This window comes from Amblyraja radiata, chromosome 1 (genome assembly GCF_010909765.2).
Source record: "Amblyraja radiata isolate CabotCenter1 chromosome 1, sAmbRad1.1.pri, whole genome shotgun sequence".
In the NCBI taxonomy this organism is placed as follows: Eukaryota; Metazoa; Chordata; class Chondrichthyes; order Rajiformes; family Rajidae; genus Amblyraja; species Amblyraja radiata.
The window spans coordinates 89,927,390-89,999,478 of NC_045956.1; the positions used below are offsets into that span (position 1 = coordinate 89,927,390).

At 43.7% G+C, this 72,089-nt stretch overlaps 1 protein-coding gene across 2 annotated transcripts; it reads left to right on the top strand.

Moving 5' to 3' along the window:
- The first annotated feature begins 8,491 nt into the window (after positions 1–8,491).
- pi4k2b (phosphatidylinositol 4-kinase type 2 beta) lies at positions 8,492–49,732 on the top strand. 2 transcript variants are annotated; one of them, XM_033026436.1, is made up of 9 exons: positions 8,497–9,064; positions 30,247–30,447; positions 38,090–38,221; positions 38,922–39,075; positions 43,108–43,175; positions 45,673–45,772; positions 46,841–46,974; positions 48,591–48,650; positions 49,056–49,732. In XM_033026436.1, the coding sequence occupies exons 1-9, from the start codon at positions 8,546–8,548 to the stop codon at positions 49,227–49,229; spliced, it is 1,542 nt and encodes a 513-aa protein (XP_032882327.1). In that variant the 5' UTR covers positions 8,497–8,545; the 3' UTR covers positions 49,230–49,732. The 2 variants fall into 2 exon arrangements, 1 of the variants encoding a protein (XP_032882327.1); XR_004412982.1 differs by lacking the exon at positions 46,841–46,974 and having other exon boundaries at positions 8,492–9,064; positions 49,056–49,129.
- The last annotated feature ends 22,357 nt before the right edge of the window (positions 49,733–72,089 follow it).

Consider the following 72,089-nt stretch of genomic DNA (forward strand, 5'->3'; position numbering starts at 1 on the left):
CTAGCATAGTGGCATTGTCCAATGCAGTCTTAGCCCCCTCGAACGCTTTCTGCGCCTCCTTGGACCAGACCAGGTCCTTAGGCTTACCGGCCAGGCTTGGAACAACGGCCACATGATGGCGGCGGCTGAGGGACGAATCGGTGGTAGAAATTTACCATCCCGATTAACTCCTGTAGACCCTTGACCGATAGGGGCCTTGGGAAGCGACGGATAGCGTCAACCTTCTCGGGCAGCGGCTGCGCGCCGTGGCAGATAATGCTGTGACCCAAGAATGAAATGGAACGCAATCCGAACTGGCACTTCGCAGGGTTGATCACCAACCCGTGTTTGCGCAGCCGTTCGAAAAGCAGGTGGAGGTGCCTGACGTGCGCTGCCTGCGAGCTGCTGGCCACCAGAATATCATCGAGGTAGATGAATATGAACGGCAAACCCCGACCGACCTGATCCATTAACCTTTGGAACGCCTGAGCAGCGTTCTTCAGGCCAAAAGGTATTCTTAGTCATTCGAAAAGGCCGAAAGGGGTGATGGTGGCCGTCTTAGGGACGTCGTCGGGATGGACCGGAATTTGATTATACCCGCGAATAAGGTCAACTTTCGAGAAGAAGGTTGCGCCTTCCAGATGGGCCGAGAAATCCTGGATGTTCGGGACTATGTACCGATCGGCTGTGGTTACCGCGTTCAAACGCCTGTAATCACCGCAAGGTCTCTAACCCCGAGGACGCTTTGGGCACCATGTGCAGAGGGGAAGCCCAAGGGCTGTCCGACCGTCGGACAATCCCCATGTCCTCCATAAGCTGGAACTCATCTCGTGCGATGCGCAGTTTATCGGGCGGGAGGCGGTGGTGGGCCCTCGGTGGGAATGTGGTGGACCACGCCATGATGGGGCATGGGCCCGTCATACAGGGGTGTGAGCAGCCCTGGGAAGTCGGCGAGCAGGGCTGTGAAACGTTGCTGGATCTCAGCTTCCTCGTCGAGTTGCTGTAGGGGCGTGGACGGGCTGCACGGCTTGGCAGGGCCCAGGTCCGACACAGGGACCATGCATCCGCCTCGCACATCGATTAACAGGGAGAACGCGCGCAAGAAGTCAGCCCCCAGGATTGGTTGGGACACGTCTACAAAGATAAACTTCCACCTGTATGGTCGGGAGTCGAAATTTAAGTCCAGGGTCCGCGTACCGTAAGTGCGAATGTCGCTCCCGTTAACAGCCGAGAGGACGGTTCCTACCTTACCGCCGCGAATATTGCGGGCGCTCGGAGGCAGGATGCTGGCATGGGCACCGGAGTCCACCAGGAAACGGTGGCCGGAATGGTGATCGCAGACGTAGAGGCGTTCGTTTGGGCCGATCGCGTTCGCCTCTATGGACGATCGGCCGAGGCATTTCCCTGGTACGAGCAGGGGCTCCGACATCTACGGGCTTCGGGCCCGTATCGTTGATGGTAGTAACGTCATTGGCGTTGACTGTAGACCACTGGTAGCGGCGCTGCTTCTTCGGCGCTGGGCTGGGCTTCTTCTTCCTCCCGATGTCGGTTCGGCTGCACCCGCTGAGTGACCAGGGGACGGGCGAAAGCAAACACGTCCCGCCGTCTGTGTGCCCACGGTTCATCAGCTCTCTCCGCAAGTTGTTGGGGGTCGCTGAAATTGGCTCTGGCGAGCATTAGTTGGACTTCGTCAGACATCTGCTCCAGGAACGCCTGTTCGAAAAGCAGACATGGGCGGTGCCCGTCCATCAGGGCTAACATCTTCGCCATGATGTTGGATGGCCGCCGATAGCCGACACTGTCCATGTGCAGCAGCCTCGCTGCCCTGTCTCTGCAGCTGAGACCGTAAGCGTGGAACAGCAGGGCCTTCAGCCCTTCATATTTGCCGATGGACGGTGGGTCCCTGATGTAGGGCAACAGCCTCGAGGCACAGTCCTGCGGCAAAGCCCCCACCACATGGAAATACATTGTGTCGTCCACTACGATGCGATGGAGGTGAAACTGTGCCTCAACGTGGGCGAACCACACCTGAGGTTGGTCAAGCCAAAACGATGGCAATTTAAAGGCCGGTGAGCCCTGCCACGTGCTGGCTGATTCTGCATAATTCTCTTGTCTAACGACGGCTAGACAGGTCGGGGTCACCAATTTGGCGGTCTCAAGAACGACAACTGTAGTTTTAAACTGATCTTTATTCGAAAGTTCGGTTTTCAGTATACAGGTTCTCTAGACACGTCTGGCCACATCGGTGGTCAGTGCTGAACTGCCACGCGAAAGCAAAACCGCGCGAAAACAAGCAGCCCCTCCCGAGTCACGTGACCGCGGCTTCCGAACGCCGGGTTCGATACCTGCGTGCTCCACTACAGCATTGTACTAATGTACAGTAAAAAGCTGTTTTGCATACTATCAAATAGATTAGGTATACCATTAACAGATACAATCAGTTTAAACTCGTGCAATAGATAGAACAAAGAAGACACAGAGCGCAGAATATAGTTCTCAGCATTGTAGCACATTAGTTCCATAGACAAAGTCCAATGTCGTCAATGGGGTAAGAGGTGAATTGAACAGCACCCTCGCTTACGGAAGGACATTCAGAATCCTGATAACGGAGGGGAAGAAGCTATTCCTGAGTAGGGTGGTGCACACTTTCAAGCTTCTGCACCTTTTGCTGGATGGGAGCAGGTAGACGAAATGCATGGGGTGAGACAAGTCATTACGTTGGCTGCTTTTCCGAGGCAGTGTGGTGTAGATGGAGTAAATGGTAGAGAGCATTTCCCACCAGAAACCAAGCAAGGTCTTCTTACTTGTTTGAAAGTCATTTGGCCAAAATACTGCCTATGAGTCTTCAGGGGGAAAATTAGAAAGAGGTACTCAGGGAACTATCTCTGTCTCCTTTTCCTGCAAGGCTTTTTTTTAATGCAAATACCCATCCTCGGATTATAATAGTAAGATTAAATGAGAACTTACCAGTTTGAAGTTTGAGCTGTATTTTATGAGGAGTTACGATGTGGGATTACGTGAAGAACCCGCTCAGCACGCATGCGCGGCATACTTCAAAGCAGCGGTGTGGAATCACAGATAGACACAGTTATTGAAGTAAACATAGTAAAGATAAGGAGACATCAGTTTATGAATTTGACCCATATTATTGAGGGTGGGAGCGGAGGGCACGTAATCCCTCATCGTAACTCCTCATAAAATACAGATCAAACTTCAAACTGGTAAGTTCTCGTTTAATCTTACTATTTTACTTCGGAGTCACGTGAGTGATTCCGTGAAGATTTCAAAGCTCTGTGATTTAAAACCGTGTAACAGTTATTACTACATCACTGCCGAAGTCTTTGAGGGAGGAAGTGTGTTATCGTACCAACCAATGAATCTGTTTGTAGAAAAACACAATGGTATTTTTTAACAATAACAACAAAGAGCTTAAATTGCTCCCCTGGGCTTAAATTAAATATTTGCAGTCTGTAAAATCTTTCCTGCAAATAAAACAGGTTTTGCCAACGGCTTATTATAAAATTTCTGAACGGTCTTTACCCCCACCATCCTGCTGTAGCCAGGATGTGGTTTATAGACACGTCCATTCTTTTAGCCGTCGACGTGGATGCTGCCCTGGTGGAATGAAATTTGTACATGTTAGTTTTTATCCCAGCAGCTTTTAGCACCTGCATGAGCCATCTCGAAATGGCTCGTCACCCGACCATAAGGTTTTTTATGACTGACCCACAAGGCTTTTCATCTCCCTCGAATATTTTGGTTGTGTCTATGTAGGATAGTTGGGTCATGGCACATAACCGTGTTTCTGGCGGGTAAGCCCGGAATTCCACGACTGGATTAGGTGTTCCAGGTCTGCTCTGTTTGATCATTCCCTGGATAACGACAGAGATCTGGTTTGGAGCTGTGAGCATGGTGTCCAGTCGCAATAGGTGTAGTGACTGGACCCTCTGTGCAGATACAAGTGCCATCAACATGAGTGTTTTGAGCATAGATGGTTCCAGGTTGAGGGATCTGACTGGTGGCCATCCCCTGAGATATGTCAGGACCACACTGACATCCCATATATGGGTGTACCTTGGTCTAGGGGGTTAGAGTTGTAAATACCCTTCATTAGTTTGACCACCAGCTGGTGGGACCCCATGGCCTGTTGTCCTGGAGCTGGTTTTAAATAGACAGGCAGGGCAATTCTAGCTGTGTTGATGGCTCTGTAGCCGAGTCCTTCATCGTGGTGAAGGTTCGCCAGAAATCCCAGTACGTTGGTAACTGTAGCGGTTGAGTAGGTGGTCCCTGTATCCAAGCAGTACTTCTCCCATTTTTTGATGCTGGACAAGTGCTGTTTCTTAGTGGATGTTCGGAGGGATGCTGACATGGTGTCGACGGTTTGTTATGATAATCCCAGTCCCAGAAGTGGTTTGTGCAGAATCTGCAACCCAGGAGTTTGATTTTTTCATGGCACGGGTGGCTTGTGCCCGACACTGGGTGTTAATAACTCTGGGTCACTGGGGAATACCATCGGAGTTTCAACAACCATGTCATGGAGTATTGGGAACCATGGCTGTGTAGGCCAGTCGGGTACTATCAAAATATCTGAAGCAAAGTCCATTTGTACTGTGCGTAGTCCCCGACTGATGAGGCAGAAGGGAGGAAATGCATAGAAGAAGAATTTCCCCAATCCAGCGCGAACGCATCTACCGCTGCTGCCTCAGGGTCTGGTTCCCAAGCGACATACATAGGTACCTGGTGATTTAGCCTTCATGCAAATAAATCGATATCTGGCGTGCCATATTGCTTGATGACTTTTGTGAAATTTTTTGGGGGGTTTTTAACATCCATTCGATGTTGTCATTAAATTTACGTTACCTGGTGTCTGCCACTGTATTTAGCTTACCTGGCAGGTAAGTTACTGATAGCCAAATATGTCTTTGGACACACCATTGCCAAATTGTGTTGACCAACTTGTCGCATGATACCGATTTTATGCCGCCCATATGGTTAATGTAGGCCACCACCATAGTATTATCCATTTATAACCGTACATGCAAGTGATGCATATTTATGCATATGCTTTTAAACCATAAAAGTCACCCAACATCTCTAGATAATTAATGCCCAGTGTAAGTGGTAATGATGATTCTGAGTTAGTCCATCTACTACTTGTGCTGGATATAGAGTTAGTTGCTCCCCAGCCTTGACCACTGGCATCTGTTTGGATAACTGACGTAGGGTTACTGATGATAATAGGCTGAAACTATGTCAAACGTTTTTTGCCCACCACTGTAGTTCTGATATTACTTCAGTGGGTAACTTCATGAAACGATCATAATGACCTGTATGTCGTTTTTGGTACAAAGGTCCGAATTATGTAGCCGGAAATGCTGCTACCATTTTCCCAACTACTCTGTTACTTGTCGAGTTGTTGGTAGTTTGTTGACCATTAAATTGTTGCATGATTGTGCCAATTCAACTATTTTGTCTCTTGGCAATGTTACAGTCACGTAGACTGAATTAATTGTGAAGCCCAAGTAGTCCATGATAGTGGATGGCTTCAACTTAGATTTATCTGGATGTAAGACAACCCCAGGGTTTCGAATAACTGTTTGGTAGCTGAACAGCTAACATAGTCAATTTCATGGTCTTGCCTACCATTTAGGATATCATCAAGATATGCCATGACAATATGTTTTTGTCTTCTGAATATTGCCAGAGCTGGTTTTAGTGTCTTGGTGACACTCTTGGCTGATGTGAACCCATTGTGTAACGCTTTAAACTGCTATAGCTGCCCCCATCCAGGAAAATTTCAGGTATCTGCAATGATCCTTGGGAATGGTACTAAATAGTAAACATCTTTGATGAATGCTTGCCATGAAGTATCCTTTGGAATTTAGTTGTTTGGCAGTAACAACCGGTTCCATTTTGAAATGTATATACTTAACAAACATATTTAGTGAAGTTAAGTCAATGATGATGCGACATCCACCATCTTTTTTGGGTTTAGTGAATATATTTGATACGAATTGCAAGGGTTCAGGTTTTCCCATGATACCCTTTGTAATTATTCTCACCAGTTCAGCTTGTCCCTCTTGTTTCTTTAACGGAGAGGGGAAAAATACCCTCTGGGGTGAATGTTGACCTGGAGGCAATTTTTCTAGTATGAATTGTATTTGTATTCACTAATGCCATTGAGTATATACTGATCACTCGTGATGGACTCCCATGTGTTAGTATTACTCTATATACTGGTAGGAACCAGACCCACCTACCTCCATGGTTATGGGTATTCTTCTGTTTCCTGCCGGTCCAACGAGTGTTGCACGTCGTCTGACGTGGCGGTGACGTTGGGGGTGGCACATTTTCCATGGGGTCCGCTCTGGGCCCTGGTCTAAAGAAGACTTTCGGTGATAGAATGCGGACCCCGAGCTTTCATCAGTCCGATATGGTAGACGTTGGCTGATGGACGCGATGGGGTGCTGCTGCGTAGGAATTACTGTTTTTGGTTTGCTCGTCCCGGCCCTGCCCTCATGAGCCGAAAGTTTTGTAAAACCTCTTGCATGTCCTTCATATGCTTTGTGAGGTTTTTGCCAAAGAGCAGTGGGTCTGGCTCAGTGGCTGGGGTATGCACAACCCCGCAATGTAGGATTTATGGCAGGTCTTATGACTTGTTTACGAAGGTTGTGGCCATCTCCGTATTTGTCCATGGAACGAGGAGAAACGATGTGATGGCTGACGTCAGGCTTTTAACGGCCTCCTGTATGTGGGGTTTCCACGTAGCTGTCCACCACACCTAGCAGCTCTTCCTGTTCCTGCACCCCTTGCACACTCCCAAGATCTTCAGCCATTGCCCCAGTTCTTGACCAGCCCAGTCCTGGTCACCAAAGCTATCCTCTGGAAAGGAGGTAGCAATGGACAATGCACAAGGCACTGTGGAGGTAGTGCCTGACCCCCCTCTGCGAGAGCGCCCCTCCTGGGGTGCACCTCGCTGGAGCTCCTGCTCCAAGTGCCGCTCCATGCGGCTCAGGCGGCTGTCTCTCCCCCGCCTGGGTGGAGAGACGTCCCCGTCCGATAAGTCGGAGCCACCGGCCGGACGCCTCTTCCATGGCTTTACATCCAGCCCGCTGCTCAGGCGTTAGCGGGCTGGGCGCGGTGTCGGGGTATAGCGGACCGCCCGGTAAGCGGTCCTACCGCCTTGTTGCTGCCCCCGCGAGATGGAACGCTCCTCCGTGGAGTCGAGCGGCGGCAGGTCTGTTCAGGCGGCTGTCTTTCCCCCCGTGCGGGTGGAAAGACGTCCCGTCCGATAAGTCGGAGCCACCGGCCGGACGCCTCTTCCGTGGCGGTACTTCTAGCCCGCTGCTCAGGCGCTAGCGGGGCTGGGCTCGGCACGGTGTCGGGATAGCGGAGCGCCGGGTAAGTGATCCTACCGCCTTGATGCTGCCCCCCCCCCAGATGGAACGCTCCTCCGTGGAGTCGAATGGGGGACAGGTCTGTTCTGTTGCTGCCCCCCCCCCCCAGATGGAACGCTCCTCCGTGGAGTCGAGCGGGGGACAGGTTTGTTCTAGAGCCTTTCTTCTCTGCCTGAAAGCAGAAGGCTCCCTGTGAAAGAAAAACCCGACGTCAGCTTACCTGACGGTCCATTCTTTCACCTCCATAGCGGGAGCGCCTGACTCCCGCTGTGCCGCTGTTGCTCTGCTGGACTAAATGCCGCGCATGCGTGCTGAGCGGGTTCTTCACGGAATCACTCACGTGACTCCGAAGTAAAATAGGGGAGAGAACGCTATTTTCCAGTTTTCACCCCTCCCCCTATTAAAATCCACCTGAAGAAGGTTCTTGCCCTGAAACATCACCCATCCTTTATCTCCAGGGATGCTATTTGGCACGATTAGTTACTCCAGCACTGTTTCTATCTTCCTTTAAAATCAGTCTGAAGTAGGGGTCCAGGCCAGAAACGTGGTATGTCCACTCCTTCCACAGATGCTGCCTGACTTGCTGAGTTACTCCAGCCAGCACTATATGATTCGCACACTATTCCAGTATCTGTAATTCCTTGTATCAACGGGTTTATTGCCTCTAAATCAACTTACCGGGCCGTGGATGCACTACATTTCTCCACCCTATCCCACGCCATGTTGCATTTAGCCACTGGGTCATCCAGTCTGACCAAACTTTGTGGAGAGTTGAGCTGGGGCTGAGTTTGATGTGGACAAGTGATGGTGTGGACCCACCAACCCCACTTCACTTGACGTTACTTTCACTTCACTTCCCACCGTTTTCCAGGGGGGTAGTAGGAGGACCATTGTGACACCAGGATTCGGATTGTGATATCACCGTTCGGATTGTGACGTGGCCATTCGGATTGTTACATCACCCATTCTGTAACCCCCCCCCCCCCTCCCCCTCTCTCTCTCCCCCTCCGGCTCGAGGGCCAACAGGTGCCGCGCGTGCACGGCTGTAGCGGCCGACCGTTGGCGCGGGCGCGAGCGCAAACGCAGGTGAGGGAGGGAGGGAGAGCGAGCGAGTACGCGGGAGGGGCCGTCATGAGCTGCCCCGCCCCTCAGTCGCAGCGTGGAGGCGAATGGACGAGCTCGCGCTGAGCGTCGGGCCAGCGGCAGCAGCAACAGCATCGCTCGAGCGGGTGTCGCCGGGCGGCGGAGGCGGGGACGCGGCCTCCGTCCTGGAGCTCGAGGGTGGCGGCGATGCCGAGCCGCCGCGGGAATGGGGGCCAGTCGCGGCGCCACCGCCGTGTTTCACCAGGGCTGCGGCGAACCCAGGCGGAGCCGTGCGCTTCCTGCCCCGCCGGGAGGCTGAGTTAGGAAGCGGAGAGCCGGAGTCGGGCGACTCGCCTTCTTCGCCGCCGCTAGTACTGTTGCTCTGCCCGGAGAAAGAGCCGCTGCTGAGCTGCCCGAGTCCGCTCGACGAGCAGCCGCAGAGCCCCGGCTGGCCGGGCGCTGGCGCCGAGTTCAACCACTTCCCCGAGGATCCCGAGTTCGCCGACATCGTGCTGATAGCCGAGCAGGCCATCGAGAGCGGCATCTACCCGCAGCGCATCTCGCAGGGGTCGAGTGGCAGCTACTTCGTCAAAGAAGCCAAGGGGGTGAGTAAGAGGGTCCGGGGCGGGCGATGCAACTTGTAGTTTGAGATCCTTGCAGGAGTTTCATCTACTTGTCGCACAGTTAGTGGTTGGTGGCTGGGAAAGCGGAGGTTTGAGTTGGTTAGAGTAATAAGTTTCTGCAGCTTTCTTTTTCCTGTAACTCCACTATAGTCCACCCGCACGGTTCTTCTCGGTGCCCGTGCGGTTCTTCTGCGTTGTTTTTTGCTGCTTCCTTTTACACGATCTGTGTCCCGTATAGATTGGCATTTCTGTGTTTCTTGTACTACCAGATTGCAAATTTCACAGGTCAGTTAAACAGTGGTGTTTTAGTTCATGGTGTCTGCTGGTGACTCTAAAGACTGTTGAATTTGTAAAGTTTCGTCTGTCACTTTAAACTACCTAAAAATAAACTTTTGCACTTCCGTTATTCACAGTAAAAAACAAAAAACAAATGTAACAACGTAAAGTATCACCAACGTCTGCGTATTTCTACGTGTGTAGATCAAACAGTGGTATCGTTATTGTGATTGCAGGATATAGGAACCTCAGCTACAAGTGTTTGCTACAAACCACAAGACATGACTCAAATTTGTGAAGAAAAAATTGTTTGAATTGGAGTTGTTACAAAATAAAACAACTTCGTTTGTTATTTTTTAAATGTTTTTATTTTGGGGGAGGGGATCTGGGCAGTGCAGGCACTTCAAAAGAGAATTAGATTTAGCTCTTGGGCCTAAGAGAATCGAGGGATATGGGGAAAAGGGCGGAACGGGATATTGATTTTGGATGATCAGCCATGTTCATATTGAATGGTGGTGCTGGCTCGAAGTGCTGAAAAGGCCTACTCCTGCACCTATTTTCTATGTTTCTAAAATTGTTTCTCACTCCCGTTGCCTGTCACAGTCTTTTTTGAAGTGCTCCCACGGTGTTATTTGGGGTTCTAGGAACTAACCTCAAAGACAATAAAATAATGGCAATATACTTTAGAGCCTGAGTGCTGCAAGACTTGGAGGGAGTCGTGCAGATGGTGTTCTAATACATCTTCTGCCCTGTCCTTGTTGATGGAGATCATGGTTTTGTCAGAGTATCTTGGGCAAGTAACTGGTTTTGTCATATTATCTTGGGCAAGTAACTTGCAAACTTTTGTAAATTAATACTGCAGTCACTTGGCGCTGCCGGAATGAGAACAGGCTGCCAAATTCTGCTTTGTCCTACATAGAAGCATGAAAGTTGGTTATGTCGATGTAATTACAATTATCCAGGCCATTGGAGAGTATTTTGTTGTTGAGGTGGGTCATAGGTAGGCAATGTATTTATGTATTTGAATTGGTTGAATTGAATTGCATGGTTAAGCTTATGTGTTATCAAGATCCAGAATTTATTGACACAGGTTGATCATACGCTGAATAATCCAACCACATTTTTGTTTGGAAGTGGAAAGAAATAATAAAAATTGCATTAATTGCAATGTGTAAAAAGAGTTGAGATACTGTATTATAATTTTGCTGCATGTCCTTGTGGTATATATCATGTCTTGATTGGTAAATATGTTAGTTTGTGACTTTATTTGAAGCAGAAATAATATGTGAATTAATATGTGAATGATTCATTGAGCATAATTCCGACTGGTAACTACGCACTTCGTCCGAGCACGCGTCATGCAAACCATCTTAAATGACCGCCTAAACTGTCATTTGGCAACCTAAAAAGCTGCCACGGTTGCTGGCAACAGGGGGAAAAAGTTGTGCGAGAGCCGTGATGTGTAGTCTTTTCTAAGACTGGATAACATACAACCAAAAGCTTTTCATTGTACTTTGGTATGTACAACTAATATAATAGCTTAGACTATATGAGGATGGTAGATTCCCCCCACCCCCACCCGAAGGACATTATGACTATCCAGTTGTTTTGTAGTTATTGCACAATATACATCAATGATTTGGATGAAGGGATTCAAAGTAACATTAGCAAATTTGCAGATGACACAAAGCTGTGTGGCAGTGTGAACTGTAAGGAGGATGCTATGAGAGTGCAGGGGGACTTGGCCAGGTTGGGGGAGTGGGCAGATGCATAACAGATGAAGTTTAATGTGGACAAATGTGAGGTTATCCACTTTGGTATAAAAAACAGGAAGGCAGATTACTATCTAAATGGCGTCAAGTTGGGAAAAAGGGAAGTACAACGGGATCTGGGCGTCCTTGTTCATCAGTCTATGAAAGTAAGCATGCAGGTACAGCAGGCAGTGAAGAACGTGAATGGCATGTTGGCCTTTATAACAAGAGGAGTCGAGTATAGGAGCAAAGAGGTCCTTCTGCAGTTGTACAGGGTCCTAGTGAGACCACATCTGGAGTATTGTGGCAGTTTTGGTCCCCTAATTTGAGGAAGGACATTCTTGCTATTGAGGGAGTGCAGCGTAGGTTTACAAGGTTAATTCCCGGGATGGCGGGGCTGAGAGAATGGAGCGGCTGGGCTTGTACACTCTGGAGTTTAGAAGGATGAGAGGGGATCTTATTGAGACATATAAGATTGTTAAGGGTTTGGACACACTAGAGGCTGGAAACATGTTCCCGATGTTGGTGGCGTCCAGAACCAGGGGCCACAGTTTAAGAATAAGGAGTAAGCCATTTAGAATGGAGACGAGGAAACACTTTTTCTCACAGAGTGCGGTGAGTCTGTGGAATCCTCTGCCTCAGAGGGCGGTTCTCTGGATGCTTTCAAGAGCGAGCTAGATAGGGCTCTTAAAAATAGTGAAGTCAGGGGATATGGGGAGAAGGCAGGAACTGGGTACTGATTGGGGATGATCACCTTGAAGGGCCGAATGGCCTACTCCTGCACCTATTATCTAAGCCATTTTTCCCCCTCCCAATGTTGAGGTTTGAACTTTGGTCTCTGGATTGCTCGTTTAATCGCTTAACTAATGTGCGGTAACCATCTATTCTTTTTCCCTGCAGTAGTAAACAGACAAGATGTTGGCTCAAAGTCTTATCTGTGGATTCAGGAAGATTTAAAATATCCAATGCTGCTCTATTTCAAAACCCACAGAAATGCTATGGGCTATAGTTCAACCGACACAACAAACAATGATTGATATTTGTTTATATTTCATCCAAAGTACTCTTACAGGGCTCTCACTTAACTTTTTTCCCTGTTGCCAGCTGGGCAACTTAGGCAGCTTTTTAGGTTGCCAAAATTACAGTTTAGTTGGTCAATTTAAGACGGTTTGCATGATGTGTGTGATAATGTGCTCGGCTGAAGTGCGTAGTTACCAGTCGGAATTATGCTCAATGAAGCATTCACATATTATTCCTGCTTCAGATAAAGTCACAAACTAAACATATTCACCAATCAATACATGGTATATACCACAATGGCATGCGGCAAAATTATAATACAGGTGCACAACCTTTTATCCGAAAGCCTTGGGACCAGACACTTTTCGTAATTCAGAATTTGTCGGTCTTCGGAATGGAATTTTTTTAGCGTAGATTTTAATGGCTGGCTCAGTGGTAGAGTGCTCGGCTCATATCCGCAAGGTCGCGAGTTTGCGCCTTGATCCCGGCAGTTACTCGATCGCGAGTTTGAGTCTTCAATGTCGTTTTTTCTTGCAGAATAAATGTTTGTATGAAATACAGTGTAGGAGAAGTGTACTGACTGTGTGGGCAGAACTTTGGAAGTGATTGCCCACCAGTCTAAAAAGCCGCTGTGTCTCCCTGTCCCTGGGATAGCAGGGGGCGATCAAACAGCACAATACCCCCCTCCCCCTCCAACTCCAGAGGAATCCGCTCCCCGATGGGCCGCTACCAAAGATCATAGAGGAGCTCCTCTATGATCTTTGGCCGCTACAGCGACAAGTGGCAGTTCGCCCACAGCCCGAGCTGCGCCCCCTCATCCGCCACCCCAAGAACAAGACGTACCTTGCACACCATCAGCTTCTGCCCCTACGTGTTCCTCTGGAGTTGGAGCGGGGCTGGGCTGGAGTTGCTGCTGGCTGTGGGTCTCTGGGATCTCCGTGCTTGCAGTGGGCCCGGGGGTCGGTGGGCGGCGGTGGGAGCTGTGGACCTACGGACCTACCTCCGTGGAGCTAGCCAGCTTCGGAGCGTGGAGAGTTGCGGGGGCGAGCTGCTGCGACCCGACTCCGGTGGATGGTGACACCGGGAGCTCGCGGGTCTCCGGTGGGAGACTGCTTTGCGGGGCACCGGCAGCGGCGACTTCTCCCGCCCGAATTACGGGGTTGAGAGTGACCTGGAGGGGGGCCTTACAACGCCCGGCGCGGCTGTAAATTGCCGCGGACTTGCTAGCGCCCGCCGGGGGCTCCAACATCAAGACCGGGGCAGGGCCCTACATCTCCCGGCGTGGCTTTGAGTGGCCGCTCCCCGATGGGCCCCTACGACGCCCCGAGCTGCGCCCCGTCATCCGCAACCCAGGTTCCTCTGTAGTTGGAGTGGGGCTGGGCTGGGCTGCTGTTGGCTGTGGGTCTCTGGGATCTCCGTGCTTGCGGTGGGCCTGGTGGTCGGTGTCCAATTGGTCCTGACACGGTCCTGCTGCAATCGCCGACGTGAAGACAGTGCAAAGCCCCCGCGCCGGTGCAATGGGCGGGGAGCTGGAGAGGGGAGGGAAGGGGTCACACACATGGCCGGGAAGCAGAGGGGTGTAGGTGGGGTGAAACTGAAGCGAGCGACAATCTGCTGCTGCCTGCCCCGCTGAGTTAAAAAGTTCCCACGCAAGACTCACGAAACACTGTATATCGTGAGTCTACCGTGGGAACTTTTTAATTCAGCGGGCAGGCAGCAGCATATTGTCAATTATTAACCCTCCCGCGCAATATACCCTCATCTTCTCTTTTATGAATGGGGATTTAGTTCCCCTTTCTTCGAGGACCGACCGGAGGTTCCGCTGTCACCTCTGCGGGCCGCCCTCGGTGAACGTTTTCAAGGACCTTTCTTCAAGGACCGAAAAAATGGCCGCTATTCGGAGGTTTTCGTTATTTGGATCTTCGGATAAAAGGTTGTGCACCTGTACAGTATTTCGACTCTTTTTACACATTGCAATGAATGCAATTTCTATTATTTCTTTCCACTTCCCAACAAGAATGTGGTTGGATTATTCAGCGTATGATCAACCTGTGTCAATAAATCCTGGACTATGGTAACATATATGCTTAACCATGCGCACTACAGAGTGATGCAAGCATGTTTTCTGTGAAGAACCGAAAATTATCATGACATGGCCATAGCATAGGTCGTTATTGCTATTGGTACAGAAACACTCTCACAATCGAACAATCGAACAATGCGGTTTTAATGTTTCATGTGTTCACAATTTAATTAATCCATCTTTATGGATTAAAACAAATAATAACATTGGGATTTAAAACACATTTGATTCCATTCCGTTATCAAACATAGTCAATTTTCGCTCTGAAGACATTTCCAGCACAGTGGGGGGGGGGGGGGGGGGGGGGGGAAGGGGGGCTTTGAATCAGTGCAGGATAGATAGATGGCGGGGGTGGGTGAGAAGGCAAGATGTGGGATGGATGGATTGAGGGATTGAGGGGAGAGCGCGGGGGATGTCAGTGGGGTTGAATGGAGTGTATCGGTATGGGATTGACAGGGGGCATCAGTACAGGATGAATGTGGGGATCAGTACAGGATGAATGGGGGTAGACAAATGCTGGAGAAACTCAGCGGGTGAGGCAGCATCTATGGAGCGAAGGAAATAGGCAACGTTTCTGGTCGACCCTTCTTCAGACTGATCCCCCCCAATCTTCTTGAATGGGGGGATCAGTACAGGTTGGATGGGGGGGATGAATGAATGGGAGATCAGGATGAATGGGAGATCAGTTCAAGATGAATGGAGGGATCAGTACAGGATGAATGGCATTTCAGTACAGTGTGGATCGGAGGGTCTGTGCAGGATGAATGGGTGGGATCAGTACAGGTTGAATGGAGGGATCGCTGCAGGATGAATGGGTGATCAGTACAGGGTGGATCGGAGGGTCTGTGCAGGATGAATGGGTGATCGGTACAAGCTGAATGGGGTGATCAGTAAAACATGAATGGGGGGGATCAGTACAGGATGAATGAGGGGATCAGTACAGGATGAATGGGGATCAGTACAGGATGAATGAGGGGGAGGCAGTACTGGATGGATGGGAAAGGGGGTGAGTACAGGATGAATTGGGGGACCAATGTAGGGTGGATGGGGGGGGGGGGGGGTGGGTGGCAGAAGAATCAATGCGAGGTGGATAGGGAGATCAGTGCAGGATGAATAGATGGGGGGGTTGGTAGATGGGGAGGGGAGCATAGGGATGTCTGAGGACTGAATAGAGGCAAGAATGGCGATCAGTGGAGAGGAGGGATCCCAGGATAAGGGAGGGGGGTGGGTTACAAGAGAGAGAGGGGGGAGGTGGGGAGGAAGGAAGGTCAGCGCTCCTCGGACAGGGACGGTATCACCGCCCTGCTGCCTTGGCCGTCCCTGTCCACCGCCAAGTGCCGCCGCCAAAGGGGGAAGCAGTTGGGATCTCCTCGCCACCGCCTACCCTCCGCCAGCCAACAGAAGGTGCGTGGCCAAGCGGCGTAGCTGCTTCAGACGGCGGAAGGAGGCCTCCCTCCTCCCGGCCTCGGCGTGCGCGATGGTTTGTTTTGAAAGCGGTATCGCCGTTAGTGGTTTTTCAAGCAGTGGCCGCTATCAGGGCGGGCGGAGTGCTGGAGGAGGAGGAGCCGCTGTCGCTGCCAAAAATCCTGTAGCATCTTTGGCCTCTGCTTTGCAGGGCCCGTCATTAGCTCCGACCCTCCGTCACCCCACACCCCGTATCTTTGCTCCGCACTACGTTGTCGCTGCCGCCGACTCGAAACGTCACGTTCCTTTTCTCCAGAGATGCTGCCTGACTCATTGAGTTACTCTAGTTTTTTGTGTCTCTCTTCGGTATAAACCAGTATCTGCAGTGCCAAATAGGGCAAAATGTCTCGGCGTTTAGGTTGCGTGGCGGCACTTTGGGTGGTCATTGGCACCCGGGAAACCGCTAATTTTGAGTTCTGCTCTACCATGTGCTGAAATGGACAAACAATAGTGAAATGTAGAAAATCTTTGGTGTTTACCCTCCGTTTCCCACCCCACCATTCTTTACCCATGAACCTGTTCAAATAAGTTGGATTATTATAAAATCTTTTATCTACAAAAAAATTAATTATAAAATGTTGTATAATCTGAATCGTAAAGTTTTCAAAAAAGTAAAACAACAGCAAGATTTTGACATACTTGCAAGTGTCTTTGAAAGTGTTGTAAATTCAGAAAGCTGCTAAAAGGGGCATTAAACCCATAATTCTACAGGGGTGTACAAGAATAAGTTGCATTAAATGTTTGTAAAGCACTTATGAGTGATTTGGGGGCATACTATCTGTAATGGCAATTTCTAACTTTTCCAGTGTTTTTTCATTGCCATTACTACACAGGTAAGTAGGAGTGATCTTACGCAGACCTAAAAGAACAGATCTTCCAATTGTTATTTCCAGTTCTTATTGGTTCTTTATTGAAGTAGTTGTACAAACAAAGAGATGAGCACACCAGGTTCTTCTTCTCATGCAAGTTGTAGCTTTCTGTTCTCCCGATCGGGTGAGAACTGTGTACTCTTCAACTCCTGTGCCTGGTCTGATTACTCTCTGTCCACTTAGCCCATATGTTACGCCATTCTATGCATCAAATGACTGCTCCCAAGTGTCCAAAATAATACTGCTAGATATATCTAGACAAAATAATATAATATGCCAATAGCAGCTAGCCTAAACATAAATGGCTCCTATACACCAGCCCCGAGTTGTTCTATGTATATAACAAAACAATTGCCAATAAACAATTGCCGTTAAAAGGAGCTATAAAAGCCTTATGGTCCTGTCCCACGGTACGAGATCATTCCAAGAGCTCTCCCGAGTTTGCCCTGATTCGAACTCGGAGATTTGCGGTAATGGCCGCTAGTCGGTACTCGGGGCTCTCGTGGACATTTTTCAACATGTTGAAAAATCTTCACGAGTCTTCCCGAGCTTACCTGCCGTTAACGAGTCTTCCCGAGTACCTGCCATTAGCGTTACGAGTCGCTAAGAGACGTCCCCGAGCTCCGACGTACCCGCTACATTCATTCTCCGTGCTTACCACCGGAAGTGGCGGTGCTGTGAAATGGCTGCGGCTCGCCTGCAGTCTGTCTGTTTTTACTTTTTTGTGTTGTTTTTTTTGTCTTGTTCAGTTAAACTTTTGGTTATTAGCTTGTGTTATGTGGGGGGGGGGAGGGATGAAACAGGGCTTTCTGTCTCTCCCTTCGGGGGAATGCGACTTTCTTGTCGTATCCCCCTTCTCTTCCCCCATCTGAGCTGAGGCCTAATGGCGGAGCTGGCGGCCTCCAACCTGCGACCGACCTCGAGGCTCCGGAGGTAGAGCCAGCCAGGACTTACCAACGCGAGGCTGGCCGTCTTCGAGCTGCGGCGGCGTTTGGGCAGCGGCACCACTCGTCGCTCCGGTGAGGGCGGACGGCGCGGGGCTGAGACACTCCTGTATGGGCGGCCCGGCTCCCGGCTGGAAGGCGCTCCCGTGAGGGCGGCCCGGTGCGGGGCTGAGACGCTCCCGTGTGGGCGGTGCGGGGCGGAGACGGTGCTCCGGTGGCTGAGGCGGCGGCGACCTGAATCCGGGGCTCGGCCGCGGGCCAGTGGACGACATCGTCGGGAGCTCGCGGGTCACAGGTTGATGCCTGTTTTCCGGAGCTCCCGTGGCAACAGCTGCGTCCGCTGGACTGGAGGGCGGCAGCTTCGACCACCCCCGGGCCACGGAGCTTGAACCGCGGGACTGACTTACCATCGCCCGGTGGGATATCGCCTCAGCGCAGAGGGAGAAGAGGAGGGAAGAGACAGCAACCCTAAGACTTTTGCCTCCATCACAGTGAGGAGGTGCCTGGTGAACTCACTGTGGTGGATGTTAATTTGTGTTTATTGTGTGTTGTTTATTATTACATGTATGGCTGCAGGCAACGACATTTCGTTCAGACCGAAAGGTCTGAATGACAAATAAAGGATTCAATTCAATTCAATACCACGAGTTTGATTTTTTTTTAACTCGGGAGAGCTCTTGGAATGAACTCGTACCGTGGAACAGGGCCATTACATTTTATCAAAAACAAAGGTATGTACTATGTGTTGGCATTTAATCTTCTTTAGTGATTCTTCAATTTTCTTCTCTTCTTTGGTTTCTTCTTTGGCTTCTTGGAGCAGACACATCTTTGTTATCGGTCTTACCAAGATGTTGCTCTTAGTCTGAAGTCGAACTGTGCGCTCAAGACCTTGTGCTTCTGGTATGGTTTCCAATATTCTGCCCATTTGCCAGGGGCCTCGTGGTGCAGTCAAATCAGCCACCACAGCAATGTCACATGGAACAAAGCTTCTTACCCTTGGCCATCGTTGTCGTTCTTGGATTAGAAGCTTCTTGTGTCCACCGTTTCCAAAAAAGGTCTGCCATATATTGTACCTGTCTCCAACTGCGTTTAATGTACATGTCTTCCTTCACAAAGAGTCCAGGTGGTAGTATTGGCTTGGTTTTCAACAGAAGAAGATGGTTTGGTGTAAGTGCTTCCAGGTTCAATGGATCATCAGAACTCTTGTTAATGGGTCGATCATTTAAAATTGCTTTAACTTCACAAAATAAAGTTTACAATCCTTCATCGTCCAGAACTGGTTTAATAATAGAGCGCAGCACATTTCGAGCCATGCGGATCAATCGTTCCCAAACACCGCCATGATGGGATCCTGCTGGGGGGTTAAAGTACCACCTTATCACTTGCTGAAGCATAGCATTCTGGATCTTGTTCTGATTCAAGCCATTGAGTGCTTCTCTCGATTCTCTTTCCACTCCGACAGAAATTGTGTCATTGTCTGATCTTAAAGATGAAACTTGACCTCGTAGACAGATGAATCTTCATAATGCATGGATGCAGGAGTCTATGTCAAGTGTAGATGCAACTTCAAGATGTACTGTCTGTTTGCCATGCATGTGACGATTACACCATACCTTTTTACAAGACTTTGTCCTCTCTTTATCTCTATAGGGCCGAAGTAGTCTACTCCTACATCTGTAAATGGAAGCTTGCCTGGTAGAATCCTCTCCAGGGGCAAGTCTGCCATTTTTTTGCTCTCTAACTGTTCCCCGTTGTCGTTTACACACAACAGTCTGTTATGACCTTTCTTGTAGCTGAGTTTGCTTTGATAATCCAGTATCTTTTACGGGGGTGCGACAGCATATGATTTCTTCCTCCGTGTCCGAGTTATTCATGGATATGTCGTAACAGTAGTGTTGATATGTGAAGGTCCTTCGAGAGAATAATAGGATGTTTGGCCTCTTCAGGCATCGCTAGTCTATTTAGGCGACCACCTACTCTCAGAAGTCCTTCCTCCAGTGCCGTATCTAGCTTGTACAAATGACTGCTTCTTTTGACACCATGTTTACCAGCTTCTAATACTGATAGCTCTTCTTTGAATCTTTGTCTTTGACTGAAAGAGATGACTGTACTTTCTGCTTGGAGAAGATCTTCAGGACAATAGACAGTAGGTGCAGGAGTAGGCCATTCGGCCCCTCGAGCCAGCTCCGCCATTTACTGTGATCATGGCTGATCACCACCATCCTGCCTTCTCCCCATATCCCTTGATAATGGTAAACACTGTCTGGCGAATATTGCTTTAAAGACTTGCATCTCCTTATTAACCTTTTTCTTTAGTTTGCCAGGATCTTCTTCAAAGCAACTTATGGCAGTCTGAATCTCCTTTCCCTTTCGAGTCAACTGCAAGAGTATTGTACTTACTTTAAGAAGCCAAGCTACCGCAGATTTTGTCTTGCTTGATTTCTGAATCATTAGCAAAGATTGCAGATTTCAAATTAAGCTTTGGCCATTCTCCGTCTGGTTACAGAGAAACTCTGGTCCATTGATCCATCTCATAGCTTAAGTGGTCTGCTGTTAGTCTTCTAGAGGCTTCATCTGCAGGATTTTCCTTTGTGCGAACATATCTCCATTGTGATACATCAGTAATATTGTGATACATCCCTTATAAAAGAGATCCTATATGCAACAAATGTTTGGAAGCGTTGTTTCGTTGTTGAGGTACTTAAACATGGTTGTGCTATCAGTCCAGAAGATGGATTTGTCCAGTTGAAGCTGTAATTCCTTTTGCAGCATTAGGTCCACTCTGACAGCTAGGACTGCAGCTGTAAGCTCCATTCTGGGAATCGTCATTTGATTTAATGGTGCCAATCTGGATTTTCCCATTATGAATGCAACATGCACTACTTTGTTATCATCTTCCAGTCTTAGATAGCCACTTTCGCTTGCATCTCAAAGGTGGTGCAGCTGTGCACATCTGATTTGACCAAAATTTTATGGGCTTCATGCACCGGTCAACTTTAAATTTCGCCATCTTGTTAAGATCTGCTAACCATCCTGTCCATCTCTGAGAGAAGGTTTGGGGTATGCTTTTATTCGAGTCTTTCCTTACAGAGCTCCTGTATAATCAGCTTGGCTGGCAGGATAAATGGTGCTAGAAATCCTAAAGGTTCGTAAATAGAGCCAACCACGGACAAGATGCCCCGTCTTGTGTGTGGTCGTTCCTGTGCCGCAATTTTGAACTTGAACAAATCTGTTTCAACGCACCAATGCAATCCCAGTGCCCTTTCCATAGGCAGATTGTCTTTGTCCAAATGCAACCAGGGAGTTGCATTTGAACAAAGACAATCTGCCTATGGAAAGGCATGGCTGTTGCTGATCCACTTCGACAGCATGAAACCTCCTATTTGGCAGAGGGATGTCGGGTCTCTTGCCATTTGAACTGCTTCCTGTTCCGAAGGCATGGATTTTAAACAATCATCTACATAGAAGTTATTCTTTACTGTGTCTATCATCTCTGCTGGAAAGTGAGTTTTGTTGTCTTTAGCAGTCTTCCTCAATGCAAAGTTTGCACAACTTGGTGACAACACTGCTCCAAAAAGATGTACCTTCATCCGGTATTCAACAAGATCCTGCTGCACATCACCCTCAGACCACCACAGGAATTGCAAATAGTCAATATGCTTTTCTGATACCTTGACCTCATGAAACATTGCTTTAATGTCAGCCATCAAAGCAACCAATTCTTGTTTGAATCTGATGAGAACTTCAATAAGTGAGTTGGTAAGGTCTGGACCCTCAGCAGTTGGCAGTTAAGTGATGTTCCTTTGCCCCACATTCAAAGACCACCCTTAAGGTTCCTTTCCTTGAGTGATACACCCCATGGTGAGGGATGTACCAGAGTTCTCCATCACTTCGATTCAGCTGGTTCACTGGTACCATTTCAGCAAAACCATTATCAATTATTTCTGTGAGGAAAGACGTATATTCATCATGAAATTTCTTATTCTTGCCAAACCTGCGTTTCAGGCTCTGGATAAGCTGCTCTGCAATGCAACAGTTATTTGGCATGCTGACGCTTTCTTGTTTGAAAGGTATGTCTAGACAATGGTGTCTATCTATCATCTTTGCTGAGGGATTCAAAACATCCAAGAACTTTGCCTCGTCTCTGGACATTTCCTCTGTTTCCTTTCTGGTTCTTTCACTGAAGTTGTGCTTGTATTGCTTGATCAGTAGCTCCTCTAAGTTTACAATGGATATTCGATTGACAGCAGCAGCAAGGTAGCCATTTTCATTCTTGCTGCTGTTGATCTTTCTCAGGGGACCATAGATGACCCACCCCAATGGTCATCATGGCAAATGGTCGATACCCTTGGCTGTTGACTAGCTCCCAAGGTTCCAATACCTTTGAAGCATTTGTTCCGATGAGTAGGTCAATGCCAGAATCTATTTTAGATATCTTGATATCCTTCAAGTAATGCCATTGTATCAGGTCTTCCTGTCTGGAAATGTTTAGCTGAGAAACAGGCATAGTCTTATGTGTGAACACATCAGATAGTTGTATAAAATCGTCTTTGTTCAGACTATATATTTCCGAATCTGAGATATGATTACTGATCACAGGCTTCATTTGGTTCATGGTACGCAAGAGAATACTAGTCTTTTGTCCTGTAATGTTCAGCCTTCTCACCAAGCTCTCTGTGCAAAAGGTAGATGAACTTCCATCATCCAAAAATGCATATGTTTGCAACACTGTGTCCCCCTTATGGCTCTTTACCTGTACTGTGGAGAAGATGCATGTTTCTTCACATGCCACAATATGCCCACACATATGAGGTGAGGAAACGGCATTACTCACAATTGGCTTCTCATTCTGTTCTGCATGCTCTGGCTTCTTCTCCTTGTTCAATGTGAAGTATTTCAGGATGATTTTTGTTGCACCCATCACAAGTCAAACGACTCTTGCAGTCTTTGCTCGTGTGTCCTTTCTTCAAATATCCAAAACAGACTCCCTTCTCCTTTAAGAAGTCTATCCTTTCTCTGTGCTCCTTGTTCTTGATCCGTGGACATTGCCCCAATGTGTGATCATTTCTTCTCGATCTCTTGGCTTCAAGTATATTGATCCTTGCATTGGCTGCTGCCATCTCCGTCTCTAGTTCCAGTTGTTCTTTCTTTTATTTAGTCTCTCTTTTCAATTGCTCCGCTCTTTTCAATTGCTCCTCTCTTTTCAATTGCTCCTATTGTCTTCTCAATTGCACCTCTTGTGCCTCAGTCTCTTTTCAACTGCTCTTTTTGTGCCTCAAGCTTGTGCTTCTTTTTCATGGCGGCAACCCGTTCCAAGAGAGCAGCCATATCTGCATGAGCTTTTAATCGAGCAGAGGCGTTGAAGATGCACACGACGAAGAACTAGATTTGTGGCCTGATTTAGGCTTTGAGACAATTGAAACTATCATCCGGTCCAATTTCTTCAGGTACAATACTCTGTTGGATGGCACTTTCAGCTATGGAGTGTGTAGTTTGCTGTCCAACTTCAGATAACCACCCCTCTACATCTTGTCAAAACCATTAAAAATTCTTAGTTGAAACCACTGATTTTGCATTTCAAGCTCCTTTTCAGGCAGTGGTACTTTCACCAATGACTCGTGGTTTTCTCTGACTTCAATACAGAGCTTGATTAATTGAACAAGGTTAGATTGTACTTCATTCACATTTTCATCTTATTTCATGAGCTCCTTCAGCTTTTCAATTAGCTTGTTTACATATCGAGTTTCTTGACTTCTGACACTTCCATGAACAATTCCAAGCTTTTGGCCATGTGCTTAATGATTCTTCTTTCCTTTCCAGAATCCTGACCAACATCTCAAGTGACTGAGCTTTAGACATACTGGCTCACTTTCCCTTTGAGACGCGTTGACGTAAAGCCGTATGCCTGCAGCTGGTATTTCAAAACACTGATCTCAGCATCTCTGGAGAGAAGGAATGGGTTGCGTTTCGGGTCAAGACTCTTCAGACTGATGTCAGAGGGGAGGGAGATCGATAGATAGTGAAGTGTGAAGGTGTGAAAACAGGGCAAAGGGAATGTCATCGGTGTTTAATTGCTCTTGGAATGTTTCATTGCCGATGTTAATTTTGAATATTTGTACAATGAAACCCACAATGCAAATTTATCTTTAACATTTATAAACATTTTTTTTTAAATTCTGAATCAGCTGTGAACAGTTCAATTCATGAAGAATTTTGTATTTGTAAGAATTTTTCGTAATTCTCACAATTAAAATATTGCTGCTTGCTATAACTGGTTTGAATGATTTAACTAATATAAGGCGTTAAAAAGGTGCATATGCAGTTATTTGAGAGGTTGTTAGGGAAATTGACGGGCCACTTATAATGTTTAATGAGTCCACTTTGTTTTTAAAGATTGCTTTTCATTTCATTCTCATGTATATTTCTTCCAAGTTATTTCTGAACTTAAACTCCCATCTACAATCGAATATCATAGAATTCACCAGAGAAACAAAATGTAAAGCATCTAAAGTTTTCAGGTCATGACTTATCCCCTTCCCCAGTAATCCTGAGTTTTAGGACATTTAAACGTTCCTCACTGTTTGAATGTGTGAATCCTTTTCACTCTGACTAATGTTGCAGAGGAGGATTTAAATTATTTTTAATGATCTAAAGATACCAGCCCATTGTTTTATAATTTGTTTGTCACTTCATTTATGAAAGGTAATACCACTGTGTGAGTGTGTCCTAAAATATATATTTTTCTTTATTCATAGGATTTGTGTGTCTACCAGGACCAGTTATTTATTGTCCACGCATTTCTGCTTTTTAAATGATTTGCTGCGCGTCGTTAAGGGCAAATAAGAGTCAAGGTGTTGAGAGTAAGGTTTTGTTAGGGCATCAAGCTCCCTTCCCTAAAGGGTGTTAGTGAACAGGATGTGTTCTTGCCATAATTGGTAATTTCCTGGTCATTGCTTGTGTTGGGTTTTTATTCCTTATTATTTGGTCAACTGGATTTTTATGCCTCAGCTGTCATGGTGGGATTTGAATATCTTTCTCCAGATAATTAGTCTAAGCTTCTGAGATACCAATTCAGAAAGATACTCAGCTAATCTTAAGCACCATTGTGTTAAAGTAAATGCCATATTTAAGATACTTGAATGTTAAATCAAATCTAAACTTAATTGAAAACTAGACTAATTTGGGCCTCATTCCCCCAACGCAATATTTCACCACTGACCCATAGCTCCCAACTGCGCAGGCGCGGCTGACGGGTTCCCGTTGTGACCCGAGTCACGTCAACCCTCCCCCAACTGCGCAGGCGAGGCCGGCAAGTGGGAGTGCGAAAATGGCAATAACTTGTAAAATATAAGATCAATGTGAACGCATCTGCAGTACTTTCTTAAACATTAGAATTAACAATAATGTCTGGAGAAATGTTTGCGTTTTCCATGAAACAGATTGCAAGGGGATCTGAAGTCAGTATTAAAAATTGAGGGATAGAAAGAAACTGCTCTCATTGATGGGAGGGACATGGCAGAAGGCAATTGACCAAAGAGCCAAAAAAGCTGTGGTGCAATTTGAAATGTAATGATCAAAAGGGAACGATAAATATCTGAAAGGAAAATATTAGCAAGAAGAGTCAAGAGTGTTTGGGATAATGAAATTCTTACTTGCTGCAGCACAACAGAATATGTGAAATGAGGACGGGATGAGGGTAGTAGGATCAGCTCTTAAAAAGTTGGTACCAATCTGAGTGGCTTCCCTCGATGTTGTGAAAGCATTCCGTGATTTCGTTATGAATTTGTTGCAGCTGTTAGTCATTTTATTGTTTGATCTATTAACAGGAGGTTATTGATTGACATTGTATCACAATGACTACTTTCTGCACTCAGCAATTACAAGGCTCAAGTCGCAAGATACTATCGCCATTGCAGTAACCATTAGCTGAAGAATTCTGTGGCACTTGTAGTAATCACAAGGTTTTTCCGAACGCAAAACTGAACTCTCCTGTTAGCTCTTGAATGTGACATCCATTTTAATTAGTTCAAATTTGTTTTTTTCCATTGTTACTTTCAAGATATGCTCAAGTTTCTCTCCGCTAGTTAAAAAAAATGTATCTCAGTAAATTTAGATGCTTAATCAAAGGCACTAAAATCACCACAAGTGTGATAATGTTGGTTTGGTGATTGTTCAACAATGATGAACACACAATGTTGGAATAACTCAGAGGGTCAGGTCGTTGTTCAACAATGACCTTGATTAGCACAATTATAATTGAAAATTATATTCTATATACAGATATTCTGCTATTCATCAATGTTTGCATGTGAGAATAGGGCAAAATGGGTAAGGAGCTAGTTTTAGACTTGCATTAACAAAATTAATTTTCCTGCAGGATTTTCAAAAATAAATGTCATCAATAGTTAAAAATAGTAAAAGCTGCATGTTACTCTGTTAGTTGCACAAGTGTCAATAGAAGTGATTGCTTTTAATTTCGAAGTAGTGGCGAGACATTGGTGTCTGCTTATTGTAGGTATGTTGCAAAGCCTACCTGAAGCGTCGTTGAAAATCTGCCGCTGTGGATGTGCGCGATTTTGGCGCCGTTTAGAGGGGGCGGGTTTAAAACGCGATTTTCTCTAGGCTGTTCAAATCGAAGATGTTCAGCCTAGTTAATTATTAACGAAAAATCGCTGGAAGACCCCGTCGCAAAGGCTATTATTAGTTTTAAAGGCCTCGTATAATAGTTATAGTAGTTTAAAAATCAATCTCTAAACCCGCGACCGCCAGCAACCGCAGGGTCTCATAAAGCAGACAGCTGAAGGTAGGCTGTATATATTTACATTAAAAAGGGCTTCTAAAGATCCCTTTATACAAAGTTTAATATTGCGAGTAGCTCATTTTGGGCCCATTATATCCCGCAGTATTTTTCTGGGCATTTGGGGCACAAATCTACCGCAATGTGAACGTTCTAAACCAGCGCGTTCCACGGGGACCCACTAGAAAGCTGATTTAAATGGGCATTTATTTACAGCAATTGAACACTGAATTCCTTCCATTTGGCCTATAAATTAATGTAAATGAGATTTTAAAATCATGTTTTATTGTGAATTATTTGTGAATATTATTTGGACATTTAGGCTATTTGAAAATGTTAATCATTTATTAAGAAATGGATAGATGTTTAGATCTAGTAATTGAAGTATGAAATTAGCTACAATTAGGTAACTAACTAATTATATGCTTTAATTTCAGGTCATCCAAGTAAGATTATTTTATATTTGTTTCAGAATGCTTCAATCTATGATAACTGAAAATTTCATTCAGTTCTCTTAATTTTTAAGAAAGTTATGGGCTTTTGACTCCACGATCACAGCTTTTTTGTTATGTCCATAGAAAATCAATAGGGAACAAGATGCTCATTTCCGAGTATGAAAATGGCCATAACTTTTTAAATACTTGAGATATGAAAGTGAATTAGGTGTCAAATTAAACTTATTCTTATGCTTTATCTGATGGGATAAATTACAGACTTGATTTTTAAAATCTCAAAATTTTGTAACATTGCTACTTATTGGAATATGTTATATGGAAATCCAAGATAGCATATTTACTCTTTGTCATTTTCCAAAGTAACTTTTAAATGGTTCTCTCAATCGGAATTGCGTTATAACCAATTCAATCTGCGTAATGCCAATAATTTCATTTATTGTCACGTGTAGTGAAAAGCTTTTGGTTCAATGCCATAGATCCCTGAAAGTGGCGACACAGGGTGGTGGAGAAGGCACATGGCATGTTTTTCTTCATAGATCAGTGTGTTGAATATAAAAGTTAGGATGTTATGTTGCAAATTTACAAAATACTGGTTAGACTGCACTTTGAGTATCGTGTACAGCTCTGGTTGGCACACTATAGAAAGGATGTGATTGTGCTGGAGCGAGTGCAGAAGAAATTCACGAGGATGTTGCCTCAGGAAGGCTTCAGTTATGCCGAGATTGGATAGACTGGATTTGTTTTCCCTGTAGCGTTGAAGAATGACCTGATGGAGGAATATAAAATCATAGTCTAATCTTTTATTTTGAGAGGAAGGAATGTTTAAGAGAAATATTTTACAGAGTCGTTGATATCTGAAACTTGGTGCCAGAGGAGATGGTACGGTCAGATACAATCGCCACATTTAAGAGTAATTTAGACAGGCACAAATAGACAACCCTAAAGGGCCTGTCCCACTTGCCAATTTTTTTCGGTGACTGCCGGCATCATTGACTGACGTATCAGGTCACCGAAATGTACGCGACGGTGAAGTGGCGTGGTGACTTCTGATGCGGCGTGATGACTTACGACGAGCGGTGTTTTTTCAAGTGTCGCAACATTTTTATCGCCACTGGATTTTGAAATGTTCAAAAAATTTTGGTGACACTGATGATGCCGGCAAAATCGCCAAGTGGGACAGGCCCTTTAGAATGAATCTGATCTATTGTGGGCAAATGGGATTTGTAGGTGGGGAAAAAGATCTGCATGGATGTGCTAAGGTGAAGGGCCTCATTGTGCTGTACAACGCTGACTGTATAGCTCTATTGTTGTTACAGATCTACTCAAATTAAGAAACATTTCACAATTAAGTTGCTTGTGGATGTCTACCAAGATAAGAAATACATTACCTGAGATGGAGCATGCCTTAGATTTGATTGGTTTCTCTGGCACATTGAAGGCTGAGGGGAAGACCTGATAGTAGAATTTATAAAACTATGAGAGGCATAGATAGGGTAGACAGAACTTTTTTTCCTGTGGTAGAAATGCCAGAACTCTAGAGGACATAGCTTTAATTTGAGAGGGGCAAAGTTTGAAGGTGATGTGCGCGGCAAGTGTTTTTACATAGTGAGTGAAGGGGGCCTGAAACGTGCTGCCAGGGGTGGTGGTGGAGGTGATATGACGGTGGCATTTAAGAGGCTTTTGGATAGGTACATGGATATGCAGGGAATGGAAGGATACTGTGGCCGAACCATTGCTGTACAATTCTGTTCTATGTCATTGAGAAGGATTTGGAACCCTTCCACTGTAAATGTATACTAAAACCCCTGTCCCACGGTACGAGTTCATTCCAAGAGCTCTCCCGAGTTTGCCCTGATTCGATCTCGGAGCTTTACGGTAATGGCCACTCGCCAGTACTCGGGGCTCTCGTGGACATTTTTCATCATGTTGAAAAATCTTCATGAGTCTTCCCGTGCTTACCTGCCGTTAGCAAGTCTTCCCGAGTACCTGCCGTTAACGCTAAGAGACGTCCCCGAGCTCCGACGTACCCTCTACGTTCATTCGCCGTGCTTACCACGAGTTTGATTTTTATTAAACTCGGGAGAGCTCTTGGAATGAACTCGAACCGTGGGACAGGGCTTTAATGGCTTACTTGAGAGCAAGTAATCTGTACTGGTCATAAGGAAGTCAACTAACTCAAGAGAGAAATCTTATTTTCCAGGTTTAGCATTTCCTTGATTAGATTATACATGTGTTTTGGTAACATTTCACATGAGGATTGAAGACCTGAATTGTGTCTTTGAATTTTATTAGAATAGACACCAATATAAGCTCAATTAATCCACAAAGCCACCAGTCTTTAGAGTGTGGGAGGAAACCAAAACACCCGGAGGAAACCTACGTGGTCACAGGGAGAACGTACAAACTCCATACAGACAGCACCTGTAGTCAGGATCACATCTCAGTCTCTGGTGCTGTTGGCAGCAACACTACTGCTCCGCCACCCTGCCATCCTTATTTTACCATGTTGAACTGGCATTTATTACCATTCAGAAAGATGCAAAACATTTTTTTCTCTATTTGTTTGATTGTGACATTTTTTTCACCAATCTTGTTCATATAATCTCATCTTTTTCCTCAGTGGTGCAACTGCCCCGTGAAATTTGTTAATCAGCAGAGTCTATAGGAGGCGTGACCAATTTAAAAATAAACTACGATAGAATGTCTCCTCATCGAATAAAATTGAAGAACACTAGATTAAAACTAGAAATTACGTAGAATGCATGGAGACAAGAGAGCAAAGTAAATTTAAATGTTTCCTACAATTAGAAATCTGAAGGAATTGGACTTTGCTTATCAAATATGACATTTTGATGCCAGTGATATTGTTTAGCATTAGATAAGACTTAGCTGGCTGTTAAGTTCAATTAAGCTTAAATGAGCAAGCGCTAACTTTCTGATTTTAGAAGCTATCTTTTAGACTTGACATACTACCTCAATGGTGCTTTGTCATATCTGTAACTGCACAGTGAAATTCTTTTGGCATGTATTACACATACTGGCGCTACCATTTTTGGCGCCATTATTGAAAGTCCAGTCGGCCCATGTGCTCGATGTACTGGAGCAGTTCCCGCGAACCAACATCCCTCTTCTCGCCCTGGTCATCTTTGTGTCCCGGGGCCACCTTCTGCGGGAGCTGGGGGCATTACCCCAGTTTAACCTCCTATTGGCCCTTGCACCAAGCACCAATCATCTCCAGCTCCGAGCCTTTTGGGCGGGTTTCTTGTCCTGCCAACCGAGCCTTCGCATCCATACATTCAAATGTAAATTGATATTCTGGCATTTAGTTTTCACATTAATCTTTCAACGTGATTTTTTTTTTTAATCCAGATTCTTTTTGAGGAAATCATTTTTTGTTACAGAAGAAAATGGTATTTGTCTAGTTTAGTTTTAAGTAGGCACAGAATTTTAGCTGTTGTGATTTATTTTGACATAAAAGTTTAAACATGATCAATTTTTTTTCCAGAGAATAATTGGAGTCTTCAAGCCAAAAACAGAAGAACCTTATGGGCAATTAAATCCCAAATGGACTAAATTTTTCCACAAGATCTGCTGTCCATGTTGTTTTGGCCGTGGTTGTCTAATACCTAATCAAGGTTACTTATCAGAAGCTGGTGCTTACCTGGTAGATGAAAAATTGGGGCTGGGAGTGGTACCAAAAACTAAGGTATGTTACTGCAATCTTTATCTTGGAGGTGATTGAAATGTGTGTCTAAATCTTGCATCATTCGGCAGGTGATCTCTTTAATGATGCAGTTGATTTTCTATGTAGGCATATATTTTTATGTCCACTTTTAGTTATCTTTTGTGTCTCGTTTGTTATAACATCTGTTACATTTCTGAGAAAGCACTATAAAACTTGGATTTTGTATTGTATGAGCTCCTATTTCTTGTATGGCTGCCCTCTAGAGGATTTTGTTGCTCATCTTCTTAATGCTATGATTGCTGGTTGGGTCCATTTAAAGCATTTTTGGTTGTAAGGTAGATAATTGTAACTACACCAGTATTGTTTTTTCCAAGTAATTAGATTTTTTAATAAAAGGATTTAGAAGAAATAAATGGCAGTGTGTGAAGTGGAATCTAACCCAAATTACTTTTGGGGGGGGGGGAGGGGTGCAGGGTGGGCCGAGTGAAAGAGGAAGAGAAAGACTTCTTTGGTGTAGAGAGTATGCACTTGTTTTTTTATTTTGGAACAATCTCGCCGTCTTGCAGATTGGCATAACTAAAATGAAACTACATGTTTTTCCATTAACAATACAAATGTTTTGTTATTCAAATTAAATTACTTTACAACTAGATTTTACTTATCAGATACATTTCAATATTTAGAATAAAATCTCGAAGAATCTAGTAGAATTAGGAACAGTGAAATTCTATGCTTGCGTACACAATGTATACAAATAGCAGCCACCTATGCCTACGAGCATGCCGGCTCCCCCTTTTGTGTCTCCTTCCCCACAGCGATTCCCCCACGCAGGGTCTCCATTGTCCTTTGCCCAACCCCACCCTAGTGTTCATTGTTCTACCTCACGGCAATCCCCCCACGCAAGAGCGGAACTCGCTATCAAAGGGGGCAGGGGACACAATTTTTGGCGGCCACGCGCGCATGCGCATTCACACACACATGCGCGCGAGCGGCTTCGGAGGCTCAATCCAGCGCTAAATGCAGCTCAACTCTGCCTCTCTCACCGGGTTAACTACAGCCCTGTCTGGACTGACGGGACACCAGCGCTGCTTCTCCGCGCTGGCCATATTTCCCGCAAGCCCGGGAAGGGTTGTAAGCTCACCTGGTGGGACAGGCAGAGTTAGCTGGGTTTAGCGGTTTCTCTGCGCTGGCCCGTCTGACTGCCGACCAAAGATCCTATAGCGGAGGATCTTTGCTGCCGACCTCTCTGGCCAACCGTGGGGGGGGGGGGTACTCGGGTAGGGACAGGACAGAGCCGGCCGGGATCATCCTGACTGCGGATGAAGCGCACGTCTGTGCCACGTCTCTCTCCTCCAATCATTGCGCTCTACCCTCAGTCCCACCCCCCCCCCCCCCCCCCACTCCTCCCATCTCCAATCATCGCGCTGAATCATGTCCCGCCCCCATTACCTGCCGACCGACGTCTCGCTCTTCCAATCGGCGCCCTCGATCACCGGATTTTAAAATCCGGATTACAAAAACTTGGGGGGGTGGGGGATGTCCCCCACCTCTCAAAACATGGAGGGAACGTGTCCCCTCTGGCCCCCCGGGTTTTCCGCCCCTGCACCCACGCCAGGTCCTCCATTGTTCTTCCCCTCCCTCGACCGCGGGTCAGCTCGCGAGGCTTCACCACCACCGAGGCCCCATCGTCGTGAGGCTTTACCACTGCCAAGGCCTCACCACTGTCAACTCCCAACTTCACACATCCGTGTTGCCAACCCAGGCCCCAGTCACAATCAAGGCCTCCGCCGCGTTCCCAGTCCACAGGCGCACACGGACCGTCGGGAAGAATTAGAATAAAATCAGTGTTCGGAATCAATAAATTGCAAATCTACATTCCTGATTAAGTACACAACTGAATAACCTGTGATCTATATTACTAAATCTCTGATCTTGACCGCATTTGGCCCACTGTGCTGCGATTTCCTACAGAACGCCGCCACCTACGGCCGTCATTTTTGGCCACCTCGCTCAGAGCCCCCCTCTGCCTTACGGGTGCGGAGGATTTTTCCCATCAATGACAAATCAGAGAGATAATAATGTTTTTTTTAAATTCACTATTCTCTCTGCTGCCCCTGCTGGAGGGAGGGGGAGGGACTATAAAACCAGGAAGTGGTGTGCCTCACTCAGTCTCTGCAAGATGGATGAAGCCAAGGGTCACGTCTCTCTGAGCTCTGAATAACACTGAACAAATGTCTACACAACTGTGAGTACCTTTAATGTGGTTTGAAAATGAAAATATGGTTTGCTTGAAGTAAAAAGGCATTGCCTGCAAATGGTTGTTTGGGTGCTTTGGCTTGAAGCTGAAAGGCACTACATACTGCAAATGGTGGATTGCGTGCGTTGACTTGAAGTTGAAAAGGCACTACTTACTGCAAATGGTGGATTGGGTGCTTTGGCTTGAAGTTGAAAGGCACTACTTACTGCAAATGGTGGCATGAAGTTGAAAGGCACTACTTACTGCAAATGGTGGCTTGGGTTCTTTGGCTTGAAGTTGAAAGGCACTACTTACTGCAAATGGTGGCTTGGGTGCTTTGGCTTGAAGTTGAAAGGCACTACTTACTGCAAATGGTGGCTTGGGAGCTTTGGCTTGAAGTAGAAAGGCACTACTTACTCAAATGGTGGCGGGTGCTTTGGCTTGAAGTTGAAAGTCACTACTTTCTTTTTTTTTTGTCTAACTGTAGTCCTGTAGGTCTGTGTCCAAGATGGCTGCCGTGAAGGGAGAGTGGACGCTGGCACGAATTGGTTGCCGCTGCTCTCTCTTCACACTGTGTTTTTGATTTTCTGTTTTTGGATTGAATTCTGTTTTTAATTTGTGTCATTGTGATGTCTTTAATTACTTGTTTTACTCTGATTATATGTTTTTATTCCGATATACTATGTAAGGTGTCCTTGAGATTTTGTATGAAAGGCGCCCATTAAATATAAAATTTATTATTATTATTACTTACTGCAAATGGTGGCTTGGGTGCTTTGATTGAAGTTGAAAGGCACTACTTACTGCAAATGGTGGCTTGGGTGCTTTGGCTTGAAGTTGAAAGGCACTACTTACTTCAAATGGTGGCTTGGGTGCTTTGGCTTGAGGTTGAAAGGCACTACTTACTGCAAATGGTGGCTTGGAAGCTTTGGTTTAAAGTTGAAAGGCACTACTTACTGCAAATGGTGGCTTGAGAGCTTTGGCTTGAAGTTTTAAAAAAATCACCATTCTCTCTGCTGCATCTGCTGGAGGGAGGGGGAGTGACTATAAAACCAGGAAGTGGTGTGCCACTCAGTCTCTGCAAGATGGATGAAGCCAAGGGTCACGTCTCTCTGAGCTCTGAATAACACTGAACAAATGTCTACGCAACTGAGTACCCTTAATGTGGTTTGAAAATGAAAATATGGTTTGTTTGAAGTAAAAAGGCACTGCCTGCAAATGGTTGTTTGGGTGCTTTGGCTTGAAGTTGAAAGGCACTACTTACTGCAAATGGTGGCTTGGGAGCTTTGGTTTAAAGTTGAAAGGCACTATTTACTGCAAATGGTGGCTTGGGAGCTTTGGCTTGAAGTTGAAAGGCACTACTTACTGCAAATGGTGGCTTGGGTGTTTGGCTTGAATTTGAAAGGCACTACTTACTGAACATGGTGGCTTGGGTGCTTTGGCTTGAAGAAGGGCACTACTTACTGCAAATGGTGGCATGAAGTTGAAAGGCACTTCTTACTGCAAATGGTGGCTTGGGTGCTTTGGCTTGCAGTTGAAAGGCTATACTTACTGCAAATGGTGGCTTGGGAGCTTTGGCTTGTGGTTGAAAGGCACTACTTACTTCAAATGGTGGCTTGGGTGTTTTGCTTGGAGTTGAAAGGCACTAATTACTGCACATGGTGGCTTGGGTGCTTTGGCTTGAAGTAGAAAGGCACTACTTACTCAAATGGTGGCGGGTGCTTTGGCTTGAAGTTGAAAGGCGCTACTTACTGCAAATGGTGCCTTGGGAGCTTTGGCTTGAAGTTGAAAGGCACTTCTTACTGCAAATGGTGGCTTGGGAGCTTTAGCTTGAAGTAGAAAGGCACTATTTACTCAAATGGTGGCGGGTGCTTTGGCTTGAAGTTGAAAGGCACTACTTACTGCAAATGGTGGCTTGGGTGCTTTGACTTGAAGTTGAAAGGCACTACTTGCTGCAAATGGTAGCTTGGGAGCTTTGGCTTGAAGTTTAAAAAAATCACCATTCTCTCTGCTGCACCTACTGGAGGGAGGGGGAGGGACTATAAAACCAGGAAGTGGTGTGCCTCACTCAGTCTCTGCAAGATGGATGAAGCCAAGGGTCACGTCCCTCTGAGCTCTGAATAACCCTGAACAAATGTCTACACAACTGTGAGTACCCTTAATGTGGTTTGAAAATGAAAATATGGTTTGTTTGAAGTAAAAAGACTGCCTGCAAATGGTTGTTTGGGTGCTTTGGCTTGAAGTTGAAAGGCACTTCTTACCGCAAATGGTGGCGGGTGATTTGGCTTGCAGTTGAAAGGCACTTCTTACTGCAAATGGTGGCTTGGGTGCTTTGGCTTGAAAAAGGGCACTACTTACTGCAAATGGTGGCATGAAGTTGAAAGGCACTTCTTACTGCAAATGGTGGCTTGGGTGCTTTGGCTTGCAGTTGAAAGGCACTACTTACTGCAAATGGTGGCTTGGGAGCTTTGGCTTGAAGTTGAAAGGCACTAATTACTGCACATGGTGGCTTGGGTGCTTTGGCTTGAAGTTGAAAGGCACTACTTACTGCAAATGGTGGCATGAAGTTGAAAGGCACTACTTACTGCAAATGGTGGCTTGGGTGCTTTGGCTTGAAGTTAAAAGGCACTACTGCAAATGCACTTACTTCCTGTTTGCACTGTATATTGATTTTAGATAAAATGCTACCACTTACGGCTGTGATTTTTGGCCATCTTACTCAGTCCCCCTTCTGCTGAGCAGGTGCAGAGAATTCTTCCCATCAATGAAAAATAAAAGTGTTATTAGTGTTTAAAATTTTTTGAGAATCTCTCCTGTCAATCACGCCCTGAAAGCCACACCTTTTCCGGTGGGAGGGGGAGGGGTTATAAAATCCGGAAGTGTGGGTGTGGCTCGGTCTCTGCATGATGGGAGAGGGAGAGGTCATGACTCTGTCTGAGCTGTGAATCAACTGAACACACTGAATGTCTACTGAACTGTGGGTTTGGTGTTTTATGTGGTTTTATGGTGGTTTCACCCTGCATGAAATGGTATGAAGCTGCATTTGAATTTGGTGGCCTTGCACCCTGCTTGAAGTGGAATGAAACTGCACTTGAATTTGGCAGCCTTGCATCCTGCTTGAAGTGGTATGAAACTGCACTGAATTTGGTGGCCTTGCACCCTGCTGAAAGTGGTATGAAACTGCACTTGAATTTGGTGGCCTTGGATCCAGCTTGAAGTGGTATGTAACTGCACTTAAATTTGGTGGCCTTGCACCCTGCTTGAAGTGGTTGGAAACTGCACTTGAATTTGGTGGCCTTGCACCCTGCTTGAAATGGTAGGAACATGGATTTGAATTTGGTGGCCTTGCACCCTGCTTGAAATGGAATTTCAAGGAATAGTCATGAGTCAACTGCCAGCCCACCAGCCGTGAGTGAGCTGCCAGCAGATCAGGCTTGAGGGACTGAGCTTCCACCCCAAGAACCCATACCAGCACTCCAGAAAGCCGCCCCCACTGGCCACCAATATTGGAATTGGTGGAGAGGTGGAATATTGCGTCGGGGGACCAGCCCTCCCGTGTGAACATGGGACCCAACGGGTCCCACTTAGTCTAGTATTTTAATATAATTTGGCTGTGCATTTAAAATAAAACAGCATCAGCATTTATCACCTTTTTTAGATTTTGCTCGTGCTAGCATAAATTTTTCATCAAGCCTACCAAATGTTATTAAGTGAAGTACCCTCAACTTGTTAAATAATGTGACTATCTCCTTTATCGGTAAATAACAACTTTTAAATCAGTAGTGTTTTTATTGCATTTCATACTGGCCATTATTAAAAAATAAAATCTTTATCAGCTTTATACTTCTAAGCCACTAACAGCTTTATAAATTGTAGAATTCAAAATTAAGCACATTATCCCAGTTCAGCCTATAAACTGTTTCGGATCATTTCTTTCCTAAGTTTTATGTCTCCATGAATGCATTTTTTAATGTTTTAATTTTTTTATTATTTAGGTTAAATTATCTTCCTTATGACCCCACCAGTTTTCACAGTATTGACCAAATTGTGTCAGCTGCAAATAGCATATAATGAGTTCTGGTAATGCAGTTAAGTTATAATCAAAACAGAATGTCACAGTCCTTTCCCTTGGTCTGATATACAGTACATTAACTACCACTTAGACATTTTAATATATTCACTCATATAGTGCAATGGTTTTGAATTCTATCAAACGAATCTACATACTGGTTAGAAATCCACATTGTCCACTGTTTCATTCTGAATTTTGTCAAAAAACAGAATTGTTATCTGAGCCATAGGTTTTGGCTCCACGAGAAAACATTCCTTATTGGTCCCTTTCTCTAACTATCGTATCATTTTACCCTGTGGCGGCACCTGATAGCACCAGAGGGCGGCGTCTTGGTGGGGGAGGCGCTAGTCACGGGGTCGTTATCCGAGTTGTTATTTAAGGCCGGGCAACGCCCGTGTCAGCTGAGGGGTAGGGAGCTGTAAGCAGAAGAATAAACGCGTCTAGAACACACAACTTGTGTCCGACTAGTCTTTGGCTGGACTCCTGCCAGTCCCAGCAACAACCCACAATTTTAATTTGTGGTCCAACAGAATTTGGAATTCTCTTTAATGGTGGATGGTTATCTTTCTCCTTTCACCTTGCCCTTTCTTTAGACCTTTACTGAACATTATTTAACTTGGTTATCACCCTTGTATTTGTCAAAAGCTACTATTGTCTTTCATTTTACCACATATATTTACAGTTGTTATGTGGCTTCCAGGTGCCTTTCCTTTCCCCTTCAAATGAAGATCTATATATCTGGTTATTACTTGAATGTTGTATGTTATCACACACTTTCTAACTATTCATCTTTCAAACAATACTAATTTAAGTTACAGCTGCTTGTTTCGATCATCATTTCTTACATATGTCAGCTGCAATGTATTGAATTTATAGTTTACCAATACCTCTATGATCTTTCTCTATATTACAACTTATTTCTGCTCACCATTCTCCACACCCCATAGATACAAACTTAGACTTCTGCCTCTGATAGCCTCTATTGCCTTTCGTCTCCCTCCTTCAATCCATGATTAGGAAACACTTTCTGAATACCTCCATTTTAGTTATTACACTTGTTTGAAAGCTCATTTTTAAATTGACTTTTTGATTTGTTCATCCCAAGCCTAAACTTCCTTCATTCCACCCTCATTTTAATATTATTCTATATAGTGTGTGTAAGTTCACTTGGTGCCACTAGATGGCTGCCATGTAAAAGAAATTAGTACAATCTGCAGAAATGAGAATCCTTTCTTGTTCCATCTCAAGTGCTTTTTCACGATGAGAATTTGGGACTATATGGGACCTGCTGCTTCATTTTCCAAGTAAAACTGAATGAGTCTAATTTTAAACATGCTTTTAATTTTTCTATGTAGGTAGTTTGGCTTGCAAGTGAAACATTCAACTACAGTGCAATAGATAGAGCAAAATCCAGAGGAAAGAAATATGCTTTAGAGAAAGTGCCAAAAGTTGGTCGCAGGTTTCATAGAATTGGGCTGCCTCCAAAGGTATTAATTTTTTTACATCTTCAGTAGGTAATTTTGAACTTTGTTATTTTATATTGTTTTCCTGAGTAACAAACAGAATAAATGACCTTTTAAAAGAATTGTATCTTTAGATGTATGTACATATATTGTATTATAACAAATTTAGAAGTAACAATATACCTTTTGTCAAAGATTGAGTTATTGCTGCTTTTACCTTTTCTTTCGGCCAAAGTGATTCATTTTTGAACTTTTAAGATTATAGGAAGATCTTGTCATGTGGCCAAGCTTTCCAAGTGCATTGACAAACAATAATGGATCATAGGCACATAGTATAGTTATACTTAATTTGTCAGATACTTGGACAAAAAAAGAGCCAGTGTGCAAGATGATAGTCTATATTAATAAACTAACATTTTGGTTTCATAGGTTATTTGAGACCCTGCAACTTGACCTAATTATTCTTTACACTGCCAATGTTCAATCAGATTTGACCTTCACAGTTGTTTCAAATGATTTAAGTGTTCTACTGCTGGTTAATGCATATGGTTCATTTACTTGAGACTGAGCCTCCTCAGGAATTCGTTCCTGATGCTTATTAATCTTTGTACCTTTGTATAATTGCATGAATTGCTAAAAGGACTTTCTAGGAGGCATAAGAACAAATGTTAAGTTTTTTTGAAATCTTTGACAATATTCTACTACTACTATTCTACTACTTTAGGTTGGCTCCTTTCAACTCTTCGTAGATAGTTACAAAGAAGCTGACTACTGGCTCCGAAAATTTGAAACTGACTCATTGCCAGAAAACACACGCAAGCAGTTTCAGTCTCAGTTTGAGAAATTGGTGATCTTGGATTTCATCATCAGAAATACAGGTGAGCATTAAAATCATTTTAAAGTTGAAATGTGAGCATTGCTGTTTTAATTATTCAAAGAAACTGATTAGTCTTTAAATATATTTATTACATTTAAGTTCTGTTGGCCTAAAAAATTAATTTTTTACAGGTTCTATCTTTCCAAGTTTGGGTGCGACTATCATTAAAGTGGAATGTTGCACTTAATTATTTGATATTTTTTGGCAATCGGCCTTTCCTAAATCAAGCAGCTCAATTAATTGGCATTGGCAATGCATCAAATGCAATAAGCCTGAGTCTTCATGTATCAAGTGTTCTGAGAGTATTCTAGTGCATTTAAATATGCATTTTCAGATTAAATACCCCTTTTTATCATGCCAGTTTGGTTTGAATTAGTACTATTATGTCCAGTGCCATAAAAATGCCAGAAATCAAACTTGGAACTTATTGCAGGTAATGATGAACACTCATTTTTGTGTTTATCTTGCATGTGCATATTTTACAAAATATTATCCCTGCAACAGTATTAAAATGTAACCACTTGGTGGGGCTAGTAAGAGTGATATGATTCTTGCCTAATGGATAGCATGTGAGCCCATTGAGTTTTCTGAGAGACATGAGACTGAGATGCTGGAACCTTGAGCAAAAAAACAATGTGCTGGAGGAAGTCAAGTAACATCTTTGGAGGGAATGGACAGGTGGCATTTCAGGTTGAGACCCTTCAGTCTGGAATAGAGAGAAAGCTTTATCTACACTCTGCTTCAGTCTGAAAAAGGGTCCAGACTTGAAATGTCATTTGGCCATTCCCTCCACAGATGCTGCCAAACCCACTGAGATCCTCCAGCAATTTGTCTTCTGATAGTTGTTCTGCTACTTATTTACAGATTTTCACATTTATTATGTTAGACATTCAAGCCTGATAACCACTTCACAGCCACCTCTTTAGTTGGCACATTATTTACTATCCTAAAAGTTCCTTTTCTCCATTGGTGATGTGTCATGATTGGATTGCATTACTTTGTGTAGATGGCATGCAATTACGCACTCGGACTATCCAGACAGTTGCTCCCAAACCAGTAGTCTCTTTTACCGTAAAGGACAAGAAAAACAGGCAAACCAGAATGCCCCAAGGCTTTTTGACTTGACACTGGCTCTGAATGAGCAGCTGTCTGGGAACTGTCCTCTTCTAGAATTGGGTATGAATAATGGTTAGCCTTGCCTTTGACTATTTCCTGAAAGATGTATTGATAACAAAAAATTGGCAGCTTTCCTCTTTGGGATTCGGATGTTGCCCCATTAACTGCAAATGTTATCCTTTATTGCTTGGACGATACCATGAATGCTGCCTTACTGGACATTTCATGGAGGACAGCAAAAGGTTAAACTGAAATGTTACCTTGGATCAAAAGGATTAACAGATAATTAAATTTAGATATTTATGGTAGGGTAGTTGGAGTTAAGTTCAAGTTCAAGTGAGTTTATTGACATGTGTCCCTGATAGGACAATGGAATTCTTGCTTTGCTTTAGCACCACAGAACATAGTAGGCATTGACTACAAAACAGATCAGTGTGTCCATATACCATTATATAAATATATACACACATGAATTGATAAAGTGCAAATAACAGATAATGGGCTATTAATGTTCAGAGTTTTGTCCGAGCCAAGTTTAATAGCTTAATGGCTGTGGGGAAGTAGCTATTCCTGAACCTGGTCGTTTCAGTCCTCAGGCTCCTGTACCTTCCACCTGAAGGTAGCAGGGAGATGAGTGAGTGGCCAGGATGGTGTGGATCCTTGATGATACTGCCAGCCTTTTTGAGGCAGCTACTGCGATAAATCCCCTCGATGGAAGGGAGGTCAGAGCCGATGATGGACTGGGCAGTGTTTACTACCTTTTGCCGTCTTTTCCTCTCCAGGGTGCTCAAGTTGCCGAACCAAGCCACGATGCAACCGGTTAGCATGCTCTCTACTGTGCACCTGTAGAAGTTAGAGAGAGTCCTCCTTGACAAACCGACTCTCCGTAATCTTCTCAGGAAGTACAGGCGCTGATGTGCTTTCTTTATAATTGCATCGGTGTTCTCGGACCAGGAAAGATCTTCAGAGATGTGCACACCCAGGAATTTGAAGCTCTTGACCCTTTCAACCATCGACCCATTGATATAAACGGGACTGTGGGTCCCCATCCTACTACTTCCAAAGTCCACAATCAGTTCCTTGATTTTGCTGGTGTTGAGGGCCAGGTTATTATGCTGGCACCATATGGACAATTGCTCGATTTCTCTTCTATACTCTGACTCATCCCCATCAGTGATATGTCCCACAACAGTGGTGTCGTCAGCGAACTTGAGGATGGAGTTCGTACTATGACCGGCTACACAGTCATGAGTATAGAGTGAGTACAGCAGGGGGCTGAGCTCGCAGCCTTGAGGTGCTCCCGTGCTGATTGTTATCGAGTCTGACACATTTCCACCAATACGAACAGACTGTGGTCTGAGAATGAGGAAGTCGAGGATCCAATTGCAGAAGGATGCACAGAGACCCAGTTCTGCGAGTTTTGTAACCAGCTTGGAGGGGATGATTGTATTAAATGCCGAGCTGTAATCAATGAAAAACAGCCTGACATATGAATTTTTTAGAGTGTAGTGGAGAGCCAGTGAGATCGCATCCACCGTTGATCTGTTGTGGCGGTAAGCGAACTACAGTGGGTCCATGTTTTTGTCGAGGTAGGAGTTGATTTGCGCCATGATCAACCTCTCAAAGCACTTCATCACCACAGGCGTTAGTGCCACAGGTCGATAGTCATTAGCTGTTGATTCCAGGAGAACGCAGGTCAAGGGAGAGATGGTTAACTTAAGAGCAGGTAGAAACACTATAAACATTCAGCAGACCAGGAAACATCCGTGTAAAGAGAAGCAGATGATGTTGAACCCTTTGTCCTGAAACATTAAAGGGCCTGTCCCACTTGGGCATCATTTGCGCGTCACGCAGGTGACGTGCGACAATTTTGAGAATCCCAAAATCCTGGGGCGCTACCGCGCGTCTCTGCCTACGCCACCACGTCTCATCATATGCCATGCACGCCATGCGTGGGTCGTGCGTCGTGACGCGTAAATGATGTCGCTTAAATGATGCACAAATAAAGCCCAAGTGGGGCAGGTCCTTAAATCCCTTTCCACAGAAGCTGCCTGACCTGAGATTTTCTGACATTTTGTTTTAATTTCCCATTTTCAGCATCTGCTGATTTTGTTTTGATCTCAAATTTAGATTTAATCAGTAAACGCGATACAAAGCAGTGGAATGAGGAAATACAAATATTTGAGGATATTAAAGAATATTGTTTAAATATATTTTTGATGCAAATTAACTTTGAAATATTTTTGATCGAAGTTAAGGGCCTCAGTGGTGTATCTTTTTCTACATTAAAGGAATTGTAATTAATTCTGGTGATTGGTTAAGGTATCCTAGCTGTCATCAGACTATTGAATGGACATCTCATAAGTTGAGGGTGTAGTTCCAATCTCCTATTCTACCTCATTGCCGCCCTTGCATTCCTTTTCCTATCTGCACCTTCTTTGTTACTGTTATGCTACAATGCTGTACACTATTCTGCACTCTAGTATTTTTATCTTTGCACTTCTATTGTACTTGTATATGGCTTGATTGTACTCGTGTATAGTATGATTTGACTGGATATCATGCAATGTTATTCACTGTATCTTGGTACGTGTGACAAACTAAACCAATACCAATATCAAGGTGTGTGTTGTCAATTTCTTAATGCTTATCTAGTTGTTTTAAATTGATTGCAAAGTTAAGAGAACCAAATTAGGGATTAGCATGACGAGATAAATTTAAAAATAGCAAAGCTGTGCCATGACAGCTCTAAAGTCAATGTGCTACTCACATGATTGAGTGTTTAGCTGAATGGAACTACCAATTCTGAAATAAATCTGAATGCATATTGGAATAGTGTTTTTTTTGTTGTTGTTGATTGGTAAGCAAAATATTTGGATACCAGATTAATTGACTAGCTTTTCTCCATTCTCCGCAGATAGAGGCAATGATAACTGGTTAATGAAATATGAAAAACCAGAAAACAGAACAGAGTTTTGTGATAAGGTGGGTGCTGGAAATTTTCATAATGCAGAGATCTTTTAACATGTAGTATCTTGTAATTTTTTTTATTGGAGCAAAAAACTTCCAAGCATGTTTTTAAAGCAAAATATGACTATGAAACATTTGTGTAGAAAAGTTATGAAATATTTTATGGGCCTAATTAAACAGTTTTTCAGTTATTTCTAAGATTTTTGTGTCCAATTGATATTGTTAGTCACCTGCACTGTTTTGGCCTGGATGGTATCAAACTGATGTTGTTGGAGTTTCACGTATCCAGACAAGTGAGGAGGATTCCTTTGCATTACTACCTTTAGGGTCAGGTAGTGAGTCACTCACTGCAGGATACTCATTGGCTGTAAAGGGCTTGTAGCCATGTTATTTATGTGGTTGGTCAATTTGAGTTTCAGAATGATGAATGTGGGGAGGTCTGCTACGGTAATGCTTTTGAATATAAATGTGGATTGTTATGCAGCAAGGAAATAGACATTTCAATTCTGCATTGACCATCAAGCATGCATTTGCACTAATTCTATTATATTCCCTGGCCCATTCTGATCATCTTCTTCCAGATGCTCGCACCCATCAACATGCCAGGGCCAGGTTACAGTGGACAATTAATTACAAGGAAATCAAAAGTAAAACACTTTTAATGATTAAAGTTTACCTGGACTAGGATTGTTTTCTTTGGTATGAGGTGCTTACAAGTTCACAAGTTATAGGAGAAGAATTAAATTCAGCCCATTGAGTCCACTCTACCATTCAGTCATGGCTGATCTAATCCCATTCTAATCAAGAATTTATCTATCTATAAATAATAGATAGCCTTAAAAATATCCACTGACTTGGCCTTCACAGATTAATTACCCTCTGACTAAAGACGTTCCTCCTCACCTCCTTTCTAATAGAGCGTCCTTTCATTCCTAGGATATGACCTCTGGTCCTAGACTGTCCCATCAGTAGAAACATCCACTCTGTCTATGCCTTTCATTATTCTGTAAGTTTCAATGAGGTCTCCCTTCAACCTTCTAAACTCCAGTGAGTAGAGGCCCAGTGCTGTCAAGCACTCATCACATGCTAACCCACACATTCCTGGAATCATTCTTATAAACCTCCTCTGGACCCTCTGTAGAGCCAGCACATCTTTGCTCAGATTTGCTTACAGTACTCCAAATGCGGCCTGGCCAGCAAATTATTGAGCCTCAGCATTACATTCCTGTTTTTGTATTCCAGTCCTCTTGATATAACTGCTAGCATTGATTGCTGAGGGAAGATTTATTGAGCCACATAAAATATTAGTAGCTGAGGAATTGTAAAATAAGGATCTATTTCTTTGGAGCAGAAAAATCACTGACAAGAGGAGGTTTTTTCATACAAAGTTTGATGGTCTTCACCTCACCTTACGTTTAAAAAGACTTGGAGAGCAATAGATTTGACACAAAACCACAGGCAGAGCCCGAGTAACTGGCCTGAGATGAGCAGTGCAGCAGAGGGAGAGATGAACCAACCTTCTAGGTAATGGCAGTGGGAGAAGGAAGGAGGAAAAAGCCACTATGGCAATGTTGAGGTGTGATGAGAGTGAGGAAGATTAAAGAGTGGATGTCATCCATGTGGTTTGGTGAGTGAGGGCATAGAGGGGGATTAGGAGAGCAAAAGGGAAAGCTGGAGGAAGACCCAGGGAGTAGGGCAACGGAGGTGAGATGGAAAAGGGGGACAGATGTTTCCTCCTCCATTGTATGCTGCCCACTTCCTTCCTCACCTCTGTTCATTTGTACAAACCAGGCATAAAGATCTTGAAGCAGATACGCTTCAGAGGAGTACAAGCAATCATCAAAGCTTATTTTATGCCTTTAATATTAAGGAGTCTTGATTTTTAAATAACGTCGCTTTAATCAAGGAGGGTTTTATAGGAAAGAACTGCAGATGCTGGTTCATATTGAAGATAGACACAAAATACTGGAATAACTCAGGCAGCATCTATTGAGAAAAATAATAGGTGATATTTTGGGTCGGAGCCCTTCAGAAGGACAGTGAGGGGTTGGGTGGGGGGGTAATTAACAACGCAAGAAAAGGCCAGAACAAATCTGGGCCGGCAACAGATGACCTCAGGAAGAATGCATCCCATAATAGCCCATTGTTATCGTGCTATCCAAGCGAGGGAAAGGTGGGATAACAAGGGGTATACAAAAATGCAACCAGTTGAACTGGTAGGGCGACTAGGATAAGGGGGGGGGGGGGGTTGAGTTAGTTGAAATTGGCGACATCAAGCGCTGGGTTATAAACTGCCCAAGCAAAATATGAGCTGTTGTAAGTCTGTATCCTGTATCTGTTTGATACTTGATTAGAGTTTGTAGGAATTGTAGGGTCGCTTTTAATATACTTTCTTCATGGGTATTGTTTTAAGTGGAATTGTCAATATTACCAATGGTTTTAAAAAAAACAAAAAGCTTTCTATTAAATATTCAGAATTTGTTGAAGTAAAATTGAAACTATCCATTTATAGGACCCTAAATGGACGCATTGCAAAGAACCGATTATTAAAATTGCAGCCATTGATAATGGATTAGCTTTTCCATTCAAGCATCCTGATGAATGGAGAGCATGTAAGCATACCTAATGTTAAAAGCAATTTTATTCACTTGTTCTGAGTAAAACATTTCTGAGATTCTGTAATCTGTTTAACATTCTCATTTTTTGCACATTTTTATAATTTGTGATTTTCTCGTGTTTCAATATTGAGAATATTGTACATGATCCTCTTGTAGCCATTTTAGAATTGTGCCCCTCATTTACATAGCCTGTCATTCTCTAACTATTGGTAGTGGTATAGTGCAAACAATTTTAATGTGCTATCCAAGCAAATCATACAATTCATAAGTGCTTTAAGCTAATGCAAGTGAGAAAAAGAATGCTGAATATAGTATTTCAGCTACAGTGAGAGTACAGATTTAAAAATAATGCAAGGGCTGCAATGAGGTAGTTTGGGAGATCAGGGGGTCATCCTTGGCATATGAGGGGTGCATTCAAGAGGCTGACAAGCTGTTCTTGAATCTGGTGATGCATACTTTCAAGATGTATCTTCTGCCCAACGGGCAGGGGAGAAGAGAATGGCTGGATCTTGAGCGGTCATTGGTTATGTTCGCTGTGGGCAGTGGATGGGGATGGGAGGTATGAGATCAAGAACTAGGGGACATGGACTGATGGTGACTTTCAAAATCAAACCTAACAAGATTTACTTTTATACATCATGTGATAACAATCTACAATACATGGCCCGTGATGGTAGAATGGCCAGATTTAGTTGTGGTGTTCTAAAGGGAAATGGATCCATATCCAAAAGGAACATTGTGTTCTGAAGGTGTAACTAAATTCCTAGCCATATGATTACTGAATAATAGAACAATTATAATAATCTGTGGAGAATTTAGTTCACAGAAACTGAAAATGCTGGAAGCACAACAGGTTGGACAGCATTTATGGAAAGGAGAGTAACTGACCTTTCAGTTCAAAGATCCTTCATCTGACCAGGAAAGGAGCTAATTTTTTTTAAACCTTTCCACCAATGCCAACTGACCAGTTGCGTAGTTCCATCACTTTCTATTTTCTGTTCAGATTATCAGCACCTGCAGTTTTTCTCCAACATTTATTCTTCACCTTCCCCGTTGCAACAGATCCGTTTCATTGGGCATGGCTTCATCAAGCTAAGATTCCTTTTTCACAGGAGACGAGAGACTCTGTACTTCCCCGAATTTCAGATATGAATTTTGTACAGGATCTCTGTGAGGATCTCAATGAACTCTTTGAGGTTTGTTTTATGTTTTCAGTATTCTTGTGTTTAAAATTAATTATTCTTAAAAGGGCAATTCCATCAGAGAAATGCGAGACTTGGATCGGTTAAATTAAGTAATAACTCCATTTTGTTCTGGTGTCTCTTTTTCCCCCCCTGATTTCCAATTCATTTATGTCGCTTTTCTTGTACTGCATTTTAAAAGAGAGTTGATCTCACTGTCTCCATCACAGGAGATAGACTATCAACTGACGTCTATTACAAACCTACTGACTCTCACGACAATCTAGACTACACTACATTCCACCCTGCTTCCTGCAAAGACTCTATCCCCTACTCAAAATTCCTCCATCTACGCCGCATCTGAGCTTAAGACGAGGTATTCCATACCAGGACATCAGAGATACCCTCTTTCTTTAGAGAACAGGCATTCCCCCTCTTCCATCATAAATGAGGCCCTCGCGTGTGGCTCCTCGGTACCCCACAGCACAGCTCTTGCTCACCCTCCCCGAGTTGTAACAGGGACAGAGTCCCCTTAGTCCATGCCTTTCGCACCATTAGCCATCACATACAACACATAATCCTCTGACATTTTTGCCACCTCCAACGGGATCTCACCACTTGTCACATCTTCCCATCTCCACCCTTTTCTGCTTTTCGCAGAGACTTCCCTCCGCAACTCCCTGGTTAACTCATCCCTTCCCACTGAAACCGCTCCCTCCCCAGGTACCTTCCTCTGCAACCGCAGGAGATGCAACATCTGTCCCTTCTTCCTCGATTCTGTCCAAGGACCCCAACAATCCTTTCAGGTTGGGCAGAGGTTCACTTGCACCTCAGCCAAACTCATCTACTGTATACATTGTTCAAGGTGTTGACTCTTGTACATCGGCGCGATCACGTACACTGGCCGATCGTTAAGCTGAACACCATCGCTCAGTCCACCTGGGCCTATCTGATCTCCCAGTTGCTAAACACTTTAATTGCCCTTCCCATTCCCATACTGACCTTTCTGTCCTAGACCTCCACCATTGTCAGAGTGAGGCCAGATGCAAATTAGAGGCACAGCACCTCATATTTTGCTTGGGCACCTTACAGCCCAGTGGTACGAATATTGATTTCTCTAACTTCAAGCAACCCTCTCTCCGTCCCTCCCCCACCCAAGTCTTTGTACTGGCTTCTCGTCTTGTTGATTCTCCTTGTCTGTAACTCATTTTCACTTAGACCACAGCTAACAATAGCCTGTCTCCTTTATTATCTTTACTTTTTTCCATATCTTTCATTCATTTGTTCTGTACTCACCATCTATCTCTCATTTCCCTTTCCCCTGACTCTGAAGAAGGGTCTCGACCCAAAACGTCACCTATTCCTTTTCACATCAGATGCTGTCTGACCCACTGAGTTACTCCAGCTTTTTGTGTCTAATTTTGATGCTAATTGAATGTACCTCTAAGAAATAGAATGAATGGACTGTTTCTTGCAACATTCAAAGAATGAGGGAATTTGTTTTTTTTAATGTACTAATGATTAAGCTTTTCTATTTGTTGTATAAAGATCATGAGCTAAGTAAAAATCCCTTCTGGTAGGAATGTATTTGTGTTTTTTAAATAATTTTGCCACTAATACACTTTTTGCAGACTGACAAAGGATTTGACAGAGCTACTTTTGAACTACAGATGTCAGTGATGAGAGGACAGGTAATAATTGTATATGATTCAGTCAATGAATGGTGGGCTTTGAATTTGGGATGAAATAGCTTGCATTGAAATCTTGAACATTGTCTCTTTTGAACTGCTAAAGTTATTTTTGTTTTATCCAAACGATGCAAAAATGTCTTTGACTGTATCGTTATCTATCTGGAGAATTAACTATATTATTCTCTTCAAAATTTGTGGAATTGTTAGCATGCTATCCTGTTTACCTTCAGTACTGGACTCATGGATAAATGAAACCTATGATAAACTTAATTCATACTGCCAATCTGTTTGACAGACTATTGTTAACCATAATCAACTAGTTCAATTAAGGTAACTCATGAAACTGATCCATATTTATAAACTACAAGGAATTGTAAATTATGCACCTTTTCTTTCCTGGTTTAGATTTTGAACCTTACTCAGGCACTTAAAGATGGCAAAAGTCCCATTCAGTTGGTTCAGATGCCTCGTGTGATTGTGGAACGAAGTAGTTCTGGAAGTCAAGGCAGGATCGTTCACCTGAGCAATGCCTTCACTCAGACATTTCACTGCCGGAAACCTTTTTTCTCATCTTGGTAATGAATGTATAAAAGTTACTGGCCTTTTAAATGATTTCTAGCTGCCTGTTTCATACCACTTTAAAAATGCAATAAGGTTACAGTGAAAGGGAGAAAACTTGAATTCCACGTGTCGCCTTTTAAAATGTGAAAAGGTAAAAGTTATCTACTGTAATTGCCAAAAATAGTAGCTTTGGTGTAATTCATCAGATGTTAGACACTGAAAGTAAAGTTTACAACTTTTTCAGCGTTAAAACTTGAGCAATTTTTAGTGTCAGGAAACCTGATATACTGTCTTAATGTATTTTTATAAGATCTGCATTAAATTTTTTCAAATGAGGCTGAATTATATATAAATGGGCAGGGGTATTCTATAGGGAATTTCTTGAATAAATATGTCTGTTTATAAGTTAAGACCAAAAGCTTTAATTTCGTACAGAGGGTGAGAATGACTTTGTAACTAGCACTGGTGATCACTGTATTTGTTAAATTTAAAAAAAAACATTAAAACAACGTTGAAACCAAGTTATACATTTGAATAGTTATTTGCTGTTTGTTGCAATTGAAATTATTGCTTCCCATCCACTTCATAGCTATAAACGTTTCTAGTTTTGGTCACTCGGTGTGATGCAGGGAGACGTGAGAAAGAGGGAGGTGGTGGAGATCAAATCCCGGCTGAGTCGGTAACGTCTTCCACAAGGTGCACTAATGAGCCCCTCTTCACCAACTGCTGCACTATCCAGTTGATGCGGCTATTGGTGCGTCTCATGCTGTAGCCCCTGGCTGACATTAGTGTTTTCTTCAGACAAACTCTAGGATACGCTCGGCCACAGTGGAGCTCCCCTCTTGCCAGATGCCGCATCTTGCCTTGTCAGTCATCGCTTTGTCCATACCACTGCTCCCCCTTCCACTGCCAGATCCTCATTCTCCCGTCGCTTTGTCGGACATAGCGGCTTCAGGGGAGATGGAGATGGAGGAGGGGAAGCAGACAAAGTGACAGCCAATAGGAAAAACCAGCACCTGGTGAGAGGAGAAGGTACCCGACGGTGACCGAGCGTGTCCTGTCAGTGATGACAGCCTGAAGAAAGTGCGCTCGGCCACGGGCTACATACGCCGTAACATCTGGATGGTGGCAGCTGGTGAAGGCTCGCTGGTGCAGACCTGCGGCATCGCCGCTTAGTTTTAAGGTGAAGTGACACAGTGCATGAGTAACTGAACAGATTGAATCAGTCTGAAAAAGGGTCCCCACCTAAAACGTCACCCATCCACGTTCTCCTGAGGTGCTGCGTCCTGCTGAGTTATCTCAGCACTTTGTGTTGTTTTGTGTATCTGCGGTTCTTTGTTTCTACCTAATTTTTAAGGTAATTCCAAATTGTGTAAAATATGACCTGCACAAGGGTTTACAGAACATACTCTTGCGTAAGTTGGCGAGTGTATGTATAGTTAATCGGTATTGAGTTCATTTTTTATCCCTTTTTCTGGAGGTCATGCAATATTTATAGCATATTTATAGTCATACAGCACTGTCTCAAGCCCTTCAGTCCAACTCATCCTTGTTGACCAAGATGATCCATTTTAGCTAATCCGATTTGACTGCATTTGGCCCATATCTCTCTGAACCATGCTTACCCATGACCATGTCCAAAAGTATTTTAAATGTTGTTATTGTACCTGCCACAACTTGCTTCCTCTGACAGCTTGTCCCGCAATCCTATTTATATCAAATGGTGGAGAGAATCAAAAACTCATTGTTCTATCTGGGCATATGACAATAAAACACTCTTGACTCTTGACCCTCTATGTGGTAAAACCTGCGCTTGGATTCCTAATAAATCTTTCCCTCTCGCCTTATACCTACAGTATGCTCTCCAGATTCCCCTACCCTGGGGAGAAAGACTGCTTTCACCCTATCCCACCCATGATTTTATCAGATCACTCCTCATCCTTCTGCACTCCAAGGCATAAAATCCTAGCCTGCCTAATCTCTCCCTCTAAATCAGGGTCTTGCTTCCTAGCAACATCCTCATAAATCTCTGCACCTTTTTGTAGCGTAATGATAGTTTTCCTATAGCAGGGTGATCAAAGCTAAACACAATATCCCAAGTTTGGCCGCACTAATATCTTGTGCAACTATAACAGAACATCCCAATTTCTATACTCCATTACCTGACTGATGAAGGCTAATGTGCTAAAAGCCGCTGCCTTCACCCTATCTACCTGCAATGCTGCTTTCAGGGAACAATGTATTTGTGCTCCCTCTGCTTAACAACACTCCACAGGGCCATACTATTCACTGTGAATGTCCTACCCCAGTTTGACTTTCCAAAATGCAACTCATCAGTTATTTGAATTAAATTAAATTAGCCATTTCTCGGCCTATTTACCTGGGTGATTGAGATCCTGCTGCAATTCTTGATAACCATTTTTACGGTCTACAATGCCACCTACAATTTGTTTTTAATCTATTTGCTTTTAGGCTTGGAGTACCTATTAACAATTAAGAATTGAAGTTTTGCATGAAGAAAGTTGAAAATAAATTAAATACTAAAATTGAATCTGAAGAACAAGTAAATACTGCATAGTCGACATGGAAAAGCAGAAACTGTAATCTTGAGCAACAGACAAACTGCTAAAGGATCAGGCAACATCTATGGAAGGAATGGGCATTTTGATTCAGGCTCGGAAGGTGCCTGACCTGAAACATTGTCTATTTCCCTTTCACAGATGTTGCCTGACCCGCTGTGTTCATCCAGCAGTCTGTTTATTGCACATGTTAAATTCTCATGCTTTTGGTTGTAATTTTAAGCACAAAAGTACATAGGTTTAAAATAAATCATCATCATGGGCTGGAATTTGCAGAAAAACGAGGAACTGGAAGGACGACTGTCAATCACACAGACACACGCACACACACAGATACGCATACAGACGCGCACACACGCATACAGACAGAGAGAGAGAGAGAGACACACACACACACACACACACACAGACAGACAGACAGACACAAACGTACACTCAGACAGACACACACACACACACAGACAGACAAAGACGCGCACACACACACACACACAGACAGAGACACACACACAGACAGACAGGCACACAGACAGAGACACACACACAGACAGACACACACACACACTGCAGAGCCAAGGTGATGCACACACCGCGATGAACAGGAGGGTTGGCGCTGTAATTAAGACGGCTAAAGCACAGTGTATGGTAAATCCTTTTTAAAAAAGGGGGGGGGGGGAAGGAGGAGTAGAGACAACTTTTCCCCCCAATGAGCCAATGAAATTCACCGGTCAGCACCAGCTCCAACCTACAAGAACCTTTGACCTCCTGGCGACCCACTAGGATCTCCTGGCGACCCACCTACGGCTCGAGAATTCTCGCTGATCTCCATGGTGACTTCATTCTAGTCGCCGCTAATTTTTCAACATGTTGAAAAATTCTCGGCGACCATAATGAGGCCGCGAATAGTTTCCAAAATGTGGGAACTCCTCACGACCATGAAGGCGACTCCCCGGCAACCACCCGCGAACATGTGACGACAATGTGGCCACTGCAAAGTCTTCTGCAGTCGCCTAAGTGGGACAGGCCCATTAGTCATTTCCTGGGACTTAAGTGACACTGCCATTTGTGTTCTCTGTAAAGAGCTAAATCATTGCTTCAGCACTATAAAAATTGGTGATTGCAAAAACACTGATACTTAAAACAAAAGATGTGTGATTGGAAACTTGAGCAACATTTATATTTCTCACATTCGTTTCTGATTTAATGAACACAAGATAAATCCAAAGAGAATCGCCCAACACACTACATTAATAGAAGCGATTGTATCGTCTGCTTGTAAGAGCAGTTTTAAAACTGAAAATTAGAATCCCTCTTCACTTAAATTGGGGTTACCTTCACTGATGCACTTTTAATGATGCTTGAAAGCGTGAGATGTGTTCTCCCTTCAGGCATTGTTCCCTGCAGCTTTATCAATTGTTTTGTAGCTCAATTGTATAACAGGTTTTCTTGATGTGAATCCAAACAACATGCTGTATTTTAAATACACAATTATCGAAAGTAGACAAAGGGTGCAAAACCAGTTCTGAGGTACCACACCCTATGGAACTTTGTGCAAATTAACCATGAAGGTTTGGGTGGTTTACAGGTGCATTAGTGAAAGCATTGTGTTGGATATCACTGCTTTGATTGGCAACTATTCTGACTGCGTGTATGGGTGTACGACTGCAGGAATTTGCCGAGTTGTGAACATTGCCAAGTCCATTGTGCAGCCCTTCCTCCCTCCATTGTCTCCATCCATACTTTTTATCGTTGCCCCCTGGAAAACAGACAATGTAATCCAGGACCACTCACACCCCCTTATTCTTTCTTCTCTCACATGTCGAGCAGAAGATACAAAAGAACGTACCACCAGATTCAGGAACAGTTTCTTCCCTGCTGTTATCAGACTCTTGAACAAGCCTCTCATGCTAATGATGAACTCCTAATCTACATAATTGCAGCCTTTTCAATTTAATTTAAATCAGTATTTTCTTTGCAGCTATAATGCTTCTAAAAGTACACAAAGTGCTGGATTAACTCAGCAGTTCCGACAGTATTTCTGGAGAACATGGGTAGGTGATGTTTCGGATCGAGACCCTTCAGACTGTAGAGGGGGAGAAGAAATCTGGAAGAGGAGAGGCAGAACACAGCGTGGCAGCTAATAGATGGGCACAAGCAAGAGAGTTGATAGCCAGATTGTTGGAACAAAGACCAGAGATAAAATCAGAAAGTGTGAGACAGAATTGTGAAACCAGAGGCAGGAAAGTGGGGGGCAGGGAGAAATAATTTTGTGTACCTGAGAAATAAGTTCAGTTTTGTTTATTGTCATGCATACTGAGGTACTTTGAAAAGTTTTTGTAGTGTGCTAACCAGTCAGCAGATAGGCAATACATGATTACAATCGAGCTATTCAGTGTACAGAGAGATTCAAAAGTGTAATGAGTGATTGCAGATCTGCTTCTGTGATTAGCACACAAATAGTCGCTTGGGATGCCTGGCGCCGTCTTGCAAACTGAATAAGTGAGGCAAAACGGAGGGGGTGGTTAGTTACAGGTTACCTAAAATTGGAGAATTCAATGTTCATGCTGTGGGGTTGTCAGCTAGCTAGCCAAGTGGAATATGAGGTGCTATCCAAACAAGTTGGAATGTGACCTCACTCTGGCATTCGAGGAGGCACAGGACAGAGATCAATAGGGGAACGGGGAAGTTAAAATCATTAACCTGGAGATCCTGGAGGCCTTGGCAGACCAAATTTGTTCAGTGAAACGGTTGCCTAGTCTACGCTTAGTATCACTGATGTACAGGAGGCCATATTGGGAACACCAGATGCAGTAGATGAGATTAGAGGGGGTGCACAGGAACGTCCGGGTCTAACCGGGAAGGACTGCTAGGGTCCCTGGATCGATGCGAGGGAGGAGGTATAGGGACAGTTGTTATTTTCCCCTGCAACCACTGGAAATGTAACGGGGTGAATGGTCTGCAGAGGCTTTCAATTTCTAGGCGCCTATTACCCCATCTTCACCATGGACGTCTAGCCCTTTCCAACACCCGTACCAGGAAGTTCTCAAGGCCCTCCGTTTCTTTCTCCAACAGAGACCCAATCAATTTCCCTCAACTGATACTGGCAGTACGTGTCCTCACCCTGAACAATTTACTTGACTCTTCACTTACTTCAAGTTCAAGGTGTTGCTACGAGCACGTGCATGTCCCCCAGCTTTATGCCTATTTTTTGTCGGTTACGTCAAATGCATCTTGTTACAGGTGTACACTGGCGCAATCCCCCAACTCTATTCCCACCGCACCAATGACTGCATCAGCTCCTGCACCACCTCCTGCACCTGTGCAGAACTTGTTGATTTCATTAACTTCACCACTAACTTCCACCCTGCACTCAAATTCACCTGGACTAAGTCCAACACCTCTCTCCCCATTCCTGATCGCACTGCCCCCATCACAGGGGACCTGATGTCTACCGTAAATGGTAGGGAATTGAAGAATGCAGGTGAACAGAGGGATCTGGGAATAACTGTGCACAGTTCCCTGAAAGTGGAATCTCATGTAGATAGGGTGGTAAAGAAAGCTTTTGGTGTGCTGGCCTTTATAAATCAGAGCATTGAGTATAGAAGTTGGGATGTAATGTTAAAATTGTACAAGGCATTGGTGAGGCCAGAGGAGATTTGTACAAGGCATTGGAGAGTACAGAGGAGATTTACTAGAATGTTGCCTGGGTTTCAGCAACTAAGTTACAGAGAAAGGTTGAACAAGTTAGGGCTTTATTCTTTGGAACGCAAAAGGTTAAGGGGGGACTTGATAGAGGTCTTTAAAATGATGAGAGGGATAGACAGAGTTGATGTGGATAAGCTTTTCCCACTGAGAGTAGGGAAGATTCAAACAAGGGGACATGACTTGAGAATTAAGGGACAGAAGTTTAGGGGTAACATGAGGGGGAACTTCTTTACTCAGAGAGTGGTGGCTGTGTGGAATGAGCTTCCAGTGAAGGTGGTGGAGGCAGGTTCGTTTTTATCATTTAAAAATAAATTGGATAGTTATATGGACGGGAAAGGAATGGAGGGTTATGGTCTGAGCGCAGGTATATGGGACTAGGGGAGAATACGTGTTCGGCACGGACTAGAAGGGTCGAGATGGCCTGTTTCCGTGCTGTAATTGTTATATGGTTATTATATGGTTATAAATCTACTGACTCCCAAAGTTATCTAGACTATACTTCTTCCCACTTTGCCTCTTGCTGAGATCCTACCCCTTGCACTCAATTTCTCATTCTCCACTGCATCTGTTCCCAAGATGAGACTTTCCATTCTAGGACATCTAAAATGTTATCTTTCTGTTGTAAACGTTTTTACACCCCCTCTGTCGTCACCCCCCCACACACACACCACCATCTCTGTCTTAGATGGATCCCTCATCCGTGCCTCATCTACGTCCGGTAGTCTGTTCTTAATTCCCTCCACCCCGCAGACGGAACAAGCTTAGTGTTCCCTGGTCCTCGCCTTTCACCCCCACCAGCTGCTGCATCCAACAAATCATCCTCTGACATTTCTGTCACATCCAATGTGATCCTATCACCATTCACATCTTCCCATCTCTGTCCCTTTCCATCTTCCACAGAGACTGCTCCCTCTGCAACTCCTTGGTTCATTCATCCCTTCCCACCCAGATCACCCCCTCCTCAGGTACTTGCTCCTGCAAATGCAGGAGATGTGACACCTGTCCCTATACATACTTCCTTGCCTCATCCAGGGACACCAGCAGTCCTTCCAGGTCCTTCATGTGCACCTCCTCTAACCTCACCTACTGCATCCAGTGTTTCTCCTGTACATCAGCGAGACCAAGTATAGACTTTACGACATTTTCACCGAACACTTGCGCTAGGTCTGCAGAGGCCTTCTTGATCTTCCGGTTACTCAGCATTTTAACTCCCCTTTCCGTTCCCATACTGACCTTTCTGTCCTGGGGCACCTCCATCGCCAGAGTGAGGCCAACATGCAAACTGGAGGAACAGCACCTCGTATTCCCCTTGGGTAGCTTACAACCCTATGGTATTAACAATGAATTCTCCAATTTTAGAAGTTCTAACTAACCCCCATCCCCACCACAACATCTTTCCCCTTTTTCTGCATCCCCCCTCCCTCTTCTCTCCTTCTGTGCCCCACCTGGACTCCCACCTATTTCTCCCCTCCACTCTTTTCTTCCTCTGGCTCCACAATTCACAATTCCAATTCTGTCTCACACCTTCAGGTTTTATCTCTGGCTTTTGTTTCAATCATCAATATATCAAAAACTCCCCTTCACCTGTGTCCCACTTTCACTGCCACGCTTTGTTCTGCATCTCCATTCTTCCAGCTTTCTTCCCCTCCTCCACACCCTTACAATCAGTCTCAACCCAAAATGTCATCCACCCAAGTTCTTCAGAAATGCTGCCTGAGCCCAGGGCCGGTTTTAGGAGGTGCGGGGCCCAATTGGGAACAATTTTCATAGAAATATAAATATATAATTATAAATGAGTCATATTCAGGCACGTGGCGTAAGTAAATTACTCAGGGTAGGGAGTCAGTCGGCTTTTAAAAAATTGTAAATCGCGCATGCACAGATTGTTCTCTCCGTAAAAATATAAAAAGAAAAAGAAAGAAAGTAACAATTCAATGCGTGCTGGAGGAACTCAGCGGGCAAGGCGGCACCCACGGAAGGAACGGACCAGGAGCTGCCACGGGACAGGACTCTCCCACCCCCACCTGAACAGAAAGGAGCCGCAGATGCAGCCATCGCCGCAAAACGTCAAATGATTCCGGGAATGCTGAGGCGACAGGGTGAGAGAGAGGGAGTGAGAGAGACGAGATGGGGAGCGGGAGAGAGAGTGCGAGAGAGAGAGACGGAGGGAGAGAGCAAAAGACAGAGAGACACAACATGGGTCGGTAGGTGAATGACTACCTGCGCAACAAGAAGAAGCCCGTGCTCGCGGTCCGGAGCCCTCAATCATGATGTGAGTTTTAAGAAATTCTCAATGTGTCATCAATACATTGATCTACATTCCTCAGTAAATGTAATTATGTTTTGACCAAGTATTAATGACGCCGTGTTCCTTTCAATAAAATTCACGGAAGTCCCGTGTCAGTGCAAAGCAGCAAAATCAGGTGGAGTGACTGTTTAGCAGCCTCACAGCCTGTGGCAGGAAGCTGTTTAGCAGCCTGGTTGTCCGGGCTTTGATGCTACAGTATCTCTTGCCTGATGGCAGGAGATCCAGGTGTGTGTGGAGGGGGTGCAGTTTGTCCTTAGCTATTCTTTGTTGTTTTTTCAGACAGCGACTCTGGAACAGTTCTTGTACCGAGGATAGGGAGACGCCAATGATCCTCTCTGCTCCCCTCACTACCCTCTGCAGAGCCTTTCTGTCTGAGCAGTTACAGTTGGAGTACCACGTGTTCTTGCAGTACGTGAGTACAGACTCCACTGTGTCCCTGTAAAAAGTCCTGAGGATGTTGGTGGGGAGTGAGGCCTATTTGAGTTTCCTCAGTGCAGTCGCTGATGGGCCCGTTTGACAATCCCAGTGGTGTTCCTGGACCAGGTGAGACTGTCTGTAATCTGTACTTCGAGGAACGTTATGCTCTCCACTCTCTCCACCGATGTGGTGCCACTGATGTTGAGGGGTGTGTGTTTTGGCTGCGACCTCCTGAAGTCGACAATCATCTCCTTTGTTTTGTTGACGTTTAATGCTAAATTGTTGGGATGGCATGGGAGGATTTCGAAAGATATATGGGAGGAAAGCCTACAATACATATTCTACTGTTCTTTAAATGTCAGGCATTGCTTGATACAATTTAAAGTATTGCATAGGTTATACTACTCAAAGACCAAATTGAACAAGATCTTCCCAACTGTCTCTCCTCTTTGTGATAAATGTCACTTTCAAGAAGCCACCCTAACTCATTCTTTTGTATCCTGTATAAAAATACAAAACTTCTGGACGGAAATATTCAATATATATTCTAAAACACTTAAAATTCAATTGGAGCCAGATTCAAAACTAATAATATTAGGAATGTCAGAGGGCTGCCCTAATCTAACAATCTCAAAGACGCTTCCTTGACTATGGTTTAATAACTGCGAAAAAACTTATACTTAAATTCTGGAAAAAGATAACGGTCCCCACAGTGAAGATGTGGATCACAGAAATGACCGAGACTCTACATCTAGAAAAAATAAGGCTTGTCTTGACTGACAAACCAGATCAATTTTCCAAAATATGGTCTCCTTTTATTGAATTTCTTCAACAACATAATGGTTGAACACAAACTCAAAACCGACGCTAGGGTCGGGTGAGCGGGCATATGGAAGGGCAGTGGGATATATCTCCGTTTCTTTCACTTCTTCGTTAGTTCTGGGGTTTTTCTTTTTTCTTTTTCGTGCCTTTCTCGAAATTCTTTCTTTTTTTCTTTCTTCTTTCTTTCCTTTTTTCCTTTTTCTTTTTTTCCGATTTAGTTATTAGTTTATAAAATGTTAAAACTGAAGCAGTATGAAAATTGTATAACTGTTATGTCGATTACTTTCTCTTGTACACTTGCTTCTAATAAAATTAATATTTTTTAAAAAATAAAAAAATTTCAGGTCACCCAAGTTAGATGTTTCATATTTGTTTCTGAATGCTTCAATCTATAATAACTGAACATTTCATTGTTTTCTTAATTTTTTTTAAAGTTATGGGCTTTTGACTGTCCTCGATCACAGCTTTTGTGTTAAGTCAATGGAAAAGCAATAGGGAACAAGATGCTAATTTCTGAGTATGAAAATGGCCATAACATTTTTAATACTGAAGATATGAAAGTGAATTAGGTATCAAATTAAAGTTCTTTTTATGCTTTATCTGATGGGATAAATTACAGGGTCTATTTTTTAAATCTCAACATTTTGTAACATTCCTACTACATGACATTAAAAAAAATATCTTCAGCTAAATTCCGATAGTGTTTTCAAGATAAACAAATCTTTACCTCACACAATAGATCTATTTAAAGTAATTTTTACAGGAACTAGTTTCATAGAAATGTAGAAAAATAGGTGCAGGAGTAGGCCATTCAGCCCTTTGAGCCAGCACTGCCATTCAATATGACCATGGCTGATCATCTAAAATCAGTACCTGTTTTTTCCCCATATCCCTTGATTCCTTTAGCCCTAAGAGCTAAATCTAGCTTTCTCTTGAAAACATCCACTGAATTGACCTTCACTGCCTTTTGTGGCAGAGATTTCCACAGATTCACCAATCAATGGGTGAAATTTGTTTTCCTCAAATCAGTCCTAGATGGCCTACCGCTTATTCTTAAACAGTGACCGCAGGTTCTGGACTCCCCAACATCGGGAACATTTTTCCTGCATCTAGCCTGTCAAATTTTATGATCCCCTCTCATCCATCCATCCATCCATCCACCCATTCTTTCATCATACGTCAGCCCCGCCATCCCGGGAATTAACCTGGTGAACCTAGGCTGCACTCCCTCAGTAGTAATAATGTCCTTCATGAAATTAGGAGACCAAATTTGCACACAATACTCCAGGTGCGGTCTCACCTGGGCCCTGTACAACTGCAGTAGGACCTCCTTGCTCCTAAACTCAAATCCTCTTGCAATGAAGGCCAACATGCCATTAGCTTTCTTTACTGCCTGCTGTACCTGCATGCTTACTTTCAGTGACTGATGTACAAGCACACCCAGGTCTCATTGCACCTCCCCTTTTCTTAATCTGACACCAGCCAGATAATAATCTGCCTTCCTGTTCTTGACACCAAAGTGGATAGCCTCACATTTACCCACATTATACTGCATCTGCCCACTCACCCAACCTATCCAAGTCACCCTGCAACCTCATAGCATCCTCATTGCAGCTCACACTGCCACCCAGTTTTGTGTCATCTGCAAACTTGGAGATGTTACATTTAATTCCCTCGTCTAAATCGTTAATATATATTGTAAATAACTGGGGTCCCAGAACAGAGTCTTGCGGCACCCCACTAGTCACTGCCTGCTAGTCTGAAAAGGGTCCGTTAATTCCTACTCTTTGCTTACTGTCTGCCAACCAATTCTCTATCCATGTCAATACCCAACCCCCAATACTATGTGCTCTAGTTCTGCACACTCATCTCTTGTGTGGGACCTTGTCATGGGTTTTTATAAGTTCAGATGCACCATATCCACTGGCTCCCCCTCATCCATTCTACTTGTTACATACTCAAAAAATTCCAGAAGATTAGTCAATCATGATTTTCCCTTCTTAAATCCATGCTGACTTTGACCAATCCTGTCACTGCATTCCAAATGCTAAACGATCCTGTCACTGCTTTCCAAATGCTAATTCTGGGTTTGAGATTGAAATATTTTTTTTCACGTCATTAAACTTTTTGCTTCCTCACACATTGCCACTTGAAGTTCCCTGTTGGATTTCCTCCAATATGTATTGTGTTTTCTTTCAGCATCAAAATGGGTTTTGCCAAAATTAAAATAGACTTAAGAGCATAGCTATGGGATTAGTAGACTTTGTTGCTGAATTCTTTGCATGAATGTGTCAATTTGTTTTTAATGTTTAATAAAATGCATCCCCATGGTTTCATCAGATAAGTTATTGATGCAAACTACGCCCTGAGACAAGTTTGTGGCTTTGTGATGTGTTGTGACCGATCAATCAGCAAATGATAACATCTTCTTATAAGACACGAATCATCTATTCTACCTGCGCAAGATATGACAGCTATTTGTCCTTTTGTTTTCTGGCATTTATGCACATAATCAGTGTACAAAGACATTGCAGTTGTCAACAAAATGTGTCTGCACTAAGGAAAATGCACAGTCATTAATGTGGATGCATACTGTAGCACAGTACTGTGCAGAATCAGGTCCTTTGGCCCACATTGTCTATGCTGAAGAAAGATGTCAAGTTAAACTAATCTCCTCTGCCTGCTTGCGATCCATATCTCTCCATTCCCTGGATATCCATGTGCGTATCTAAAAGCCTCTTAAATCATCCTATCATATCTGCCACCACCACCACCAACCCTGGCATCATTCCTTACCACTCTATTAACAGCTAACCTATGTCAAAAATTCTGGTTTCTGTCAACCCTGCAACAAGCCATTCTTGTGTCTTTTTCAGTTCGGGCTGAAACGATTATGAATGATTTTTTCAAATATTATTATTAAATTTATAGGAAGTCAATGGGAGGGCTGGGTATTTTGGGTGGTGTCTGGTTATACAGTACTAAGATTCTGCTCTTTAGTTTGACCCTTTAAATTCCTGTTTTGGTGGCGATATGGGATAACATACCTGCATGTTCCTCAACTGAATCCTCACCTGCGTTTATTCTTTGACCCCTATTCTGCTCTTACTCCCTGTGCTCCCAGATGGAACAAGAATAAGTGTTCTCCTGATCCTTACTTTTCACCCCACCAGCCTCTGCATGCAGCACATTATTCTCCGATATTTCTGCAACCTTCAACATGATGCCATCACCCATCTAATTTTCCCATCCCCAAAACCCTTTCTGCTTTTCAGAGAGATCGCTCCCTCTGTAACTCCTTGATTCACTCAAATCTTCCTACCCAAATCCTCCCCTCCACATACATTCTCCTACAACCGCTGGAGATGTGCCATTCTCCCTATACCTCCTCCCTCACGTCCGTCCAGGGGCCACAATGGCCCATCCGGGTGAGACGGAGGTTCACATGCACCTCCTCTAACCTCTTCTACTGCATGTAGCCTCCTTTGCATTGGCTGGACCAAGTGCAGTCTAGGTCCGCCAAGGCCTGCTGGGGCTCCCAGTTGCTAACCTTTTAAACTCCCCTAAAGTTAGGAGTGTTAATTCTAATTTCTGTCTTGGGATCCTCCAGTGCCAGACTGAGGCCACACACAAACTGTAGGAACAGCACCTCTTTGGGTAGCTTCCAATCCAATGGCATGAACATTAAATTCTCCAATTTTAGGTAACTAATCTACAAAACCCCCCTGTCCTTTTTTATCCCCTCTCCTCTTTATACCCCATCTGGACATGCACCCATTTCTCCTTTTCCCCTTTCCCTCGTTCCCTTCTGCCTATATTCCTTCCTCTGGCACAACATTTCACGCCTTTTCTCTACTTATCTCTTACCTTTCTACCTTTTGTCTATTTTCCCAATTAAAATCCCCCATCACCTGACAGGCACAGATGGCCTTCCATTTTAAACCCATCTTGCGATCATCATCCTCCGGATTGATTTAGTCATGTCGAATAAGATAACTGCTTGAGCTGAACATAATAAAATAGTCTTTGTTCAATGATGATGTCAGTCATTAATGCACCAAATGCAAAATACTGGATTGAAATTCAGTCAAGTTTCGTTACACCAGCTGAATGGTGTTGAAAAAACTGATTAAACTGATTAAATCCTATAGACAGTTTGTGCCAATTATCTTTTATTAACAGACTGGTATTGCAATCCAGTCTCCATTTAAATAAACATTTAGTTATTTTTGCAGGAAATGGGCAGGACCATTACAATATATTTGTATATAATTGTATATATAACTGTATATAACTCTGGGCATCTAAATTAGGAGCTGGAGTAGACCCTTTGCACTTGCTCTGCAAGTTAGAAAGCTTATGGCTGGTTTGATTGTAGCCTTAAGTCTGCATTCAGAGAAAATATTGTAATTTTTAAACAGTGTCTCCATTTCTATATTTCTCCACAAGAGAAAACATCCTCTCTGCATTTGTGCTGTGAAACCCTTTCAGGAGCACATGTTTCAGTCAAAATTCCTCTGTTCTAAACTCCAGCGTGTACTAGCCTAGCCTGATAAGTTCCAGGTCAGTCTAGCAAACAGGTCAGTCAAGCAAAACTTCCTTTAGCCGCTACCAATACATTAACAATTATCCTTGAACAAATAAAAACATTACTCTATGCAGTACTCCAGATGTCTCATTAGTGTCCTAAATCCGAAACATAACCTAGTTTAAGATTCAATTCTGTTCCCAATGAATTCAGTATACTCTGAGCTATCTGACATCGATGGGGAGAGGAGGGATGCTAGTTGCATGAACATTACTCTAAAGAAGAACATTTTTGTACACATGACTAGCTGCATGGAGAGCAAAGGTTTGAGGGAATATGGGCCAAGTTAGCAGGCAAATGGGATTAGTTTACATGTGGCATCATGGTCAATAAAGACAAATTAAGCAACAGGACATGTTTCCATGCTGTATTAACTGTATTAACTCGTATACACTCATATTCAATGCATAGACTTTAAATACATTACAAAGTATGTCTTCTTCTTTCCATTTAAAATCATATTTTTCACTGCAATTCTACACTACACATTATTTAGCAATGTTACAACATTTTGAGATTTAAAAAATCAATTCTGCAATTTATCCCATCAGATAAAGCATAAAAAGAAGTTTAATTTGACACCTAATTCACTTTCATATCTTCAGTATTAAAAAAGTTATAGAAACATAGAAAATAGGTGCAGGAGTAGGCCATTCGGCCCTTCGAGCCTGCACCGCCATTCAATATGATCATGGCTGATCATCCAACTCAGTATCCTGTACCTGCCTTCTCTCCATACCCCCTGATCCCTTTAGCCAACAAGGGCCACATCTAACTCCCTCTTAAATATAGCCAATGAACTGGCCTCAACTACCTTCTGCGGCAGAGAATTCCAGAGATTCATTGTGAAAAAGGTTTTCCTCATCTCGGTCCTAAAAGATTTCCCCCTTATCCTTAATCTGTGACCCCTTGTTCTGGACTTCCCCAACATCGGGAACAATCTTCCTGCATCTAGCCTGTCCAACCCCTTAAGAATTTTGTACGTTTCTATAAGATCCCCCCTCAATCTTCTAAATTCTAGTGAGTACAAACCGAGTCTATCCAGTCTTTCTTCATATGAAAGTCCTGACATCCCAGGAATCAGTCTGGTGAACCTTCTCTGTACTCCCTCTATGGCAAGAATGTCTTTCCTCAGATTAGGAGACCAAAACTGTATGCAATACTCCAGGTGTTGTCTCACCAAGACCCTATACAACTGCAGTAGTACCTCCCTGCTCCTATACTCAAATCCTTTTGCTATGAATGCTAACATGCCATTCGCCTTCTTCACTGCCTGCTGCACCTGCATGCCTACTTTTAATGACTGGTGTACTATGACACCCAGGTCTCGTTGCATCTCCCCCTTTCCTAATCGGCCACCATTCAGATAATAGTCTACTTTCCTGTTTTTGCCACCAAAGTGGATAACCTCACATTTATCCACATTATACTGCATCTGCCATGCATTTGCCCACTCACCCAGCCTATCCAAGTCACCTTGCAGCCTCCTAGCATCCTCCTCACAGCTAACACTGCCCCCCAGCTTCGTGTCATCCGCAAACTTGGAGATGTTGCATTCAATTCCCTCGTCCAAATCATTAATATATATCGTAAATAGCTGGGGTCCCAGAACTGAGCCTTGCGGTACCCCACTAGTCACTGCCCGCCATTGTGAAAAGGACCCGTTTACTCCTACTCTTTGCTTCCTGTCTGCCAGTCAGTTCTCTATCCACATCAATAATGAACCCCCAATACCGTGTGCTTTAAGTTTGTATACTAATCTCTTATGTGGGACCTTGTCGAAAGCCTTCTGAAAGTCCAGATATAACACATCCACTGGTTCTCCCTTATCCACTCTACTAGTTACATCCTCGAAAAATTCTATAAGATTTGTCAGACATGATTTACCTTTCATAAATCCATGCTGACTTTGTCCAATGATTTCACCACTTTCCAAATGTGCTGCTATCCCATCTTTAATAACTGATTCTAGCAGTTTCCCCACTACCGACGTTAGACTAACTGGTCTGTAATTCCCTGTTTTCTCTCTCCCTCCCTTTTTAAAAAGTGGTGTTACATTAGCTACCCTCCAATCCTCAGGAACTACTCCAGAATCTAAAGAGTTTTGAAAAATTATCACTAATGCATCCACTATCTCTGAGGCTACTTCCTTAAGTACTCTGGGATGCAGCCTATCTGGCCCTGGAGATTTATCGGCCTTTAATCCCTTCAATTTACCTAACACCACTTCCCGGCTAACCTGGATTTCACTCAGTTCCTCCATCTCATTTGACCCCCGGTCCCCTGCTATTTCCGGCAGATTATTTATGTCTTCCTTAGTGAAGACAGAACCAAAGTAGTTATTCAATTGGTCTGCCATGTCCTTGTTCCCCATGATCAATTCACCTGTTTCTGACTGCAAGGGACCCACATTTGTTTTAACTAATCTTTTTCTCTTCACATATCTATAAAAGCTTTTGCAGTCAGTTTTATGGTCCCTGCCAGTTTTCTTTCATAATCTATTTTCCCTTTCCTAATTAAGCCCTTTGTCCTCCTCTGCTGGTCTCTGAATTTCTCCCAGTCCTCTGGTAGGCTGCTTTTTCTGGCTAATTTGTACGCTTTTGTTTTGATACTATCCCTGATTTCCCTTGTTATCCACGGATGCACTACCTTCCCTGATTTATTTTTTTGCCAAACTGGGCCATTTTCGTACTCGGAAATTAGCATCATGTTCCCTATTGCTTTTCCATTGACTTAACACAAAAGCTGTGATCAAGGACAGTCAAAAGCCCGTAACTTTCTTAAAAATTAAGAGAACTGAAAGACATTTTCAGTTATTATAGATTGAAGCATTCTGAAACAAATATGAAACAATCTTACTTGGATGACCTGAAATTAAAGCATATAATTAGTTAGTTACCCAATTGTAGCTAATTACAAAATTCAATTCCTAGATCTAAACATCGATCCATTTCTTAAGAAAAGATCAACACTTTTAAATAGCCTAAGAGTCCAAATAACATTCACACAAGAATTCACAATATAACATGATTTTAAAATCTCATTGTCATGAATTTATAGGCCAAATGGAAGGAATTTAGTGTTTAATTCCTGTAAATTAATGGCCTGCGAGTGAGATTTTGTGGAACGCGATCGATTGGAACGTTGCGGTTGCGGTGAATTTAAATCACATATCGGCAGGAAAAACACTGCCAGTTCGTATGGGGCCAAAATCACAGTTTCGCAACGTAAAATGTGGATTAAGGTCATCCTAAGAAGCACTTTTATATGTAAAATAAACGGCTTTCCTTTCGCTGTCCCATACCTGAAATCCGTCCCCGTTGTCGGCGTTCACGGCATTAGAAGCGCCTTTTTAGTTTACTCCAGCGCTGAAATGGTTCAATGATTAAAAAATAAAATTCACAGAACGGCAGTCGGAACAAATCTTCAGCGTTAACTAGCTCCCCGAGAAAATATAATCCAGGACAGGCGGTAGAAAAACGCATTTTAACCCCCCCCCCAAAGGCGCCAAAGTCGAGCACACGGCCAGTGACAGAACTGCTGCGCCGCTGAAGGTAAGCTTTGTAACATACCTACATTATTCATGTAAAATACTGCCAAAATCAATTGAATTACTATACTTGCCATCACACGAAAGCCAAATCTTGGCTTGTTGCTTTTGATCATCTTTCAACTGCATTACTTTTCATCTTTCCATAATATTTGACATTTAAAAAAAAAAATGCTTAATACTCTTAGAAATTTTTGCCAGTTACATGAGAACTCCAAATGCATAAATACTGAATAAATTAATTTACTGTAATAACGTTCTGTTAACTTTTGTAGTTATTTGTAATGCCTGTGTGTAAATCATGACTAGGACATGCAGATCTTTCTGCAACTCAGATGACCTAATTTTGTCAGCATTTAGCAAAATTTGATGATCAGCCATGATCATATTGAATGGCGGTGCAGGCTCGAAGGGCCGAATGGCCTACTCCTGCACATATTTTCTATGTTTCTACTGCTTGTTTCATCAGCAAACTATAGAGCTGTCTTGGGTGCCATCATTCAAGCAGTTTGTATAAAATGTGGAAACTTGAGGCCTGAGCATTGGTTTCCACAGCCATCAGGCTATTAAACCTGGCTCGGACAAAACTCTGATTATTAATAACCCATTGTCAGTTATTTGCACTTTATCATTTTATTTATTCATGTGTGTATATATTTATATTATAGTATATGGACACACTTATCTGTTTTGTAGTAAATGCCTACTATGTTCTGTGTGCTGAAGCAAAGCAAGAATTTCATTGTCCTATACAGGGACACATGACAATAAACTCACTTGAACTTGAACTCATTATATTTTGCCACTCTTCCCCTTCCATAGATCACGGCACAACTCCCACCCAATTCTAATCACTGTAACAATTTTGTACCCCACACCTAACCCCAACAGCATCCTGAAACCTCCTTCCCTCCTCTCTCTTCTGAGCCCCCTTACCTCCACCATACTGCACCCCCTCAGAACACCCCCAGTCCCTTCCCTCCTCCCCTCCCTCCCCATTGCCGCCTTATTTCACATCTGGCCCCACCTCAAACTCCTGCTGCATCTTCACCATTCTCCCCTAATCTTCTCTCTGAGTTGAACAGTCTGACCTCAGTGGAGGCATCATAGCCAGACATAGTGCAAACTCCATCATCAAGTTCGCCGACGACACCACTGTTGTTGGATGAATCACAGATGGTGATGAGTCAGAGTATAGAAGTGAGATTGTCCAACTGACCAAATGGTGCCAGCACAACATCCTGGCTCTCAACATCAGTAAGAACAAGGAACTGATTGTGGACTTTGGTAGGCGAAGGATGAGGACCCACAACCCTGTTTACATCAATGGGACGATGGTGGAGAGGGTCCAAAAACTTCAAATTCCTGGGCATGCATATTTCCGAAGATCTTTCCTGGACCCAGCACACCGATGCAATTATAAAGAAGGCACATCAGCGACTCTACTTCCTGAAAAGATTACGGAGATTCGGCATATCGAAGAGGATTCTCCTAAACTTTTACAGGTGCACGGAAGAGAGCATTCTGACCGGTTGCATCATGGCCTGGTTTGGCAACTTGAACGTCCAGGAGCAGAAAATACTACAAAAAGTTGCAACCACTGCCCGTCCATCACCGGCTTTGACCTCCCCACCGTCGAAGGGATCGAATGTCATCACTGCCTCAAAAAGGTAGCCAACGTCATCAGAGACCCACACCATCCTGACCACACACTCATTTCACCATTGCCATTAGGAAGAAGGTACAGGAGCCTGAAATCTGTAGCATCCATGTTCAGGAACAGCTTCTTCCCTACAGCAATCAGGCTATTAAACACAACAACAAATAAGCTCTGAGCTCTGAACTGAAAAATACTATAATATTATTGCAGGACGGGACAGGAAGGTCGGAATGAGAGGGGGAATTGAAGTGCTGGGCCACCGGGAGATCAGGTTGGTTATCGCAAACTCAGTGGAGGTGTTGGGCGAAGCGATCGCCAAGCCTACGCTTGGTCTCACCAATGTAGAGCAGCTGACACCTAGAGCAGCAGATGCAATAGATGAGTTTGGAGGAGGTACAGGTGAACCTCTGCCTCACCTGGAAAGACGGCTTGGATCCTTGGATGGAGTCAAGGGGGGGAGGTAAAGCGACCAGTGTAGCATTTCCTGCGGTTGCAAAGGAAAGTAACAGGGCAGGGTTTGGGTGGGAAGGGACGAATTGACCAGGGATTAGTTAGGGTAATCACGTCATCCTTGATCCGCCAGCCTGCCAAATAAGTAATATATTTATATGCATTCTGAGAGTTTCTGCTTAATCTCTGAATCATCATTGTTAAATATTCAAATGGTGATAGATTTGACCGCAGGCATGGTTCAGAAAATGTTTTGGAATTCCCAAAATAGAACAAGTGTTCTTTGCCAATGGAAAGAATAGTTATGAGAAAAATGAGATTAATATTACATTACAACATTAAAATTTAGTGTTGCAAATTTATTAATGTTTCTACCAAATCACTTCAACTCAGATTAATCTGATTGGCATCAAACCTGTTTTTAGATAGAATTTATTGTATATTTTGAACTATTGCCTCACATCCCGACCTTTGAGATCTTATAAATTATACATCCTTGAAACTGTTGACATTTCTAGCAACTACGCCTCAATGGTCTGGAAATACAATAGAAAAAATGAATTGCATTGAACACAATGCCTTTTGTGGCCTGAGAATATGCTTTAAAGCATGCTTTATATTTATGGATACTTTAGTAATCAAGCATGCAAACAACCAAGATGCCAGAACGCACTTGGCATTTCCAAAGAATAAACCTTCTTGATAATGAAGTGACGTGAAGATTGACAGTGAAGAATTACGGTGTGTAAAGGTATAGCTTTTGAGTTTAAAACTTTAATATTTATTTACTTGCACTGGAAACTTTGAATATTTGACCGAAATTAGCGTAGACTTTCATATTAAAGTAGTTAATTTTTACCTTTTTTCCATCTTTTCCTTCTTCTTCATGGGATTGAGGGTAACTAAATGAGAATCTAAATATGATCACTATAAACAGGATAATGTAGCATCCACACTTACTAGGAAATCGCCGGGTAAGTTACAACAGATTTTTAAGATCAAGCTCTGCTATTTTATTTCATTCTTCACATGTTTAAATTATAATGTTTGATTTTTAATTGTTTACTGTATATCGTGTTGTTACTTGCGAGCAAAGAGCCTAGGCAAATTCATTGGACTGTATGTATACACACTTGGCTAATAAAATGAATTCAATTCAATTTATTCAAACCAGCTTCAAATTCAATATCGAACATTTCCAACTCCTTCTGCTTCATTGTTTTCAGGCTTGACGTTGCACCTGCTTGGATATCAGGTGGACTTATCTTTTGCTTGTGTTCCAGTACAACCCTAATTTTTTCTTCACCCCTTTTTATCAAGGCAGCCTTGTATACTTGTCCGCTGGTATGACACTTGATTCTGCAGCAATCTGGGTTCAGCACTGGCCACTAGTACTGTCTGAGTGGAGATTGCAGGGGAAGGTGCTGTTCCTGAGTCTGGTGGTGCGCACTTTGAAAATCCTGTTGGATGGAAGCAGCGATAAGAAGAAATGACCGGGATTGGACAAGTCTTCGATTACTTTTCTGAGCCAGTACGAAGGGCAGACAAAGTCAATGATGGGAATTCTGGTCTGTGTGTTGGAGAGGGTTACATCTACAACCCTTTGTGATTCCATGTGGTCTTGGGAAGACCTGTTCCCAAACCAAGCTGTGATCTAACCTGACAGTTTTCATTCTATTGTGCATCTATAGAAGTTTATAAAAAGTCATTGGAGACAAGCCCCTGTCTCCACGGTGTGCCTTCTTGGCTGTTTGTTGGTAATATTAACGCCAAGGTACTTGGAGCTCTCATCCATTTATACTTCGACATCTTTGATGCTTATTGGGGCATGTACTCCACCATGCTTACTGAAGTTGATAACTAACTCCTTCGCCCTGTTGACATTGATGGAGAGGTTATTGTCCTGAACCATGTTACTAAGTTCACAATCTCCTTCCTGTACTGTCTTGTCATTGTCTGTGATCCAGCCCACCACAGTGGTATCATCTGCAAACTTGTCGATGGATTTAGAGCTGAATATAGCCTCGCATTCGTGAGTGTTTGAGAATTATTGTGGAGAGGGCGTTGTCATCTTGAAGTATGATGAAAATGTTACTCCATTCCAAGAGCTAAATACTGAGGATAATTAAAATGGTAAATAAAATCAAAATAACATTGGAAGTTCCCAGTACAGCAGGTTTGTGGAGAGAGAAACAAGGTAATTCAGGAAATGTTTAGTTTTAGTTTAGAGATACAGCACGGAAACAGGCACTTCAGCCCACCGAGTCCATGCTAACCAGCGATTCCCACAAATGAGCACTATCCTACATATACTAGCATACCCTTTGTTCCATACTTAGAATAGAATAGAATAGTAAGATTAAATGAGAACTTACCAGTTTGAAGTTTGATCTTTATTTTATGAGGAGTAACGTTGAGGGATTACGTGAAGACCCCGCCAGTACGCATGCGTGTCAATCTTCAAAGCAGCGGTGTGAAATCACAGACAAAAGTAAATGAACTGAACATGGTAAGATTAGAGAAATAGGATACCAGTTGAACTTTATGATCGAGGGTGGGCGTGGAGGGCACGTTATCCCTCAACGTTACTCCTCATAAAATAAAGATCAAACTTCAAACTGGTAAGTTCTCGTTTAATCTTACTATTTTACTTCGGAGTCACGTGAGTGACTACGTGAAGATTTTAAAGCTCTGTGATTTCATGCCGTGGAAACGAGTCCAGGCATCATACACTGCATCAGTAGGCCAATGATGAGTGAACATTAAGAATGCATTCAGACATGACATAGATATAGACAT

What these genes read in the sequence shown, in the direction of transcription:
- pi4k2b (XM_033026436.1), top strand. Translation starts at nt 8,546, where the DNA reads ATGGACGAGCTCGCGCTGAGCGTCGGGCCAGCGGCAGCAGCAACAGCA. An exon ending in TCGTCAAAGAAGCCAAGGGG is followed by an intron (nt 9,065 to 30,246) that starts GTGAGTAAGAGG and finishes TTTTTTTTCCAG; the next exon opens with AGAATAATTGGAGTCTTCAA. An exon ending in GAGTGGTACCAAAAACTAAG is followed by an intron (nt 30,448 to 38,089) that starts GTATGTTACTGC and finishes TTTTCTATGTAG; the next exon opens with GTAGTTTGGCTTGCAAGTGA.